Below are 72,089 nucleotides of genomic sequence, written 5' to 3'. Positions count from 1 at the left end.
AAACAAATTCAAACTTCTAGAAAACTCAGGAACCTTGTACAAACCTTGTACTGTAATGTGTTCCTTTTCTTGGATTAAGGGTCAGAATGGATAGATCTTTGTTCCATTGTTCTCCAGGATTATTCCATTGTTCCAGGAGACTGAAATACAGTGACATTTTCTGAAAGTATTTCTTTGGAATATTCCAAAGAATTACATAGGGGGGAAAAACCTCAATGTCAAGTAAGTTTAAAGTACACCCATCTGGAATACCATCCACCTTTGGTGCTAGCTTTTCAAAGATTTAAGCATGTTCATGAAAATTATGATTAATTAAAAAGGGATATACAAGAGAGTATTTCCCTAGTTCATTTGTCTGTTAGTGCTTGATTTTACTGCAGAGCACCTCTATAAATAAAGTAAAATAAGAAAAGAAAATAAAATTCACTAGGTGCCTACAGGAAAAGAGAAAAACATATGAGAAATCCCCCTGTGGTTAACGAGAGGCATGATCTGACAGCATGTCTTGTTTTTTTTGTATTTCTCCACCTCTTATTAAATTCCATACTGTGGTGCAAGCCCACATATCAAATGGAAAAAGGAAATCAGAGAGAGGAAGGAAAAGGAGAAAGAGAGAGGGAAGAAAAAGAAAGGAGAGGAAGAAAGAAGTAGAGAACATATATGGAAACAAGGGAAAGAAAGAGAATAAAGAAGAAAAAAGGATTTTAAAAAAATGGAGAAACTGGGTGAAGGGTAGAACGATGGTTGGATTCAACCACAGAACTGATGCCTAGAATGTATTATTTATTTTGCTCCCAAAGTTTTATTGTGAAATATAATATATATCCCACGGGGAAAAATGCAAAAACCCTAGAAATTCACCATTTGAAGTTTCAAGCCTCACTCAGTCTTTGGAAATCTATCTTACTGTTTGTCGCAACCACTTGGAAACTATTGGAGTTACTGTTCAATTAATTAAGCAGGGAGTCCATTAGACAGAAGTTGCTCTAATGCCCTGGAGGCCAAAATTTAAGCCTATAAATGCCTCAGGGTTACAAAATCAAAGCACTAAGGACAACCCATGACAAGCAGCCAATGGCATTTGAACCTAACCAAGCAAATAATTTCCTTTCTTTGCTTCCACACTTTATTTATATAAATCTTTCCTCTACCTTCTACTGGTGGAGTCCTCCTAACCACTTCCAGTTTGGCATTACCCGGTTCAAAGTGATTTTTCTCAAATAAACACTTAAAATTTTAATATGTCTTAGTTTATTTTTTTAGCACTACCCAACCATGTCATTTATATCCAATTGCAATGAGTTTGGACAAGACCTCCCTGATGGCCTTAGGGTACTCTGTCCTCCTCTAGTTTTCACCATTAATAGATCACTGTTCTAAAGGAATAATTTGGTATAATACTCATTAGCTAGAAAGTTTGAAAGCAGGGTGCTCCCAGGATGATTTAGAAGAATGTTACTTTAATAATGCACTTAAGAATAGGCTATATTGCAATATGATACACTTCTTGATTACTTTGGAAAAAGTCAATCTTGAAGGAAAGCATGTGTGGTTAGGCAGTTATTTTTCCATCTACCAGAATAACAAATAATACCAAGAATTAGAAATAATGACACCCTAAAATCATTAAATTTCTATACAGATGAGTTTTGCATAAATCTCATTTGGTACTTAAATTAGCAACATAGTATTGATGCTGCTCTCTGGGGACAGAACGATTCAGATAAAAATTTGCTTTACCCATGTGAAACCATCAGAGAATCAGTTTGCAGTTGCTAAATACAACTTAAAAAAAACTGGCACATTCCACATTCATAAACTAACAAAACTCTTTCTGCATGCCAAATTTTCACTGGTGTTTCCTACCTTTCATTAGCAAATGAGTGCAATTAGAAGTAGTTGGGATGAAAAACAAGCCTTGTGTTTATGTACATACTACCTTGGGGAGTTGTGCAAATACATTATTTCAAAAGTAAGTATCCAATTATCACCTTATTTTCAAACGGTGCCACTATATTATGCAAGGAAAGATGCACATTATCTAAACTGTTTCACAGCCTCATCAGAAATGTGTACATAAAGAATGCTTGCATCTGTGCCTTCCTCTTTCTGACACATCAGCTCATCTGGTGGCACCAGCTACTCATACATTATTATTGTGATATCCCAGGTAAGCATTTGCAATTTTTGCACTTTGACTATTTGAAATATCATCTCTATACTGGCTAGTCTTCTGGGTCACAAAATTGAAGTGGCCTAAGGAGAAAAAAGGAAGAAATGTGGGAAAGATTTTCCATTTTAACCAGTTTACAGTTGGAGCTCTGTTGACAGCTCTGGTAACAGACGGTAATGGTGAACTCAGGAAAAGCTGTTGTCATACATTATGGAGAAAACAAACCAAAAAGAATGCTCCCATATTTGATGCAATTCAGAGATTTGGAATTAAATTTCTTTTAAAGAAGAATTATTCTTTTAAAATAAATGCACTGAGTGTTATATGCAAGTATTATGTTATAACACTGGGTGTTATATGCAAGCAATGAATTATGGAACACTACATCAAAAACTAATAAAGTACTACTGTGTGGTGACTAACATAACATAATAAAAAAATTTGCTGAAGTCTTTGTTTTAATCTCAAAAACTTTGGAAAATATGCATCAAAATGTAAAATATCTAGAAAATTATTGTACAAAATTCCATTCCTCAACTGTATTACATTGTTTGATGTCGGATTCCTCCCCCAACTTTAAAGATGAGGAAACTGAGACCTGAGCTGTTAAATGTATTTCTCAAGATCACTTAGATAGATAATAAAAGTATTTGTCACTTTTGTGATTGAAGATGGTGTGAGGGAGACTTCTTTAAGTGCTACACAAAATAAAGGATGTAATGTAAAAATTAAGTCAGAGTGCATAAAGCCTGATGTCAGGCAGATTCCAACAACAATAATAAAAGAGCTTCTAGAAGCCTAGGAAAATAATCTCTAGGAAAGGGGTACTGATTGGAGGTAAAGACATGAGAACCATGTCATTTATTAACCTAGATAAAATTACCTGGTTTCTCATTCATTTATCATTGCTCAAGAGGTGTTATTTCATAATAGAATATATTGTAGGTCTAATTGCTTCCACTTGCAATACTATCCATAACTTGGAAAGCTATCTGCCTTTGCTACCTGTCCATTATGATTTGTGTTTTGGCAAAACTGGAGTTATTTATTTCCAAGATCCAGGTCTGAAAACCCAACTCCTACTCTTGAGACAAAATCTCATAAGGAGTTCTTAATAAAAATAGTAAATTATTCTTTGTCTTCAAAATACTGATTATTGTTCTTGATAAAGAGAAAGACATTAGTGGTTTTACTGCTACCCATGTTAATTCCAAATGGTAGCTATAATCCTCTGACACCTCCTTCAATCTGTAAATCATGCTTTCCATGACTTAGTATGTATGAAACTAGAATTTAATTTCCACAGAAAATTATTTTTCTTTACAAAAACTCAATTTTCTGTCTACACAAGTGAAAGTGGACAAAGAAAAACATGTGTGGCCAACAATAGACCTATTTATGGCTTTCTTAGGGAAAGTGAAATGTAGCTACAACACTACTACATTTATAAAGTCTCTCAAATTGTTTTAAATAGAACAAAATTAAATGATTTTAGAGGTTTTATATTTAGGCAGTTCTTAGATAACTTTAAAAGATAAGCAATATCTGTGGTACTGTACTTTATTTTTAAAAACAAATATGTGGCTAATAAAAATACACAGTATGGGTAGATAGTAAGATGTCAAAGAGCATGTGAACATGGAGTTTGGTTGCTAGAATATATGAAATTCAGATCTGACTTTACCACTCAAAACTTGAATCTCTTAATATCTCTAAATTTCAGTTTCCTCTTCTGGAAAATGATAATTATGTCATTGCTCACACTGGAAATTTTTTTCTAAATTACTAGTTGACATGATGTATGAAAATATAATTTATATATTGATAGTTCAATATATTTTAATGTACTGTTTAATATCATATTTTTAAAATACTGCAAACTGACTCAAAAGGGTTTTAAAAATGAACAAAGGAATGCACTTTTCTGATTACTTTATGGTTCTCTGAAAACATTTTCTTGATAAGCCTTTTTAATTAAAGTATTGACTCATTTCTTTGCCACTGAGATGCAATTTCAAGTTGCCAATATGCTGTGTTGTTTCTTACTGACTTTTAGATACAAAGTCAATATCCTGCCTATCACATTCCTATATGCCTTGTTACTTAGCTGCTACTGCATCCAATTTTTAAATTCCTTTCACAAATAAGCCACAGCCAGAAGGGTAAATTCTCTTGAGAAGCAGCAGCCATTAAGGCACAGAGGAGAAATACACATGAAGTCTGAGGGGATGGATCAGGGCACCCTCCACCAAAGGACTCACCATCCAGCTTGTCCCATGAAGTCCTGAGAGTCCTCTTTATGATCTGGTGTTCCTTCATTGCTGACATGAAGGTATCATCAAGACTTGATAATTTTATGTCTGAAATATCTTTTAGTCATATCCTTTCCTCTCCATCCGTATCACCTATCCATATCACCAGGTCCTTAACCCTCTCTCTTGTTACTTGTTACTTGAGTTATTACCTACAGTCTTACCTCATACCAAACCAGTGTTCACCATGCTACCAATTTGTAATCAAATAGCATGCCAACTAAGTCACTCCCTTGTTTAAAATTTTGAATTTTATTCTATTCCCTCAAAATAAAATCTGAACTCATTAGCACTAAATAGGACCTCTAGATATCAGATTTGTTTCCCTTGCCTCCCCAGAGACTCTCCCCTCTGCACTTTGTGCCATACATAAACAGTCTTCCTTCTTTACCCAAATGTCTCATTCTTTCAACAATGTTTTAAGTTTTAAAAGAAGAAAGAAACAGAAATCTGAATCAGACTGTAAATACAGAGAACTAACTGGTAGTTGCCAGAGGGGAAGGAGTGGAGGGGATGGGCAAAATAAGTGAAGGGGACTGGGGGGCTTCCTATGGAATGAATAAATCATGGGGATGAAAGTTAGAGCATAAATAATATAATCAATGGTATTGTAATAGCATTATGTGGTGTCCTATGATAGCTGCACTTGTGGTGAGCATAGTAACATATAGAGAAGTTGAGTCACTGTTGTACACCTGCAACTAATGTAATATTGTGTGTCAACTATATCCAAATAAAAACTTACCAGAATATGAATTGCATACCATGCAATCAATCCATTTAAAGTATACAAGTCAATGGATTATACCATATTAATGGACTTCTGCAGTCATCACCACACACAATTTTAAAACATTTTCACCACCTCAAAAGAATCCCTATATTCTTTTGCTATAATCTTCCCCATATAGCACAATCCCTCTTTTCCCTCCAGCCCTAAGCATTCATTGAATTACCTTAGGTTTGCCTGTCCTGGCTATTCCATATAAATGGAATGAATTTACCATATGTGAACTTTTGTGACGGGTTTCTTTCACTTAGTATGGTATTACTGGTCAGAGATACAGCATTGCGTTAATAACGGCACTATATTCCCTTTCATGGCTAAGTAATTGTCCATTGTGTGAATACATTATGTTTTGTTTTATCAAATATTATGAAGTCAGTGAACATTTGACTAGTTTCTATCTTTTGGCTATTATGAATGATCCTGCTGTAAACCTTTATGTTCAAGTTTCTGTGTGAACATATATTTCTATTTCTTGTATGTGTACCTGGGAATAGAATTTCTGAGTTGCATGGTAACTCCCTGTTTAATCATTTTAGAAATTGCCAGACTGTTTTCCAAAGAGGATGCATCATTTTAAAATTCCAGCACCAGTGTAAAAGGCTTCCAATTTTCCCACATCCTTACCAATATCTATTATCTGACTTTTTGATTCTAGCGATCCTAGTGTGTGTGAGGTAATATTTAAACAGTTTTGATCTGCATTTCCTGAAGATTAATGATATCAAAGATCTTTTCATGTATTTTTGGCCATTCATATATCTTTCTCTGATAAAGTTCTGTTCAGATTTTTTGCCTGTGTTCAAATTGTGTTGTCTTATTGAGTTTTAATAATTATTTACATACTCTACATTCAAGTCCCTTTTCAGATATATTATTTGCAAACATTTTCTTAAACTTCGTGGTGAGCTTTTTTACTTTACTGATAGCTCCCTTTGAAGCACAGAAGTGTTTAATTTTGATGAAATCAAATTTACCTTTTTGTTGTTGTTGTTGTTTCTGTTCTTGCTATTATATTTAAGAATCTTTTGAAAATCTGAGATTAGGAAGATTCAGCTCTATTTCCTTTTTTCCTAAGAGTTTATAGTTTTATTTTTTAAGGTTTTACTTGTTTATTTGACAGAGAGAGACACAGTGAGAGAGGAAATACAAGCAACTGGAGTGGGCAGAGGGAGAACCAGGTTTCCCCCTAGGCAGGGAGCCTGATGTGGTGCTCTATCCCAGGACCCTGGGATCATGACCTGAGCTGAAGGCAGTCGCTTAACGACTGAGCCACACAGGTGCCCCAAGAGTTTATAGTTTTGGTCTTGGATCCACTTTCAGATACCTTTGTGTATTATGTGAAGTTAATATCCATTCATGTTTATGTCTACTTGTCCCAGCAACATTGCTGAAAGACTACTTATTCTTCACAGAATGCTCTTGGTAGACTTGTAAAAAATCAATGAACACATATTTTACTTATGGAATCTCAACTCTGTTCCATTGATTATATGTCTATTCTTGTACCAATACCATAATGTCTTGATTACTGTTGCTTTATAGTAAAATTTAAAATTTAAAACTTTATATATAGTAAAATTTAAAAATTTTTAAAAATTAAAAATTTAAAAAAATTTAAAAATTTAAAATCTTCCTATTTTATTCTTTTTTATTCAAGATTCATTTGGCTATTTTGTATCCCTTGCAATTCCATATGAATTTTATCTTCAATTTCTACAAATGAGTTAGTCGGAATTTTAGCATGTATTGCATTCAATGTGTACATTAATTTGGGGTTATCGCCATCTTATATTATCTTCTCTGTTCCCTGAAGGTGAGATTTTTTTTCTATGTAATTTTATCTTTCATACTAATAGCAATGTTTTGTAGTTCTCAATATATATTTTTTCATTACCTCAGTTAAATTTATTTCTTAAAAAAATAAAAGATTTTATTAATTTATTTGAGAGAGAGACAGAGCACAAGCTTGGGAGAGAGGCCAAGGGAGTAGCAGACTCTCCACTGAGCAGGGAGACTGACTCAGGGGCTGGATCTCAGGACTCTGGGATTATAATGCAAGCCAAAGGCAGGTGCTTAACAGACTGAGCCATTCAGGTGCCCCTTAAATTTTTATTAAGTGTTTTATTCCTTTTAATGCTACTGTAGATAGAATTGGACAGTATTTAAGATTTTAATATTGTTTATTGCATGTGTTTAGAGAAAAATTTGATCATTCATATTGGTTGCATAGCCTACAAACTTGCAGGGCTTGTTTATTAGCTTTAATTGTTTTTTTAAAAGATTTGTTTATTTATTTTAGAGAGAGAGAATATGAGGGCACAAGTAGGGGGAAGGGCAGAAGAAGAGGGAGAATCCTCAAGTGGTCTCCCAGCTGAACATGGAGCTTGATGTGGGATTCACCCAGGACCACGAGATGATGACTTGAGCCAAAATCAAGAGTCGGCTCTCAACTGACTGAACATCCCAAGTGCCCCTGTTTTAATTGTTTTTTAGTGCACTCTATATACAAGGTCATGTCATCTGCAAACAGATATAGATTTACTTCATTTTCAAAGTAAGTTATTTTTATTTCTCTCTCTTACCTAATACTCTGGAGATAAGCTACAGTAAAGTGTTGAATAGAATTGATTAAAGTGGACATCTTTGTCTTATTTCTGATCTTAGAGGGAAGAATCCTGTATTTCACAATTGAATATTTGATGGTACCTTAGGGCTTTCATAGATACCCTTCATCATGTTGAAGGTGTTTCCCTCTACAGGCATATTTGGAAATATTTTGTGTTCAGTTCTAGATTGCTGCAATAAAGTGTTATTGCAATAAGGTGAGTCAAAAAATTTTTATAACATAAAAGTTATGTTAACAGTATACTGTGGATAAGTAAGTATGCAATAATATTGTGTCTTAAAAAGCAATGTATATTCCTAAAGATGCCTGGATGGCAAAGCTGGTTAAGCATTTGAGTCTTGATTTTGGCTCAGGTCATGATCTCAGGGTTGTGAGATTGAGTCCTGGGATAGGCTCTGCACTTTGCATGGAGTCTGCTTAAGATAGTCTTCCTCTCTCTCTGCCTCCCTAGCTCTGCCACCAGAGCAGTTATTAGTTTTTCTCTCACACTCTGGAATTCCAATACAGCTGTCAGACCCCAGTCCTCTGCGTCTCCCAGCTATGGAGACCACATTTCAGAGCCGTCCATCTGGCTCCATACAAGTCCTTGCAATTTAAAGATTAGAAAAGAACCCTCTCTCATCTCTCCTACAAAGGAGGCATTTGTCTGTTCATATCCATCAATTGATGGATGAGTGAATAGACAGATGACAGATAAATACATAGATAGAATAAATGGCACCTACTTAAATGGGATCATACCACTTTTAATGAAATGTACTGAATTTAATTTCACTTGAATTTAACAGAAGAAAAAACTGTGAACATTGACTCAGTGTTCTTTCTTCACAAGAGATACTTTTTCTTAAACTGTTCTTCAAAGGATAAGAAAAAACACTGAAGAAAAGTTTTCAGTCATTATTTCTTTTTTTTCTTACATGCTTCAATTTTAGACATAATTAATGAATGAAAAGAACATGTTTTCTTATATCCCTTCTCCCAACTCCATGACTTCTTTTTTTAATTTTTATTTATTATTTAATTGGCAGAGAAAGAGATCACAAGTAGGCAAGAAGAAGGCAGAGGGAGGGGGGAAGCAGACTCCCTGCTCAGCAGAGACCCTAACTCGGGACTTGTTCCCAGACCCTGAGACCATGACCTGAGTCAAAGACAGAGGCTTAACCCATTGAGAGGCTTAACCCACCCAGGCACACCCAACTCCTTGATTTTTCTTAGTTAAGTTATTATTTTATACTGTTTGGATTTACATAATTTATTTGTATCAACATAACCATGATTTTTATAAGTTTTAGTATGAGATCTATGTTTAAATGAATTTAATGTATTTCATACTAAAAACAATGTACATTCCATATTTAAAAAATACTTTATGCTAAAAATGCTAACCATCATCTCAGTTTTCTCAAGTCATAATCTTTTTTTCTAGTGAATGGTCTTGCCTCAGTGTGATGGCTGCTGACTGATCAAGGGAGTGATTGCTGAAGGTTGGTGTGGCTATAATTTCTTAAAATATTAAGTATGCAGCAAAAAAGAATGAGTAAATATAATATACTGTGAAAGATGTCTATGAAAATATTATTTTTAATAAATGTAACCTCTAGTTCAAAAAAAATAAGACAACAATAAAATTTGCTGATAAAGTGACTCTTCACAAATTATTTCTCTGTAGCAGGCTATACTGATCAATAGCATTTATTCACAGTAGATCTTTCAAAATTGCAGTCAATCCTCTCAAGCCCTGCTGCTTTATCAAAAACTTCAACAAACTTCAATCAAGTTTCTTACATCAACTAAGTTCATGTAATATTCTAAAACCTTTTTTGTCATTTCAACAATCTTCATAGAGTCTTCACCAGAAGAGTCCAAGTCAAGAAACAACTTTCTTTGCTCAACTATAAGAAGAAATTCCTTATCTGTTCAAGTTTTATCATGACATTACAGCAATTCAGTGACACCTTCAGTCTTCTCTTCTGATTCTAGTTCTCGTGCTATTCCCACAATGTCTGCAGTCTGAACACATAAAACGTAATACCAATTAAATACACTGTCTTATATGGATTTGGTTTGTGGTACTTTAAAGCAATTACAATAATATCGAAGATCACCAATCACCATAACAAATATAATAATAATGAAAAGGCTTGAAATATTGTGAGAATTACAAAATGTAACATAGAGACCTAAAGTGAGAAAATACTTTTAGAAAGATGGAGCTGATAAATTTGCTTGATGCACTGTTGTCACAAACATTTAATTTGTTAAAAAAAAAAAAGTATCTTCAAAGCAAAAATAGCGTAATAAAGTATGCTGTACTCACTGTTTCTTGCTTTTGTCAAAAAAGGTACCTGTACTTTTTTTTTTCCCCCAAATTCCTTTTCTATACAATTTTGTATTCCTGAGATAAATCCTGCTTGGGCATTGTGTGTAATTCTTTTTATGTTTTTAGATTCAGTTCAATGGTATTTTATTGTGGATTTTGAAATCCATATTCATAAAAAATATGGCTTTATAGCATCCTTTGAAGTCTTTGTCTGGATTTTGTATTAGGGTAGCACTGGCCTCATAGAATGAGTTTGGAAGTGTTTTTTCTGCCTTTATTCTCAAGAGAGTTTGGAATATTGGTGTTACTTCTCCCTTAATTGATTGGTAGAATTTGGTAATGAAGCTGGCTGGATATGAGCTTTCCTTTAATGGTTAATAATTTAATCTCCTTAGTGTTTCAAATCAATTTAAATCATCTATTTCTTCTAGAGTCATACAATTTTTCACAAAATTCCTTCATAATACATTTTATTTCTATAAATTTAGTGGTAATATCTCCTTTCTTTTCTGATTCCACTAATTTGAGACTTCTCTCTTTTGTTTTTGGTCAATCAAGGTAAAGATTTGTAAATCTTGTTGTTCTTTTAAAAGAGTCAGCTTTTGTTTTCATTGATTTTCTTATTTCATTATTTTTCTATTCTCTGTTTAATTGATGTCTACCCTAATCTTTATTATTTCTCTTCTTTAGTTGGCTTTGGTTCTCTTCTCTAGGATCTTTTTTTTTTTTAAGATTTTATTTATTTAACAGACAGAGATCACAAGTAGGCAGAGAGGCAGGCAGTGTGGGGATGGGGCGGGAAGCAGGCTTCCCACTAAACAGAGAGCCAAATGTGGGGCTCTTTTTCCAGGATCTTAAGCTAAAAGTTAGGTTATTGATGTAAGATGTTTAGTCTTTATTAATCTAAGCATTAAAGTATAAATTTCCTTCCAAGCACTGCTTTAGCAGCTCCTGTAAGTTCTTATAGGTTTTGTATTTTTAAAATTTTTTTTTTAATTTTTTAAAATTTTTTATTTTTTATAAACATATATTTTTATCCACAGGGGTACAGGTCTGTGAATCACCAGGTTTACACACTTCACAGCACTCACCAAAGCACATACCATCCCCAATGTCCATAACCCCACCCCCATTCTCCCAACCCCCCTCCCCCCAGCAACCCTCAGTTTGTTTTGTGAGAATAAGAGTCACTTATGGTTTGTCTCCCACCCAATCCCATCTTGTTTCATTGATTCTTCTCCTACCCACTTAAGCCCCCATGTTGCATCACCATTTCCTCATATCAGGGAGATCATATAATAGCTGTCTTTCTCTGCTTGACTTATTTCGCTAAGCATGATACGCTCTAGTTCCATCCATGTTGTCGCAAATGGCAAGATTTCATTTCTTTTCATGGCTGCATAGTATTCCATTGTGTATATATACCACCTCTTCTTGATCCATTCATCTGTTGATGGACATCTAGGTTCTTTCCATAGTTTGGCTATTGTGGACATTGCTGCTATAAACATTCGGGTGGACGTGCCCCTTTGGATCACTACGTTTATATCTTTAGGGTAAATACCCAGTAGTGCAATTGCTGGGTCATAGGGCAATTCTATTTTCAACATTTTGAGGAACCTCCATGCTGTTTTCCAGAGTGGCTGCACCAGCTTGCATTCCCACCAACAGTGTAGGAGGGTTCCCCTTTCTCTGCATCCTCACCAGCATCTGTCATTTCCGGACTTGTTGATTTTAGCCATTCTGACTGGTGTAAGGTGATATCTCATTGCAGTTTTGAATTGTATTTCCCTGATGCCAAGTGATATGGAGCACTTTTTCATGTGTCTGTTGGCCATCTGGATGTCTTCTTTGCAGAAATGTCTGTTCATGTCCTCTGTCCATTTCTTGATTGGATTATTTGTTCTTTGGGTGTTGAGTTTGATAAGTTCTTTATAGATTTTGGACACTAGTCCTTTATCTGATATGTCGTTTGCAAATATCTTCTCCCATTCTGTCAGTTGTCTTTTGGTTTTGTTAACTGTTTCCTTTGCTGTGCAAAAGCTTTTGATCTTGATGAAATCCCAATAGTTCATTTTTGTCCTTGCTTCCCTTGCCTTTGGTGATGTTCCTAGGAAGATGTTGCTGCGGCTGAGGTCATAGAAGTTGCTGCCTGTGTTCTCCTCAAGGATTTTGATAGATTCCTTTCTCACATTGAGGTCTTTCATCCATTTTGAGTCTATTTTCGTGTGTGGTGTAGGGAAATGGTCTAATTTCATTTTTCTGCATGTGGCTGTCCAATTTTCCCAACACCATTTATTGAAGAGGCTGTTTTTTTTCCATTGGACATTCTTTCCTGCTTTGTCAAAGATTCGTTGACCATAGACTTGAGGGTCTATTTCTGGGATCTCTAATCTGTTCCATTGATCTACGTGTCTGTTTTTGTGCCAGTACCATGCTGTCTTGATGTTGACAGCTTTGTAAGAGAGCTTGAAGTCCGGCTGCTTTCTGGATTTTCTCTTTGTCACTAAAACTTGTAAATCTTACTATTAGGTGACGGGGTGTGGGCCTATTCTTATTGATTTTTAGGGGCGTTCTCTGAACCTCCTGAATTTTGATGCTCATTCCCTTTGCCATATTGGGGAAATTCTCCCCATTAATTTTCTCCAGTATACCTTCTGCTCCCCTCTCTCTTTCTTCATCTTCTGGAATCCCAATTATTCTAATGTTCTTTCATCTTATGGTGTCACTTATCTCTTGAATTCTCCCCTCATGGTCCAGTAGCTGTTTATCCCTCTTTTGCTCAGCTTCTTTATTCTCTGTCATTTTGTCTTCTATATCACTAATTCTTTCTTCTGCCTCGTTTATCCTAGCAGTGAGAGCCTCCATTTTTGATTGCACCTCATTAATAGCTTTTTTGATTTCAACTTGGTTAGATTTCAGTTCTTTTATTTCTCCAGAAAGGGCTTTTATATCTCTGGAGAGGGTTTCTCTAATATTTTCCATGCCTTTTTCGAGCCCAGCTAGAACCTTGAGAATTGTCATTCTGAACTCTAGATCTGACATATTACCAATGTCTGTATTGATTAGGTCCCTAGTCTTCGGTACTGCCTCTTGTTCTTTTTTTTTTTTTCTGGTGAATTTTTCTGTCTTGTCATTTTGTCCCGATAAGAGTATATGAAGGAGCAAGTAAAATACTAAAAGGGTGGCAACAACCGCAGGACAATATGTTTTAACCAAATCAGAAGAGATCCCAAAAATTGAGGGTTGAGAGAGGGGATAAAAAGAGGTTCAAAAAGAAAGGAAGAAAAAAAAGAAAAAAAAAGAAAAAAAAGAATTTAAAAAAAGAAAATGAATAAAGAAATATATAAAAAAGAAAAATATATATAGTAGATAAATTAGTTAAAAAAACATTAAAAAAGAAAAGGGTAAAAGTTAAAAAAATTATCAGAAGAAGAGAAAAAAATGAAAAAGAAAAAAAATAAATTAACTGCAAGACTAAAAAATCACAGGGAGAAAGCCATGAGTTCCGTGCTTTTCTTTCTGCTCCTCTGGAATTGTGCTGCTCTCCTTGGTATTGAAACCTCACTCCTTGGTAGGTGAACTTGGTCTTGACTGGATTTCTTGTTGATCTTCTGGGGGAGGTGCCTGGTGTAGTGATTCTCAAGTGTCTTTGCCCCAGGCAAAGAATTGCACTGCCCTTAACAGAGGCCCGGCTGAGTAATCCGCTCTCGTTTGCTTTCAGAAGCTTTTGTTCTCTGAGAGCTTTCCGTAGAGTTCCGTAGGACAGGAATGAAAATGGCAGCCTCCTGGTCTCCGGCCGGAAGAGCTGAGAGTCCGGGGCCCCACTCCTCAGTGTGCCCTCAGAGAACAGCACCCAGTTACTCCCATCTGCCTGACCTCCCGGCTGTGCTCCGAGCTCACCGAGCCTGCGGCTGGTTAAAGGTATCCCCGAGCTGTGAGCTTACTGTGGGCTCTGTCTCTGTAGCTGGTTTTCCCGTTCTAATACCCACAAGCTCTGTGACACTCATACACCCCCAATCCTTCTGTGACCCTGCGGGACCTGAGGCTACGGTGGGACTTCGCCCTGGTTTAGCCTCTGGAGCGATGTCCCTCAGCGGAACAGACTTTTAAAAGTCCTGATTTCGTACGCCGTTGCACCGCAGTTTGCTGGGAGCCCGCCCCTCCCCCTGGGGTCTATCTTCCCGTTGCTTTGGATTCACTTCTCTGCCAGTCCTGCCTTTCAGAAAGTGGTTGCTTTTAGGTTTTCAGAATTGCTGTTTTTCTTCTCTTCCATCTGCCAATGGATTTGCAGGTGTTTGCAATCTTTAGATAAGCTATCTAGCTGATCTCCTGCTAGTTGAAGTAGTCCCTTATAGGTTTTGATATGTTGTCAAAGTATTTTCTAATTTCCTTTGATTTCTTATTTGGCCCATTTGTTGTTTATATATGAAGTGTACTTTTAATTACCACAATATAAGCTTCCAACTTCTTTCTGTTTTTGATTATTTAAATTTCCTTTCATTGCAGTAAGAGAACATATCTATTTTCATTTCTATCAGTTTTAACTTACTAAGGTTTATTTTATGGCCCACCATGTGCTCTATCCTAGAAAAGGTTCCATGTGCCCTTGTAAAGAATATGTAGTCTGAGAACATTGAGTAGTATAGCCTATATATGTCTGTTAGGCTTAGTTATCTATAGTCTTATTCAATATTCTATTTCTTTGTTGGTCATTTTCTTAGTCATCCTGTTGATTATTAAAAGTGAGATACTGAAGTCTCCAATTATGGTTGTTTAAGCTATTTCTCCCTTCATTTCCATCAGTTTTGGCCTCATGCATTTTAGTTCCATATAGTAATATGATTGTTATATTTTTCTGATGGACTGGCACTTCCTTAGCTGCTATACCACACAATTTTGTGGTGCAAAATTTACTCAACCAAAATGCGGTGAGCACAACACTTTGTATACACTTCCAGCAACAACCTCTTTATTTGTACCTCTTCCATCCCTATTAGAGTTTTTGTTCTTTGGAAAAAGAACTCTGTAGAGCACTTGGGTGGCTCAGTTGGTTAAGTGTCTGACTCTTGGTTTTTGTCAGGTCTTGATCTCTTGGGTTGTGGAATAGAGCCCCACATAAGCTCTGCACTCAGTGGAGAGAGTGCTTGAACATACTCTCCCACAACCCCTCCCCTGACTCGTGCATGCACTCTTTCTCTCTAAAGTAAACACATATTAGAAGAAAGAAAAAAAAAGGACTCTGTGATTCTTATTTATAACTGTAAGTAAATGTCATATTTCATACCATTTTCCCGCTGGTAAATTTGTTTAGCATGTTTCCCCTCAGTTTTATTGAGAAATAATTGGCATATGTTACTGTATAAGTTTAAGCTGTACATCATAGTGGTGTCATTTATGTATATTGTGAAATGATTACCACAGTAGCTTCAAGTAACAGCCGTATTTTCATAAAGGTATAACCAAAAAGAAAAGGGGGGAAAGGAAAAATATCCTTATAATAAAAACTCTCAGGATTTATTCTCCTAACCATGTTTCAATATATCATACATCAGTGTTACCAAGAGGGATCATGTTGACATTTTATTCCTACTAATTATTTGTCTTATACCTGGAAGTTCATACCTTTGACTACCTTCTTCAAATTTTCACTATCCTTCACTCCACATCAGGTAACCACAAATCTGATATCTTTCTTATTAATTTATTTTGAGTTTTTTCATTTAAAAATGCCTTTGAGGTCCATCCATATTGCTGCAAATGGTAGGATTTCCTCATTTTTCTTTTTTATGACTAAATATTTTGTATGTGTGTGTATGTGTATGTGTGTGTATATATACAGTGTATATGTGTATACATTATGAGTTCTTATCCATTCATCCATCCATTGACACTTATATTATTTTCATGTCTTGCCTATTGTAAATAATGAACTTAGGGATGTAGATATATTTTTGAATTAGTGATCTAATTTTTAAATATACTCAGAAGTGAAATTGCTGAATCATATGACAGTTCTGTTTTCAATTTTGAGGACCCTCCATATTATTTTAGGTAGTGGTGGTACTAAATTACAATCTCAGCAACATTGCAAAAGGGTTCTCTTCTCTCCAGGGCAGCATTTATTATCTCTTATCTTGTGGTTTTAATTTGTATATCCATAATGACTAGTGATTTGGATCATATTTTCATGTACCTGTTGCCCTTTATTTGGAGAAATGCATATGTTGGTACTTTACACATTTTTAATTGGGATTTTGGCTTTTGGAGCTGTTGAGTTTTATAAGCTATTTATGTATTTGGATATTAGCCCCTTGTTAGATAAATGATTTGTAAATATTTATTTTCCCATCCTTTATGTTTTCTTTGTACATTATTGATGGTTTCTTCTGTTGTACAGAAGCTTATTAGTTTTACATAATCCCACGTGTTTGTTTTTATTTTGGTGATTGTACTATAGATATAAAAAAAATGTTTTGGGGGGTGCCTGGGTGGCCCAGTGGGTTAAGCAACTGCCTTTGGCTCAGGTCATGATCCCAGGATCCTGGGATTGAGCTCCACATCAGGCTCCCTGCTCACAGGAAGCCTGCTTCTCCCTCTCCCTCTGCCTGCTGCTCTGCCTACTTCTGTGCTCTCTCACTCTGTCAAATAAATAGATAATAATATTTTTAAAAAATTTATTTGGTTACCAAGAGCCATATTAAGGACATTTATTCCTGTTTCCCCCCCCCCAGTAATTTCACGGTTTCAGATCTTAAATTTGAGTATTTAACCCATTTCAAGTTAATTTTTGTAAGTGGTCCAAGATAGTGGTCCATTGTCATTCTTTTGTATGTAAATATCCAATTATCCTAACACCATTTATTTAAAGAAAGCTATTTTTCTTCATTGAGTATTCTTGGCTCCCTTTTCAAATATTAGTTAACCATATAGGCTTGAGTTTATTACTGGGCTGTCAGTGCTGTCCCATTGGTATATTTGTCTATATTTATAACACTGTTATATTGTTTTGATGACTACAGGTTTATAGTATAGCTGGAAATTAGGATGTGCGATGTCTCCTGCTTTGTTCTTCTTCCTGGGGATTCTCTTAGTTGTTCAGGGGTCTTTTATAGTTCCACATAAATTTTAGGAGTTTTTTACTACTTATGTAAAAAATGCCATTAGAATTTTAAGTGTAGATTAAATCTACAGATGGGTTTTGGTAACACTGAAATTTTAACAATATTAATTCTTCCAATCCATGAACACAGGCTATATTTCCATTTATTTGTGTGTTCTCTAACTTACTTAATCAATCATTTGTAGTTTTCAGAGAATAAAGCAAATTTATTTGTAAGTATTTTATTATTTCATATGCTATTATAAATCAGATCAATTTTTTTAAAAATCTGTTAATGTATGAAAACATTACTAATTTTAGTATGTTAATTTTATATCCTGCAATTTAATTGAATTCATTGATTAGATCTAACAGATTTTTAGTTGAGTGCTTATGATTTTCTATACATAAACATGTACATATCATATATACATAATATATATCATTTATGTATATGTTTCGTGCATATATATATACACACACATATATACACACACATATACATACCATCTGTAAACAGAGACAATTTTTCTTCTTTTCTGATTCTCACACCTCTTCTTTCTCTCTTCATTCTCCTCTTCCTCCTCCTCCTCCTTCTTCTCCTCCTTCCTTTCTTCTTCACCTTCTCATTTGCCTGATTGCTTTAGTTGGGACTTCTAGTACTATGATGAATAGGTGCGATGAAAGTGGGCACCCTTGTCATCTTTCTGATCTTAGGGGAGGAAAAGCTTTCAATCTTTCATCATTGAGTGTAATGCAGACTACGAGTTTGTCATACATAGCCTTTATTATGTTGAGATATGTTCCTTCTATGCTTAATTTGTTAGGAGCTTTTACCATGAATGGGTGTTGAATTTTATCAAATGCATTTTTTGCATCTATGGCAATGATCATATGATTATTTCTTTCATTTTATTAATGTGTTGTATCATGTTGATTGATTTGAATATGTTGAACCATTCTTCCATCCTAGAGATCAGTCTTACTTCACAGTGAATAATTATTTTAACGTGTGGTTGAATTTGGTTTGCTGGTATTTTTTCCAGTTTTCCTGGATTTCCTTGATTTCTAGTTTCATGCCATAATAGTTAGAGAAGATATTTAGTATAATTTTAATCTTTAATGTGCTAAGACTTGCTTTGTGGACAAAATATGTGGTTTATCTTAGAAAATGTTGTATGAGCCCTTGAGCAGTATGTATAATCTGCTACTATTAGATGGAATGTTTTGTATGTTTGTAAGGGTCCATTTGGTATATAGTGTTGTTCAAAACTTCTGTTTCTTTGTTGATTTTCTGCCAGAGTGATCTATCCACTGTTGAGAATAGAATATTGAGTCCCCAACTGTTATTCTATTTATTCTCTTTATAGCTCTGTTTTATTTATTTATTTATTTAATTTATTTTTTAAATTCTGTTTATTCTCTTTATAGCTCTGTTGTTTATTTATTCATTTATTTATTTATTTTGCTTTATATATTTAGGTGACTTGATTTTGGCTCATAACTACTTTTAGTGTTTTCTTGATCCATGGACACCTTTATCATTAAATAATAACCTTCTTTGTCTCTTTTTACCATTTTTAGTTGAAAGTGTATTTTGTCTAAGGATAGCTATCCCTGCATTTTTTTCCCATTGGCTACCATTTTCTTAAACGTCTTTTTTCATTTCTTTATTCTCAGTCTATGCATATCTTTACAAATAGTGATCTTATAGGCAACATATTGTTGGATCATTTTTTTATTCAATTAGCCATTTTATGTCTTTTAATTAGATAATTTAATCCATTTACATCTAAAATAATTATTGATAGTAAGGACTTATTATTGGCATTTTGTTCATTGTTTTCTGGTTGTCTTGTAGATTCATTGCTCTTTGACTTCTTTTTTGTTTTGATTTGTTTTTGAGGAGGGGAGCAGAAAAAGAAGGAGAGAGAGAAAGAATCCCAAGCAGACTTCATGGCCAGTGCTGAGTTGGATGTGGGGCTTGATTCCATGATCTTGAGATCATTACATGTATTGAAATCAAGAGCTGGATGCCCAACCAACTGAGCCACCCAGCTACCCCATTGTTCTTTGCTTTCTAATCTGCTGACTTTTCTCAGTATTTTGATGTCTTTAGTATCATTATGCTATGACTTCTTTATTATGTTCTTTTGCTTTCCAAGGCTGATCTGTGGAGGCAACGATAAGGGCATTGAGAATAAAATAGTAGATAATCCCCAGCTGATCCTGGGCTCGAACTAGAAGAAGCCAGACAGGGAAGTCCCATGAGTGTTACCAGCTTCACACCTGCAGTGACAGTCCCTTGTACAGGCTGCATGCTCCATCTTGCTGGCCGAGAGCCCTGGAGCCCACCCTTCCACTGCATGTTTAGGTCTCAGTCCTGGCCTTCTTGTTTTGTTTGGTTGTTGCCATGGATCTTACTCATACCAAAGGGAAATCCTGTTTAAAGTCCTTATTTCTTGTACCTTGGCTCCTTGGCCCCTGTTGCTTCCCATCCTCTAGCAGTAGAGGAGGGTCCCTCCCTACCAGACACATGCCTAAACCCATCCTCTCTCTGAGACTGAGACGCCCCTGCCAATACCTTCAGTTGACCAGTCATCTGGACCAGGCCCCACCCCCTCACCCCATGTAAGAAGGGTGACTTCTGCTTCCACTTGCTGCTGCTATTGAATCATTTTGCTACAGGATTTTCCCTTGTGATTACCATGTGATTTGCATGAAATATTTAAAATTTACACCATCTTACGTCATACAGACGACAATGTACATTTAAGAAATTCATAGACTTTATACTTTTACTTCTTCTTTTCTTCAAATTTCAGTTATGGGTATCACTTTTTTTTTTTTTAAGGGAGAGAGAGGGTGCAACCAGGAGAGGCAGAGAAAGGGGTAGTAAGAGAGAATCCTAATGTGGGGCTTAATCCCAAGACCCTGGGATCACGACCTTAACCAACATCAAAACTCAGACACTTAACCAACTGAGCCACCCATGTGCCCAACATGTTTTTTTTTTTTTAATATTGTGTAAACAATAGATTATTGAAGTTATGGTTATTTTTGCTATATATATATATATATATAGATATATATATAAAACTTTTCAACTAGATTATTAAGTGATTATGCACCATTACTACCATATTAAAAAACTCTGTAACTATACATTTACCATTACCAGTGAGATTATCTATGATTTTATAATGTTAATTAGCATTTACAATGTTAATTAACATTCTTTCACTTCTATTTAAAGAATTTCCCTTAGCATTTCTTGTAATTGTAGATTGGTGCCAACAAACTACCTCAAATTTTGTTTGATTGGCATTTCCCTCCCTCATATCTGAAGGACATCTTCATTGTGAATATATTTTTTTCAGTTATTGTCTTTCAATATTTTGAATATGTCATTTCATTCTCTCCTAGTCTGAAAAGTTTCTATTGAGAAAAATTTCAGTACTCTCATGGGGGTTCCCTTTCATGTACCTTTTTTTTTCTCTCGATGCTCTCAAAATTCTTCCTTTGTCTTTGACTTTTGACAATTTAAGTATATTGTATGCTGGTGTTACTCTGTTCAACCTGTTTAGGGCTTTTAGGTCTTATGGATCTGGATATCCATTTCTTTCCCCAGGTTTAAGATGATTTCAGCTGTTATGGCTTTAAATATCTTCTCTCTCTCTCTCTCTTTTTCTTTTTCTACTCCTTTGGAAATTCACATAATGTGATTATTTTATTATGCCCAATAATTCCTCTATGCATTCTTTGTTCTTTTCTTTTTCCTTTTTACTACTCTGAACTGATCATTTCCAGTCCCCTTTGCTCCAGATCACTGATTCTTTGTTCTGCATGGTAGAATCTACTTTTGAAACTCATTGAGTTATTAACTTCAATTATTTTTTTTTAACTCTAGGATTTCTGGGTTTTGTTATTTTTGTTTGCATAGTTGCTATTTCCTTGTCAAATTTCTTGTTTTGTTCACACATCATTTGCCTAATTTTACTTAGCTATCTGTGATGGGTTTTTGTTTTGTTTTCTGTTTTTGGTTGTTGTTGTTTTGTAGCTTACTAAACTTTCTTAAGGGGCTTATCATAAAACCTTTGATGGTTCATAGATCTCTATTTCTTAGGGTCAGTTATTGAAACTTCATTAATTTCCTTTGGTTGTACCATATTTACCTGCATGTTCATTATCCTTCATAATTCCTTATGTTGGTTTCTGCATATTTGAGTAATGTGTTCCTCTTCCAGACTTTGTAGATTTGCTTTGGCAGAGACCATTTTTACCAGTCAGCTCACTTTGGGTTTCTGGGTGCATCTGCTGGTAATGACCTTGGGCAGATGAGACTTGCAAGTATGCTCTATTTTGTGGTGAGACAGATGTTTGAGTTCTGAGAATGGGCATGGATGGGGGCAGGATGTGCCTCTGGCTGAGAATAATTGGCTAGAACTGCTGGCTTTGTTATCTATTCAAGTGAGCCTGAAGGATGGGCTGTGTAGTTGCCTGATTTCTCTGGTCAGACTTAATAAATGGTTGAGACTGAGTAATATATTAGTAATAGTTAGGGATATGAATTAGTTTCCCTGTCTTGGCAGGGCAGTAGGATAGGACCCATGGCCTATATAGCTCTTTGTTTCATTATCTGAATCATTCTGGGGTGTGCACTGAATTCTCTGCTCAGGTGAGATAAAAAGTTTTGTTCCATAGTGGGGGAAGCCAAAGGCTATGTTCTGTATTCAAATGCCACTGCCTGTAGAGCTGATGAATTGGCTATGTGATTATATTCCTTGTCCTTGGGCTGAGAGCCATTATTCAGTAATGAGTGATACTAAGAATTAGATTTCTTTCCTGGAAGCAGTAAGGGAAACTGGCCTAAAGTCAATAAAATTCTTTGTTGTTTTAAGCCAACATGCACCCCAAGTTTCCTGGCCAAACAGGACCATTTTATTTGCTTTGCAAATTATTGGGTCTGTCTACCTTTCTCTAGAATTGAGTATTGCTGGGCTGCACTGCTTCCAATGGTTGTCACTATACCTTCTGGTTAAATGGAGCTAAAAGATATCTCAACAGTGCAGGGTGGGGTGGGGGGGCTATGTCTTGCTTGAAAAGGAGGGGAAGAAGCCACTCCAAGCTACAGTCAGTTTCCCAGACAGACTCTTCATCTGGAATGGGCTAGTGAGTACTCTCAATCTCAGCTATGAATTAATCTCTATACCTGAGACAAACATGGGACTCTTCCATGCCTGGTACTAGTTTTGCTCTAGGAGTTATCAGCTCTGCCCATATGCTTCTGAGCCCAAGGGCTGATGAGCCACTCAACTTCTAAGAATTGTCTCCATTCTTCCTGGTCATATGGGGCTAAAAGACACTCCCTACAATATGCTGTGATTCCATTTTTTTTATCTGGGCATGGACAAGCTGGGTTCTAGGACTAGCAAACTTCCTTGTCTAAGGATCAGGAAGATCTTCATCTCAACAAGCTATCTGGTCAGAAGGTGTTTCAAGCTTGGTTCTGTAAATAAACCAAGCCAGTGGTTGGAATTACTGCTAGTACTCTGCAGACAGGAACTCAGCCTGCCTCTGCCCTTCAGAATCATGACCTGAGCCAAAGGCAGTCGTCCAACCAACTGAGCCACCCAGGTGCCCCACTAAGGTAAATATTTTAGAAAGATATTTAAGTGCCCAATACCTAACAAAGCCTGATAGGATATATTATTTTCCACTTGCAGTTTTATGAGATTTCACCTTTCTCCAGCAGCATGATGGGAGGGAATGAAAGCATTGTTTTCTCATTTGTTCTTATTTGGTATGCTCTTTGAGTTTTAATTAATATTATATACATTTCTGTATGCCAAATATTAACTTACATATATTCACTGTATATCATATATACTAAATATAAATACACACTAAATCTAATATAATATAAATATTATATTAGATATATACACACTAAATCTAATCTAATATACACACTAAATATTTATATGCATTTATAAATGCATAATTCAATTAAAGACAGATTTTTACAGACTTGATGTAGCCAGTGAGGATATTGGTCTGCCCATGTCAATTAGCCTTTACTGTTTTCTTGAGTATGGGGCCAGTCTCTAGTCTTTTTTCCTGTGTGTCTTTATCTGGAAGCAGTCCTTTTCGGCTACTATACTCTACCAAACTGCCTCTCAGGAGTGCTCCTCAAGCAATGTCTCTTAGAGCTGATGAATAAATAGACCGACCCTTTTACTTCTTGGCCTATGGGAAGTGTGTCTGAGGTGTACATACTTTGTTGTCTGTCATAGATATACCTCCTTAGATTTATCTCAGTTACCCACTATTGCTTTCTGTCCCTCCAATCTAATTTACCTATTCACTTGGCAATGACTCATAAATCAACTCTGAAATAAATGGTGTACATGCAAATCCTGCCTCAGGATCTTCTCAGGAAAATCAAACAATGCTGTAGCATAAAAACATAAAATCTAACTCTATTATATCTATCTATATCTATATCTATATCTAATCTATATATCTGATTCACACTTCAAATGATAAAGTTTGAGAATGAACTATTTAAAATATTTATTTTAATTTAAATAAATTATAAAAATAAATTTAATAAAATTTATTTCATGATCCTGGAGTCCTGGGATCAAGTCCCGCATCAGGCTCCCAGCTCAGCAGGACATCTGCTTCTCTCTCTCTCTCCTTTCTCGTGCACTTTCTCTCATTCTGTCTCTCTCAAATAAATAAATAAAATCCTTAAAAAATTCTAATTTAATTTCAAAGTAGATAAGACAAAAAATGAGACAAAAGGAGAAAAGAGGAGGCCATAGTCATTGTGGGAGATGTTAAAATATCTCATAATGACTGAGAAAATTCAAGTAGACAGGAAAACCAGTGTTCACTAATGTAAAATATCTGCGTACTACAATTAAGAAATTGTATAACACATTAAGAAATTGTGCAACATAGCTATGAATACATAATTAAGAAACTTGATGACATTTACATGTATAGAACACAACACTGAACAATGACAGGATTTTTATAATTTGTTGAGGTACATCAACAAATTATAAAACAGTATTAAAAATGACCATATGCCGGGCCATAAAGAGAACCTAAATAAATTACAAAGGATTGATTTCATTCAGAGTATATTCTCTGACTAGAGTGGAATCAAGCTAGAAATTAATAACAGAGAAGACTGTAAAGATCTCAAACTTAAGTACTAAACAACACATTCCTAAATAATTCATAAATTATAATATCTATAATACATGCAGGAATTAAAAATATTTGAACTAAATATTAATTTAGTTCAATTATTTGTATTTTCGAATATTTAAATATTTGAATATTTTGAACTAAATTATAATTTATAATATCTAAATTATAATAAGAACACAACATATCAAAACTTGTTGGATACATCTAAAATATGCAGTAGTGGCAAATTTGTGACATTAAATCATATATATTGAGGAAAAAATAAAACCTAAAAATCAATAAGGTAAGTCTTCATACCAGAAATTTAGAAAAAGAATACCAAATTGAATACAAAGTACAAAAAAAAAATAAAGATAAGAACAAAGTCTATGTAATAAAAAACAAACATGCATCAGGAAAAACAAATAACAAAATCCAGAAGTTGATCATTTAAAAAAATCAGTAACATTTATAAATTTCTAACAAAATTGATCAAAAGAGTGAGGAAAAATTCTACTTCTTGCTATAAGGACTAAAAAAGCAGATATTGCTGCAGACATTTGGAGACATAAAATAACTCAATGCCAACAATTTGACAATTTATATGCAATAACAAAAATATAATTTACCAAACTGACAAAACAAGAAGTACAAAGTTTGAATATTCCTATTATAAATCATTCTTGTAAGCCTTCACTCAAAGAAAAATTTAAGACTTGGTAGCTGGAGCAGTGAATTCTTTCAAATATTAAATTAAGAAATGACTTCGATCTTATGAAAATTCCACAGATAATAATGAAAAAGGGAACTCATTCAAAAACTTTTTATGAAGTCATCATATGCCTAAAAATGTCAAGAAACAAATTTACTAATCAATCTCTGTCACAGACAGTTGCAATTAGCAAGTTAACATTCATTATGTATGAAATTATATGCTGACTGAACAGGTTTATTCCACTGAAGAAGTGGTTTCAAATAAGAAAATCAGCCAATAATAACTCACCATATGACTAGGAAAATGGAGAGAAATCATGTAATAATCTCAAAATCATATGATAACCTTCAATATCCAATAATGAGAGAATGATTAGAACCCAGGAATAGAAAACAATCTCTCTAAAATAGCAAAGACTGTCTGGAGAATTTAGCGTGGACTTTGGTCATTAAAGTAAAATTACTAAAATAATACAAATAAATATTTCTCAGACTACCATTCACTTCATGTTGCCTTAGGGCCTCTGCATCTGAACATAATATCTCAGCAAAGTTTCAGTTAAAGCATCCACTTTGGGGGCACCTGGTGGCTCAGTCATTAAGCATCTTCCCTCAGCTTAGGTCATGATCCCAGGGTCTCAGGATCGAGCCCCTGCTTAGCAGGGAGCCTGCTTCTTCTCCCTCTCCCTCTGCCTGCAATTCCCTTGTTGTTCTCTCTTTCTCTCCCTCTCTCAAATAAATAAAATCTCATTTTAAAAAAGCATCCATTTTGTTTGGGCATTTTGTGCTATTTTATTTATTTTATCCTTTATGTTACTACATGATCTTCCTTGGTGAATTTTGTGATGTTCTCCCTTCATGAATGAAGGAATTTCTTCTAGAATGGCTGGGACAGCTCTACCAGGAAGCCCCCAGCTACTTGCCCATGACAAGAACAGCTTCAACTAAGGGGAGGGTCCTCAGCCAGTGTCACTGTCTCTCTGATGTGGCCACATTCAAGAACTAGCAAGCATGACTGTGTCAACACCTATCCCCTCACTCACACAAGGGACAGCTATGAGTGTTCCAGAGCTCAGAATCCCCATGCAGTTGGCTGAGTCCTCCATTGAAACCATGTCAGAGCAGCTGCTTCTGCTCATTTGTTCTTCCTTGCCATTCCCTTCTTTAGCATTCCCTGGTACACTTCCCATGCACTGTTCCCCATCGCAGAGCCGGCTTCCTGGGAACCCAGACAGTTGCATCTTTATTTTTTTTGAATGGTTGTCTAACAGCCCATGAAATTGGAACACCCTAACTCTATCTCCACCTCACATATTTGTAGTTATTTTCCTCTCTAACATCAAAACACAGAGCATCCAACATTTTGTTGGATACTGATTTAATTCCTTTGTATTATTTTCTTAAAGTACATACCCAGGCATGAAATACATGTTATATTACAAATATATTATATGTCATATATTATTTGTAAATTATTCATATTCACAAATATACAATTTTGCTAATTTCAATATGCAATCCTGTTAATTTATAATATATTCCAATGTATTACTTCAGCAGCTTTTTTGGACTATCACATAATTAGATATTATAATTTTTATTTAAAATTTGTGAGAAAATGGAATCTCATCCTTCTTTTCATTTAAAATGTTATTAACCGGTAATATTGATTTTTTAAAAGATTTATAAAATGCTGGGTGCCTGGGTGGCTCAGTGGGTTAAGCCGCTGCCTTCGGCTCAGGTCATGATCTCGGGGTCCTGGGATCGAGTCCCGCATCGGGCTCTCTGCTCAGCAGGGAGCCTGCTTCCCTCTCTCTCTCTCTGCCTGCTTCTCCATCTACTTGTGATTTCTCTCTGTCAAATAAATAAATAAAATCTTTAAAAAAAAAAAAAGATTTATAAAATCCTTAGCAAAGTATATAGGATGAAAACAAAGGTTATAAAAATGTTATGTCTGTTTTCACTAAAGTTTTTTTTGAAGAGCTTATTAACATTGTTTTTAATGTAGCTGTTTTTCTAGGAATTAATAATATATAACTTCCATAATTAAATTAGAAATGTTTAATAGCACTAAAATCTTAAAAAAAAAAAAAAAAAAAAAGCTTCAAGGAAGTCTCTGCTTTCGGCTCAAGTCCCTGGGATTGAGCCCCGAATTGGGCTCTCTGCTCAGCAGGGAGCCTGTTTCCCCCTCTCTCTCTGCATGCCTCTCTGCCTACTTGTGATCTCTCTCTCTCTCTGTCTCTCTCTCTCTCTCTCTCTCTGTCAAATAAATAAAATCTTAAAAAAAATAAGATCTTCAAGAAATATTTAGTTGCATAAATTTATTTTTCATTTAAATTGCTATCATCCTGACATAATAAATATAATATTTATTAAAAATAATTGTCATAGGAATATGCACATATTTAGAAGCATGTATCTAGTAATTTGACTTTTCATGACCCTATTTATCTGTATAAATGAGGATATAAATACCCATTTTGTAGCAGATATGGTGACTAAATTCATAAAGCAGCTAGTATAACATCTGCTCTGTAATAGAGGTTCCATGACTCATGTTGTAGAAAAAAGAAAAGGCTCTTGGTCATACTTAAGGGACAAAAATCAAGAGAAAAAGACAATATGAGAAAACAATCATAAAATGACCCTTGGAGAGCAGCCCAAAGAAGTAATTGTTGATGAGAGGTAATGAACAACATGCAGGGAAAAATGTGTGCACTACAGACTTTCCTCAGAAGGCTGTGGGTTTTTGGGAGACTAGTTACATGTGTTTGCTTATGTAAAACTTAGCAAAGAGCAGGTACTAAGGACATGAACAAGAGAATGGTGGTACTGTAGATCCCAGCTAGGCCACAAGCCCCCAAGGGTCCAGATAGATGTAAGGGAACACAGAGAAATAAAAGTATGGGATTGTGGCACAGTGAGACTGTCATGGTAATGAGGCAGCCCCTCAAGCACAAGTAGGTGCTCAGCCTTAATGGTACTTGGTGATAGTTTATTGGAGGAAGAGTGTAACTAGATGATTTACATAGAAATTCTAGTCAAACAGTACTTAGGGAGAGAAGATTTATTTTTCACCATTTGGGCTCATAATATCATGTCAAGGAGAATATTTAACAATGAATAAGAATTCAAATACAATTCATTTGAGAATGCTTATTCTGTGGTGAGAAACCACTCAGAAAACCAAATTAAACATGCTCCACTCTTGAAGAAGGCAAATAATCAATCTACCTTGAAAAAAACAGCAAAAATGTATTTTATAAATAACCTTTTAAATCATCTGATAAGTAGCTACATGTAGAGTTTTTTTTAATTATCATAGACATAAAATATCTTCCTTTGAATACCTTATCTGTATTATTTTATAATATCCATTTATTAAAATCAATATATATTGTTGAGGAGTTACATGGAGATAAGTAGCAATAAACTAAAGAGAAATAATTCCCGTGTGGTTATGTTGGCTTTAGAATGGGATGATTGGAACACATTTTATAGCTGATCCATGAACAAATTCTAGTAACAATAATAGGTTAAATATATGGGAAAAGGAGAAGGTATAACTTGTGTGGGGGCATAGAAACAGTAAGGGGGCTTTAGGGTCAAATGCAACTGTGTAAGGATTAACCTTAAAGAGGAGAAGAGAATATCCTCCATGGACTATGTCCTCCATGGAAAAGAGGCCAACCAGAGCACATAAGTCTGGAGTTATTATGAAAGAATGATTCTGAGAGTGTCTGTTTCCCGGTCTAATCTATGAGCCTTGCACAAATTAGATGTTAGTATTTCTGAATAAATGAAAGAATAAATTCAAAACTAAATTTTCCACATAAAATGCTCTTATAACAATGACACTGAAAGCACATCCAAAATCAGCAAAGTCATTTATTATGTATGAAGAATTAATATCTAAGTTAATTTGTGAAAATGATAAATAATTAAAGGACAAAGTCTATAAAAAATACAAAGTATATGATTTAAGTTTCAATTAGTGTCTGAATCATAAAACTCCTGGAAATTTTATGTCATTGCAATTAATCCCAAACTGTTCAAAAAATAAATCCTCCAGTTATTCTTAAACTGTGATAGACCATTCATTGGGACCATTGTGTTTCACTCCCAGTCCCATTCATATCATGATAATCAAAAGTTGTTGCAGCTGGAAGACATGGTCATTTGCAGGATGTTCTGGTGACTTATAAGTAGTGGGAATACATATTCTAAAATTTCTGTCCCTTTCTATTACCTGAAGATTATCAGAGCACACCAAACTGAGCAAAGCTGATGTTCAATTAAATTTGGCTGGTGGAGATGGGAACTGGAGTTATGGTGGGGTATCAGGCCACAGCATTCACACTTTGGTTGTTGGTTGAGAGAGGGCAAGGTAAGCCCCCTGAGTTCAGAGGATTATACATAAAAATAAAATGTGGTTAACTGTGTAATTCTGAAGTCACTTTGTACTTGGAAACACAGGTGTTGGAGATAATGTGTGTGGTTTGACTCCCAGCTCCAACAAAAGCACTTTGCTTTTGACATTGGTCAAATCATTCAGCCTTTCTTAGCTTCCATTCTCTTTTTTATAAAATAAAGATTAATGGAGCCTCTTGCAAGGCTAATAAAAATGTTAGAAATAATATATTTAAACACTTACAGCTTGAAATATGGCATAAGTTTTGTTAATCATAGATACCATTAGGAGAAGTAGCATTAATAACCTAATTCTTTTCAACCCATGATGAAGATATAAAGATTTATTCCTAACAATTTTAGCTGCCCTTTGCTAAGAAGATTCCTGCTCTGTCACCAATATAAATTCTTAGTCAGCTTTCATTTTGAAATCTGAAGTTCTTTATATTTGAAGTTGAAAACAAACTATAAAATATGTCACAATGTCTTCCCTATGTGTCCCACTCCTATGTATGAACACCGGATGTACTACGTTCCCTAGGATGATATAATTACTATTATGTGATTATACTGTTATATTGTTATAGAATACATTAATAATACATAATAATTTTATAAGAGTGATTCCAGCCTCATTTACTATGTGGCTAGAAGTAATTGTTGCTGTTTAAGAGTTCAGCCCCTGGTTAAGTGGCCTTTTCAGAATTTAGGAATGGGTTGATAAAATGAAGGTTAGCCTGAGACATAGAGATGAAGGATTCCACCTCCAAAAAACATTGGTATGGGCATGTCCCTCCTGTATTATCTCACTTTTAAATAATCTAAAATGCAAAGGACAGAGTATCAATCATGCTCTACTTCAGATAAATTTTTATAATACAAATTACCTCAGGCCATTTTCAAAATTAAATAAGATCAACTATTTTTCTGTAATTGTATCCATATCTTTGAAAAACACCCACACACTCAAATATTTTAAAATTTATTTATCAGGGGACAGTTAAAGAGAAGACAAATGGATAAATAGAACAACATAGAGTCTAGAACCTGACCTTCATAACTACAGTCAACTGATCTTTCACAAAGGACAAAGGAAATACAATGAAGCAAAGAAAGTTTTTTCAACAAATGCTGTGGAACAACTGGACATCCATGCATACAAAAAATTAACAAACTGAGGGTTTTGGAAGGGAGAAGGGTAGGGGGATGGGTGAGCCTGATGGTGGGTATTAAGGAGAGCATGTATTGCCTGGGGCACTGGGTGTGGTGCATAAACAATGAATTGTGGAACACTGAATAAAATGAAATAATTTTTTTTAAAAAAAGGTGGAAAATTCATTAAATATCTATAGCCCCCCTCTCCCTTCCAAATCTAAGAACTGCCAATAAATATTTTTTTCTCATAAAACAAAAATTGACTCAAAATGGGTCACAGCCCCAAGTATGAAACACATAACTATAAAACTCCTAGAAGATAACACAAGACAAAACATAGATGACTTTTTTTTAATTTTTTATTTTTTATAAACATATATTTTTATCCCCAGGGGTACAGGTCTGTGAATCACCAGGTTTACACACTTCACAGCACTCACCAAAGCACATACCCTCCCCAATGTCCATAATCCCACCCCCTTCTCCCTAACCCCCTCCCCCCAGCAACCCTCAGTTTGTTTTGTGAGATTAAGAGTCAATTATGGTTTGTCTCCCTCCCAATCCCATCTTGTTTCATTTATTCTTCTCCTACCCACTTAAGCCCCCATGTTGCATCACCACTTCCTCATATCAGGGAGATCATATGATAGTTGTCTTTTTGTATGTTGATATCATTTTAGAAAGGACATCAAAGCCATAATTCATGAAAGAAATAATAAGATATACTTTGTAAAAATTAAAAACTTCTGCTTTGTGAAAGATGATATCAAGAGAATGAGAAGACAAGCCACAGAATTGGAAGAAAATGTTTGCAAAAGACATCTGACATGGGAGTGTTCTCTAAAATATACAAAGAACTCTCAAAATTCAACAATAAGGAAACAACTTGATTAAAAAAAGTGAGCCAAAGACTAACAGAAATTTTGCCAGGGATAATATACAGATGGTAAATAAGTGTATTAAAAGACGTTCTACATCATGTCATCAGGAAATTGAAAATTAAAACTCTACACACCTATTAGAATGACCAAAATCCAAAATGCTTACAATACCAAATACTGGTGAGGACGTGAAGCAAAGGAACTGAATTCATTGTTGGTGGGAAAGAAACATTGTACAGTCATTTTTTTTTTTTTTTTTTTTTAGATTTTATTTATTTGACAGACAGAGATCACCCGTAGGCAGAGAGGCAAGCAGAGAGAGAAGAGGAAGTAGGCTCCCCACCGAGCAGAGAGCCCGATGCGGGGCTTGATCCCAGGACCCTGGGATCATGACCAGAGCCGAAGGCAGAGGCCTTAACCCACTGAGCCACCCAGGCCCCCTGTACAGTCATTTTTGAAGACAATTTGGCTGTTTCTTGTGAAACTAAACACATTTTCCCCATATGATATAACAGTCATGCTCAAGTGAACTGAAAACTTATGTCCACACAAAAACCTACACATGGGTATTTTTAGCAGGTGTATTCATAATAGCCAAAACTTTGAAGCAACCAAGATGTCCTTAAGTAGAAGAATGAATAAATAAATTGTGGTATATTCAGACAATGGAATATTATTTAGTGCTAAATGAAATAAACTCTCAACCCATGAAAAACATGGAAGTACCTTCAATGCATATTACTACATGAATTAAGCCAGTCTGAAAAGGCTACATTGTCTGTGATTCCAAATATATGATATTCTGAAAAAGGCAAAATACTGGGGACAATAAAATACTGGTGGTTACCACTGCACTAACTGTGCCAATGATAAGCAAGTACTAAACCATATAATCCTTTTATTATATTATAGTTAACTCCTCTCAGGATCCTGCCTACAAGTATTATGCTTCCAGAAACTAGAAGAACCTTATTCTAAATAGAAGACTATTACAGCTTTGCAAATAATACCAGCATGTGATGTCTCTTGAGTGAAGATGACAAATGATCTTTCCTTTGGGGAATTCCATGAAAAATTTTTGAGCTTGTTTATAGTCTGTGTGCCAATAATAACTATGCCCGTCTCAGTCATTAAGAAATGTATATTTGTATCATGACCCATACCCAGGATAACAACTAATTAAACTCAACCCAAATTAAAGCTGGGAAATGAAATTAGAACTAACAGATTCCAGATGCAGCTTGAGCTGGTCTTCTTAATAGACATATGACTAACTTCTGCCCTGCCAATTTTATTGTGGGCAAAGTAATTAGCCATAGAAAGTGGACAGGACAGATGAAAACAGTATAACATGTGTCGCTGACTCTAAATTTTTAACTTCAAGCCCTTTTCTAAGTTCTGACTGCATTCATTAAGTCACCCTTTTATTTATTTATTTATTTATTTATTTATTTATTTATATTTTCCTGTTAGGTATTATTTAATTTTTTTAAACATATAATGTATTTTTATCCCCAGGGGTACAGGTCTGTGAATCACCAGGTTTACACACTTCACAGCACTCACCACAGCACACACCCCCGCTCCAACGCCCAAACTCCACCACCCTCTTCCGACCCTCCTCCCTCCAGAAACCCTCAGTTTGTTCTGCAAGATTAAGAGTCTCTTATGGTTTGTCTCCCTCCTGATCCCATCTTGTTTTATTTATTCTTTCCCTACCCTCCAAACCCCCCACATTGCCTCTCCCCTTCCTCATATCAGGGAGATCATATGATAGTTGTCTTTCTCCAATTGACTTATTTCACTAAGCAGAATACCCTCTAGTTCCATCCGTGACATTGCAAATGGCAAGATTTCTTTTGATGGCTGCATAGTATTCCATTGTATATATGTACCCCATCTTCTTTATCCATTAATCTGTTGGTGGACATCTAGGTTCTTTCCATAGTTTGGCTTGTGGACACCGCTGCTATAAATATTTGGGTGCACGTGCCCCTTTGGATCACTATGTTTGTATCTTTAGGGTAAATAACCAGTAGTGCAATTGCTGGGTCATAGAGTAGTTCTATTTTCAACTTTTTGAGGAACCTCCATGCTGTTTTCTAGAGTGGTAGCACCAGCTTGCATTCCCACCAACAGTGCAGGAGGTTTCCCCTTTCTCCACATCCTTGCCAGCATCTGTCATTTCCTGACTTATTAAGTTTAGCCATTCTGATTGGTGTGAGGTGGTATCTCATTGTGGTTTTGATTTGTATTTCCCTGATGCCGAGTGAAGTGGAGCATTTTTTCATGTGTCTGTTGGCCATCTGGATGTCTTCTTTGCAGAAATGTCTGTTCATGTCCTCTGCCCATTTCTTGATTGGATTCTTTGTTCTTTGGGTCATCCTTTTATTTTTATAAAAAAGTTCCTGGTTTTGAATTTGTTAGTTTGACTTGTTTTTTGTTTGTTTGTTTGCTTTTGTTATTTATATTGAGAGTATTCTAATCAAGTCATAAGCCAGTTATTTTTGGAGCATAGACGAGACCAAGTTTAATACTGCTAAATAGAATGTTCTAACATTTGATATTGGGCAAGATACTGAAATTGGATATTAATGGGCTGAGATGAAAACCTTCTAAGATGGGAACAAAGTTTATACAGGCAGAGGTGGGGGAACCAATGGGGGGAGCAGTGATTACTCGGAGATAGGAGGTATGTTTTGGAGAACAGTGAAAAAAAGAAAGTTGAAGCTGAAATTAAAAAATTAGTAAAATAAATTTTTAGTTTGTAATCCGTGGGGATTCATCAGGGTTTGTGATCATAGCCAGAAAAAAAATTATCTTCCAAATTTTTCGGTAATTATTTACTTTCACATTATTTCCCCCACCTTTTCCCACATCCATTTTAAAAGTTCATCTTCATAACTTGAATCTTGAAACTTGAATGTAACTCAGAACTACTTTGGAAATGCAAATTAAGGCATGGATGTTATAATCATAATCTTACCTTTATCTTTCAGTATAACAGCAAGGTAGTCATTGGACTATTTGAACTTTTCCCTGGGGTGCCCAGGTGGCTCAGTCAGTTAAGCATCTGCCTTTAGCTGGGGTCATGATGCTGGTCTCAGGGGTGAGCTCCGTTTGGGTTCTATTTCCCCTATATTACAAATAAACTCATCTCAGAATAGAAAAGTGACTTGTATAAGACCTTTAAGCAAGGAAGTTTTAAGGAGAGATTCACTCTTATAACCTCACCAGGAGTTATAGAAAAAGTTTTTTTTATAGAACAAAAATATAGCATATCTTTTCTATAGAAAGGCTTTGTTTACTTGCCAAAAAAAGGATTTGTTTAGGCAATAGAAAAGATGATCATACAGGTTGAGAGAAGGATGTAGGTACCACATGGAGCAGTAGGATAGAAATGAGAACATTGGGTCTTCAGGCTGTCTTTACCTCTTACCAGCTATGTAGCTTAAGAAAGACCAAATAATCTGTCTGAGCCTGGTTTCCTCATCCGTAAAATGGAACCTCTTCTTTCTGTCAATGTGGCTGTGTGGTTGAAGGGATTAAATGACATCATAAAGGAAAAGTATTAAATGTCCAAAAACCTCCCAGGAGGATAACCTAAATGACTCTATTGGGCAATAAAATCTGTTTATTATGGAACAAAAGCAGGGAGTAGTGAGAAATAACTGGAAAATCTGCTGGGGCTTGTACTTCATGGTATGAAAGCCAGAGTAAGATGAGCCATTTAAAGATCTTTCAGTACTGTTATGCTGAAAATAAATAAAAATTTAATTTAAAAAAATAATAAAGATCTCTGTCAGTGCCTGGAAAGAACTCTGAGAAGCTTCTTACCACTGTCTCAGCCTATAGGAGACTCTCCTCAAACTGAACTCCTACATGTATTTTACATAATGACACAGGGTTTGCTCATAATTGTTCTCTAATTGCTTCATTTGGGTTTTTTAAATCTCGTCTTGACTCAGATTATAAACAGTTAGATCCTACTATAGTATGTTTAGTACACCCCAGATTAGCAAATATACAACTTAAACTGAGCACAATTTGGAGATGCACAAGGTGTTACTAAGTATACAATTTGAAATAGCAAGTTCCACATGCAGCTCTGAAATCTGAATCATGGTATTATCATAGTCCATTTAGTTATCAAGCAGATTGGCTAAGTATTCTAGGAAGATTAAAGGAATAAGGAGGCTTATTTAGATCAGGAAGTAATAATTTCCTAAATGGTTTCCTAACAGCCTATCACATGGCACTCTAAGGTCTAATTGACTGTGGTAAGGTATAAAAGCTTTGGAAAGATGTAGGTCAGAGTGCCAGAGTATGTTTAGCTTATCCTGAAAATTTCTATATATCTTCTACTTTAAAAAGAAAAAAACCTGCAGCTCAGCTCCCCTTAGTTTATTCTTAGTGTTCTGGAAATAGCTTTTAGTGTTCCTATAATTTTATGTTCTCTGCAATGTAAATATATAAAAAATATCAAGAAATCATAAAAGTAAAGGTCCTTAATCAGTAACAGAGTTTATCCTTTTGCTATAAGTCTGTTCTTCATTTCTCACTTTCTTGACACACACCTCACAAACAATGAAGGGAAACAGACTTTCACTGCCAACTGTTCCCCCAACTGCTCCCCATCCCAAATGTTCCTTTTACTCTGAAAGAGCATCACTTCCTACACAATAGGGGCAAATCTGCTCAGGCACAATCTGTAGAAAGATGATGACCCAACCTTACCACTCTGACACCATAGGACTATGGAGAATTTATAAATTAGATTAGTCTAAAATGACTGAGCCCACACTTTGAGGTTTATGCATGTCTGACTATATATACAATCATATTTTTAGTGCACTTTGCAGATATTGCATTTTTGTAAGTTTTTATAAGTTGAATGTTCGTAACAATACTTCATGAAACAAGAACATTGACACCATTTTTCCAATAGTATTTGTTCACTTCATGTCTTTGTGTCACACTTTGCTACCTCTTGCAATATTTAAAACTTTTTCAATATTATTATGTTTGTCATCATGATGTGATCAGTGATTACAACTCACTGAAAATTCTGATGATGGTTGGAATTTTTTTAATAAATTATTTATAATAATATTTATAAATTATTTAATTAAGGTATATACATTTAAAAAGATATATTTTTAAGGCATAATATTTTTACACACTTAATAGACTACAGTATAGTGTAAGCATAGCTGTTATGAGCGCTGGGAAACCAAAATATCCATTTCAAAAAGTGCATTTCAAAATACACTTCATTCTAATATTCACTTTAATGCATAGTCTGGAACCCAGCCCTCAATATCTCAGGGATATGTCTGTAGTTATCTAGTTAAATGCATCAACATTTATATGCTATAACCTATTGAAAATAGGCAGTAAAGTAGTAATTCTTGCCTCATCCAATTCAGGACCTTTAGAAACTCTTAGAAGTGTTTGTCAAACTTCTATTTTCCATAGTTGTGTGCATTAATGTGGTCACATCTAGCCTTGGCCTTAATATTCTCTGCAGAGAATTCTCAATTGCCCTGTCTGCAAATGTTCTAGATACAGATTTATAAATAGAGTCTCTGTTGTCTGCTTTTGCTTGTTGGCTTGTGTGTTATTTTAAATAACTCTCCTTCCTAGGCCACCTAATTAGCTATTAATAGATGCTTGCAATGTTCTGTAGTGCATGCACTGAGAAAAATGCATTGGTATCTGCCAAATGAGTAGAAGTGGCTTCCTTCTTTCACTATCCTACATTGTATCAGTAGAAAGTCTTTCCAAGGTTTCTCTGTTAAAGAAACAAGACACTGTAAGTGGAATTTTGCCCGAGGGGTATCTTTTATTGACACCCACAGGCAAATATAACATATTTTAATTTTTAATGTTTTTATTATTCAGATTCAATTAGCCAATATAGTACATCATAAATTTCAGATGTAGGGTTCAATAATTCATTAGTTGCATTTAATACCCTGTCCCATCACATCACATGCCTTCTTTAAGGCCCATCACCCAATCAGCCTATCCCACTTCCCCTCCCTCCATAGCAATCCTCAGTTTGTTTCCTATAGGTAAGTCTCACTTGGTTTTTTCTCCCTCTCTTATGACTTTCCATTTAGTTTTCCCTACCCTCCCCTATGAGCCTCTGAATTGTTTCTTATATTCCATATATGAGTGAAACTATATGATAACTTTCTTTCTCTGATTGACTTATTTCGCTCAGCCTAATATACACCAGTTTGATCCATGTCAATGTAAATGATAAGCATTCATCCTTTCTAATCGCTGAGTAACATGTATATATATATATATAATATTATATATATATGTCTTATATAAGAAGATGCAAATATGACTATATATATAGATATCAATATATAGAATATGACTATATATATATATATATATATATATATATATAGTCTTGCATCTTCTTTCTCCATTCATCTGTCAATGGACATCTCAGCTCTTTCCACAGTTTGGTTATTGTGGACATTCCTGCTATAAACATTAGGGTGCTGATGCCCCCATCAGATCACCAATTTTGTATCTTTGGGGTAGTGCAATTGCTGGGATATAGGGTAGCTCTATTTTTAATTTCTTGAGGAACCTCCATACTGTTTTCCAGAGTGGCTGCATCAGCTTGCATTCCCACCAACAGTGTAAGAGGGTTCTCCTTTCTCTGAATCCTCACCAACATTTTTTGTTTGCTTGTCTTGTTAATTGTAGTCATTCTGACTGGTGTGAGGTGGTATTTCACTGTGGTTTCGATTTGTATTTCTGTGATGCCAAGTGAGGTACAGTATTTTTTTTTCCAGTGTCTGTTGACCATTTGTATATCTTCTTTAGAGAAATGTCTGTTCATATCTTCTGCCCACTTCCTGACTGGATCATTTATTTTTTGAGTTTGATAAGTTCTTTATAGATCTTGGATACTAGCCCTTTATCTGATATGTCATTTCCAAATATCTTCTACCATTCATAGGTGGCCTTGTAGTTTTGTGGGCTCTTTCCTTTGTTGTGCAGAAGCTTTTTATACTTTTCTCTTTTTTTAAAGATTTTTATTTATGTATTTGACAGAGAGAGACACAGCGAGAGAGGGAGCACAAGCAGGGGGAATGAGAGAGCAAGAAGTAGGTTTCCTGCAGAGCAGGAAGCCCAATGCGGGGCTTGATCCCAGGACCCCAGGATCATGACCCGAGCCCAAGGAAGACACTTAATGACTGAGCCACCCAGGTGCCCCCAGAAGCTTTTTATCTTGATGAAGTCCCAGTAGGTCATTTTTGTTTCTGTTTTCCTTGATTTTGAGATATGTCTAGCAGGAGGTTGCTGCAACCAAGGTTGAAGATGTTGTTGCCTGTGCTCTCCTCTAGCATTTTGATGGGTTCCTATCTCACATTTAGTATTTCATCCATTTTGAGTTTATCTTTGTGTATGGTGTAAGAATACAATCCAGTTTTATTCTTCTGCATGTGGCTGTCCAATTTTCCCAGCACCATTTATTAAAGAGACTATCCATTTTCCATTGGCTTTTCTTTCCTGCTTTGTTGAAGATGAGTTGGCCATAGAGTTGAGGGTCCATTTCACAAACCCATTTTAACTGAGTCATAATCAGAAAACAAGTTTGAGATCTTAGAAGCACACAAAAAAAATTCAAATTCTTGAAAAGTCTTCTTTATGTTTAAGGTGTTTTTTGTCACCTGGATATTTTGAACCTGGATATTTAAGGTATTAAATAAATCTCATGTCTGATTTTTTTTTTAATAAAGTGAGAACTTAATAGAATCTTAAAACATTCTCATAGACACAAGTGCATATATCAAAAAGGGGAACATTAAAATTTCATTTCAATTAATTTACCAGTTTATATCAAGTAAGAACATCGTATCCACGTGTTGGATTAAGAAATTACTGTTGAATAAATGGCCCCCTCCAGTCATAAACGTACTTAAAACTTGCCTACAAAGCTAAATATGTTCTTTTTTTTTTTTTTAAAGATTTTATTTATTTATTTGACAGAGAGAGATCACAAGTAGGCAGAGAGGCAGGCAGAGAGAGAGAGAGGAGGAAGCAGGCTCCCTGCTGAGCAGAGAGCCCGGTGCGGGACTCGATCCCAGGACCCTGAGATCATGACCTGAGCCGAAGGCAGCGGCTTAACCCACTGAGCCACCCAGGCGCCCGTATGTTCTTAATTATTATGTCTTCTTCCTTCTATTTCTTCTTCCCTTCCCATACAATGATGGTTTATGGATTTTTGTGTGTAGGTTTTCCATTTCTTGAAAATATTTCTTAATTATTTTATCATCTTTGATGTTATTGTAAATAGAATTGTCCTCTTTATTTAAATTGTGAATTGTTCATTGCTAATATATAAAAATATGACTGCATCTTGACCAACTATCCTACACCTTTGCTGAACTTGTTTTTTGGTGCTAATAGATTTTGAGTACATGTGTGTGTGAGCTTTGGATTTTATACATACAACATCATGTCATCTGCAAATAGAAGAGGTTTTATTTCTTTCTTTACAGTAAGTGGAATTTATTTGTCTTATTTCATTTTAGAAAACAATCTCTCTGTCCCCATCTTGTTTTTGTAGCATTAATATATACTATACATTCCTCTATCATAATATCTACAATACTCAATTATACTACTTATTTACATATTTATTTTAGCAATAAAAATTGCATAACACATCAAACATTTAGTAATATCCATTATATGGTTGAATGTTTGAATCTTTGATGTTTTACTTTTGCATGATATAAAAATATAATACATTTGTGTTTTGAAGTATACATCAAGTAAGTATAAATAACTTATTGGCAATTTTGGAATTTTGAAGCTACCCAAGAACATGCATTCAAATTGTTAATTTGCTGCTCCATTGGGCTTAACAGAAAGTATTAAAACCAGCTCTGGTCTCTAAATTTTAACAAATTACCCATAAATGAAGGTATCACAATTTCAACTCATTCTAAACACAGGGAGATAGAAAATAGATCCACAAATCCAGGTTGTCATATACAGCATAGAAACACATCTGGTCATTCAGTCAAAGTTACATTGTGTGGTATCTGTCTTCACAGAGCAGAAGCTGGTACAGTGTATGATGAAGCACTTCCTTCTGGACCTTCAGTTTTATTGAGTAGGTATCCCTCACCAGAGCTGGGAAACAACCACATCCTTGCTATGTTAAAGTTCTTTCACACTCAGTTGAACACACCATTTGAGAGGATTATATACTTTTCTTTAAATTCAATAGAATATCTAAATGATCCATGCTTTATCTTTAGCAGTCCATCTATACACTCATTATTTTATTAAAAGAGTAATGACTGGAGATTGGAAGATCTTGTTGTAACATAGACATATCTCAATCAACCACTGGACCATCATAATGGTAATATAGCCTAGAAACATGGCTAAAACATCTGAAAATTGGACTTTACAGCCAGAAACCAGCAAGGTTACAAAAGAAGAACCCCAGAATCATCAAGTATGGAAAAATACCTATGTTTATTGGTAAAGAACATAATACAGAGCTATATGTTAGTTTCTATTAGAGTCATTTAAACATCTTGATTCCTGCAAGAGTGGTTATCAGCACAATATAAAATATATGCTAATAAGAAACCAATGGTACAATTTAGAGCAGGAATTCAGGAAATAATGCCTGGAATTTAAAGCTTGATTATCTAAAATACACTCGATGTAGAGCCAGCCTGCAAAATAGTCCCATCGATATTCCAATTTTTAAGTGGATATAGCTTGTTTAGAAACTGGCTGGCACTATTTGCCATAGTTTTAAACAGTCATCATAATCTTTTATTCTAAAAGGTTTAGTTAGTTTTCACATGTCTCTATATTATTATTATAATTTTTTCCTTATACAACACTGACTTATTGGCCTTTATCCCTCTTCCCTCTATAATATAGTCACTGACCATAATTAGTATTGTCTTCCTAATCTTGTGCTTTCTCTTACTCTTCCTGACATGTGCTAGAGTTCTATGCATGGAGTAAATACCTAATCCATATTTGATTATACTGATGACAGGAAAATGAAAACTTTTTTTTTTTTTATTAAACTTGTATAACACAGTTAAGTATATACTGCAGACCCACCCAAAGACTGCTAGTCTCAATAATCTTCTAGAGGCACCTAAGATTTTATGTAAAATTACTCAACACTTCAAGGTCATTAATACCTCTGTACTTCTACAGCATAATTATGACCCCAGGTCACCTCCATCGGTAGCTCCTCTGTTTCCACATATTACCCATTATCTTCTAGGTGTCATGCCTTAATTCTGAGTATTCCTTACGTTGCTACAATTCTCAACCACTCCACTGGGTGGTATCTGCAACTCTTCAATTTCCCATAAATATTCCTTAACTCAGGCATGTGCATTTAGCAAAAATGCTTTAACATTCAAAAAGTCAACACTTATACTATTTTCAAGGTAAGCTGATTTGCATGAATACAACACTTACTAAACACTTATTAAACACACCCATGGCTACTTTCCAAATATTATTTTCTACCAAAGTGCCAGAAAACCTCTTTTTCCTAGAGCCATGGGATCTAGTTAAAACCTTTATATCTCCATTGTTACTACCATTTGTTAATCTCCTTAGGTTCTCCATAACTACTGAGGGATTTGACTACTATCTCAAACTATATATTTGATGCCTATGTTCTAATTTCAAAATGTCTTCTGAAATCAAATGAGCCATCATTCATTCTAGTCAAAACAACCCATGGCCAAATTTATAAAATCAACTACAATTCTGTCATCTCATCTCAGAAAACTTAAACTCCAATTACCAATCTTTGTTTTAAACTTCATTTGTCAACTTCTCCACTTTGTTATTCTCACTGTGTAAAAATTGAGATACCCAATCATTAAAGAATTTCTGTCATTCACATTCATGCTACATCTAAGCAATATTTCCATTATGGTACCTCATTTTAGACATTCTGTTGCCAGCCACTCTCAAATACTTAGTTCCTTTATTTCCCTCCACCTTCAGGGGTGGGGGGCGGATCTGCAAACCTTCACATTTTAATAAGCCAATTCCCTGCTTATTCTAAGTCTGCACTAGAGATGTTGTTTTTCTATAAATCGTGGTCTCCAAGTTCAGCTGTCCTCTCAGCATAATAAACAATACTGTCAGCTTCCTTCTCAAATGTCTAGAATTGCTGTTTCGAAGGTTCATCATACATATGTAACTACTGCTTATGCCATATATATATATATATATATATATATATATATATATACACACAAAATTCTCAACCAAGTTTGAGTCATTTATATCTTTACTTATTTTCTGCCTATTGATTACTAATAGAGGGTTGTTAAAGTCTCCAACTATCCTGGGGATGTATCTACATATCTTTTAGTGCAATCAGTCTTGCTTTACGCATTGTGATGTTCTAGTATTAGATACATTCACATTTAGTACTATCATGTCTTCTCAAAGAATTGATCCATGTATCATTATGCCATTTCCCTCATTAACTCAGACAATCTACTATTATCTAAAGCTTTTTTTGGTAATAAATTATTATAGGTACTCTACCTTCTTTTGATTAATATTAGTATAATACAGCTTTCTCCATCTTTCTACTTAATTTTTTTTGTTGTTGTTGTTTAAAGTGCTTTTATATAAACAACATTATTTTGGTCTTATTTCCTTTTTATCACTCTGACAATCCTGTCTTTTATTTTTTAATCTCTTTTAATTGATGTACTCAGATCATTCACGCTCATGTTGAGAAATTTCCCATCTGAAATTTCTCAAAATCATCGTTCAGATAACCTTAGCAGTTTATGGCTCCAGAAGTTTCTGTTCTAGGTAAGCAGATTTTTGTAGATGTACCTATCTGGATATCTGCTTTTTTGATTTATTAGAGGTGGCAGATCACCTTGTGTTGTTAGTATTGTTTTGTTTTGTTTTTATCTTTTTTTGGGGGGGCAGGGGTTTAGTCCAAGAAAATTTGTTTGTTTTAAAGATTTTATTTATCTATTTTAGATTTTATCTATTTATCTATCTATATGAAATTTTATATATTTATCTATCTATAATATTTATTTATCTATTTATCTATAAAGATTTTATTTATCTATTTTATTTATTTATCTATTTTATTTGTCTACTTATTTTAAAGATTTTATTATCTATTTGAGAGAGATAGAGAGAGAGTACAAGTAGGGGAGAGGGGCAAAGAGAGAGTGAGAAGCAGGTTATAGCTGAGCAGGGAGCCTGACATGGGGCTCAAACCCAGGACCCTGGGATCATGACCTGAACCAAAGGCAGACACTTAACTGACTGAGCCACCCATGTGCCCTAAAAACTTTCTGGTTTTTAGTTTTTCCAGCTTTTTCTTATTACAGGTATAGCTGTGATAACTTCTATGCTCTTGTCATATTGGAACTGAAATTTTAAGTCCCAGATCTTCTAAACCCTAGTCATTCATTTTTCCCAAAGGATTTTATCACTCTGTGTATAAGTTTCTTTTTTTTTTAATTTTTTTTTTTTACTTATTTTCAGCATAACAGTATTCATTATTTTTTTCACCACACCCAGTGCTCCATGCAATCCGTGCCTTCTCTAATACCCACCACTTGGTACCCCAACCTCCCACCTCCCCACCACTTCAAACCCCTTAGATTGTTTTTCAGAGTCCATAGTCTCTCATAGCTAACCTCCCCTTCCAATTTCCCCCAACTCCCTTCTCCTCTCTAACTCCCCATGTCCTCCATGCTATTTGTTATGCTCCACAAATAAGTGAAACCATATGATAATTGACTCTCTCTGCTTGACTTATTTCACTCAGCATAATCTCTTCCAGTCCCGTCCATATTGCTACAAAAGTTGGGTATTCATCCTTTCTGAAGGAGGCATAATACTCCATAGTGTATATGGACCACATCTTCCTTATCCATTCGTCCGTTGAAGGGCATCTTGGCTCTTTCCACAGTTTGGCGACTGTGGCCATTGCTGCTATAAATATTGGGGTACAGATGGCCCTTCTTTTCTCTACATCTGTATTTTGGGGGTAAATACCCAGGAGTGCAATGGCAGGGTCATAGGGAAGTTCTATTTTTAATTTCTTGAGGAATCTCCACACTGTTCTCCAAAGAGGCTGCACCAACTTGCATTTCTACCAACAGTGGAAGAGGGTCCCCCTTTCTTCACATTCCCTCCAACACGTGTTGTTTCCTGTCTTGCTAATTTTGGCCATTCTAACTGGTGTAAGGTGATATCTCAATGTGGTTTTAATTTGAATCTCCCTGAGGGCTAGTGAGGATGAACATTTTTTCATGTGTCTGATAGCCATTTATATGTCTTGATTGGAGAAGTGTCTGTTCATATATTCTGCCCATTTTTTTTTTATAAGATTGTTTGTTTTGTGTGTCTTGAGTTTGAGGAGTTCATTATAGATCCGGGATATCAACCTTTTGTCTATACTGTCATTTGCAAATATCTTCTCCCATTCCGTGGGTTGCCTCTTTGTTTTCTTCACTGTTTCCTTTTGCTATGCAGAAGATTTTGATTTTGATGAAGTATATATACTCTTTCTGAGTGCTTTCAACCAGTCTCAAGTTAATACTGGTCCCCAGATGCAGGGCACTCTCGGATTGGGGTATTGCTTTCCAACCGGTCACCTCTGGTGGCTCCCTCCCCCTTTTGTTTATCTTCCAATATCAGTTCACTGTTCCCACTCCGCTTTACCTACCCACTGGTGTCTTCTGCCCCTGTAGAGATCCAGATGTGTATAACTCTGATCTCAGGCTGATTTTATGGGTGATCGGAGTTCTTTGGTAGGTAATCAGCTCACTTTAGGGTACAGGTTAAAAAAGTGCCTCCTCCTACTTCCCCGCCATCTTGTCCCCCCGAATATAAGTTTCTTTTTTTCTCTCCCACACTTTAAATGTTAATTTCCTCCAAATTTCTGTCCTTACACTTGTTATCTTCCTATTCATCTCAGCTACAGCAGCCATATTTAAGATATTGCTAATACTGATGATCGCAAACACTTATACAAAGTGAATAATTTGGCAGTCACTTTTCTGTGCATGGGTGTGTGTTTGCATCTGTGATATCTCAGCTAATATATCTAAGATGCTTCATCTTCATCTTCCTCATTTATGCAATGGTTATGGGGACAATAATACCCACACTTTGAAAGAGCTTCTGTTGGCATTTCATGAGTAATGTATTTGGTACAGTTTTTATCTTACTCATCTCAGTGGGACGTAGTTAAGATAAATTTCTCCAGTCGATGAAGATATTACATTGTGGAGACAGATTTAAAACAGTGCGTGACTAAAGAGTCCATATTACTTATTTTAAGTTTTTTGTCTTAATTCTAGTATAGTTAACATAAAGTGTTATATTAGTTTCAGGTATACAATGTAGTGATTCAACAATTCTATATATTACTCAGTGTTCATAAGGATAAGTGTACTCTTAATCCCATTCACCTATCTCACCCATCCCCTCTGATGACCATTTGTTTATTCTATATGGTAACCATAGTTAAGAGTCTGGTTTTGTGTTTGTCTCTCCTTTTTATCCTTTTGTTTGTTTGTTTTGTCTCTTAAGTTCCACATATGAGTGAAATCATATTTATCTTTCTCTGACTCACTTATATGGTTTAACATTATACCCTCTATATCCATCCATGTTGTTGCAAATGACAAGATTTCATTCCTTTTTATGGCTGAATAACAAAATTACTGCTTGTGCTCCCTTCTAGGACTGTTATGGTTTCAGGTCTCACATTTAGGTCCTTAGTCCATTTTGACTTTATGTATAGTAAAAAAGAGGTCTAGTGTAATTCTTTTGCATATAGTTGACCAGTTTTCCCAATACCATTCTGGAAGAGACTGCCTTTTCCCCATTGCATATTCTTTCAAGTTTTCTTGAAGATTAACTGGCCATATAATTGTGGGTCTATTTCTGGGCTTTCAGTCTTGTTCCATTGATATATATATGTCTATTTTTGTGCTACTACTGTACTGTTTTGATCTCCATAGCTTTGTAGTGTAACTTGAAATCTGGAATTATGATACCTCCAGCTTTGTTTTTATTTTACAAGATTATATATTTTGGCTTCTTAAGGTCCTTTGTGGTTCCACACAAATTTTAGGGTTATTTGTTCTAGTTCTGTGAAAGATGCTATTGGTATTTTGATAAGGATTGCATTAAATTCTTACATTGTTTGGGTTGGATAGACATTTAACAATATTGGTTTTCCAACCTGTGAGCATGGAATATATTTCCATTTGTTTGTGTCACATTCAATTTTTTTTTTCTTTTCCATCATTGTTTTATAATTTTCAGAGTATAGGTCTTTCTTTTCTTTTGCTAATTTTATTCTTGGATGTTTTATTATTTTAGGTGAAACTGCAAATGGGATTGCTTTCTTAATTTCTCTTTCTGCTGCTTCATTATTAGTGTAGAGTAATGCAATGGATATTTGGTACAGTGATTATGTATCCTGTGACCTTACTAAATTTATATATCATTTCTAGTAGTTTTGGGTGGAGTTTTAGGGTTATCTATATATAGTATCATGCCATCTGTAAATAGTGAAACTTTTACTTTTTTTTTTAACCAAATTGGATGTCTTTTATTCCTTTTTCTCACCTGATTGCTGTGACTTCCAGTACTATGTTGAATAAAAGTGGTGAGAGTGGACATACTCATCTTGTTCCAAATCTTAGGGAAAAAACTCTCAGTGTTTCACCATTGAGTGTGATGTTAGCTGTGGGTTTTTCATATATGGCCTTTTTATGTTGATGTATGTTTCCTCTAAACCTACTTTACTGAGGTTTTTTGTCATGAATCATTGTTGTACTTTGTCAAATGCTTTCTCTGTATTTATTAAAATGATCATTTATTTTTATCATTCTCTTATTGATGTGATATATATTTCTTGGTTAGCAAATATTGAACCACACTTTTATACTAGAAATAAATCACACTTGATTGTGGTGAATGCTTTTTAATGTATCTTCGGATTCTGTTTGCTAATATTTTGTTGAGGATTTTTGCATCCATGTTCATGAGAAATATTGGGCTATAGTTATCTCTTTGTTGGTAGTATATTTATCTGGTTTTGGAATCAGGTAATGTTTGCCTTGTAGAATGAATTTGGAAATTGTCCTGCCTCTTGTATTTTTTTTTAAGTTTGAGAAAAATAGATATTTGCTCCTTTTTAGGTAATTGGTAAAATTACCTAAAATCCACCTGGTCCTGGACTTTTGCTTTTGGGAGTTTTTCTTTTCTTTTTTTTTTTAATTACTGATCCAATTTCATTGTTTGTTCAAATTTTCTACTTCTTCCTGATTAAGTTTTAAGAGGTTATATGTTTCTAGAAATTTATTCATTTTTTTCTAGGTTGTTCAATTTTTTGGCATATAATTTTTCATAATATTCTCTTACAATTCTTTGTACTTCTATGCTGCTATTATTTCTCCTTTTTCATTTTTTATTTCAGTCCCCTATCTTTTTATTTTTATTGTTCTGATGAGCCAGGGTAAAGGTTTACCAATTTTTTTGACCTTTTCAAAGAACCAATTCCTGGCTTCATTGATATTTTTAATTTTTAAAATTTTTTTTTAGTTTCTATTTTGTTTAATTTCTGCCTTAATCTTTATTATTTTATTCTTTCTACTGGCTTTGGATTTTGTTTGTTTGTTTGTTTCCCAGATCCTTTAGGTGTAGGGTTAGTTTGTTTATTTGAGATTTTTCTTGCTTCTTAGGATAAATGTGTACTTTATACTTCCCTCTTAGAAGTGTTTTTGGTGCATCCCAAAGACTCTGGACCACTGTTTTCATTTTCATTAGTCTCCATGTAATTTTTTATTCCCTCTTTGATTTCTTGTTTGACCTTCATTATTTACAAGCATGTTATTTGACCTCCATGTATCTGTGCTCTTTCCAAGTTTTTCTTTGTGGATGACTTCTACTTTCATATCATTGTGGTCAGAAAAGATGTGTGGTATTACTGTGATCTTTTTTAATTTGTTGAGGCTTGTTTTTAGGGCTAATTCTATTCTGGAGACTGTTCTGTGTACACTTGAAAATAATGTGTATTCTTGTGATTTAAGACAGGACATTCTTTATATATATGTTAAATCCATTTGTATCAGGGTGCCATTCAAAGCCACTGTTTGCTTGTTGATTTTCTCTTTTGATAATCTATTCTTTCATGTAAATAAGGTGCAACATCTCCTATTATTATTATATACTATAAATTGTTTGTTATTAACTGCTTTAAGTATGCATCCTTATGGGGTGCATAAAGATTTACAAATGTTTCATCTTCTTGTTGTATTCTTTATTGTCATAGAACGCCTTATTTTTTTTTTTTTTGCCTCTTGTTATCATCTTTGGTTTAAAGTCTACGTTGTACAATGTGTTACCTCAGCTTTCTTTTCACATCCATTTGCATCATAAATTCTTCTCTACCTCTTCACTTTCACTCTGCATGTGTATTTAAGTCTGAAATGAGTGTCTTGTAGGCAGCATATAAAGGAGTTCTGTTTTTATTTATTTATTTTGTCACCCCATGTCTTTTGATTGAATAATTTAGTCCATTTACATTCAAAATAATCATTAATAGATATGTATTTTTATAATTTTGTTATAGTTGTTTTATGGTTGTCCTCTGTTCCTTTCTTCTCTTGCTCTTTTCTCTCGGGATTATTGGATTTGTTCAGTGATATACTTGGATTCTTTTCTCTTTGTTTTCTTGCATATCTCTTACCTTTTTTTGAATTGTTATTACCATTTGGTTTGTGGACAACATCTTCTGCATATAACAGTCTAATCTAAACACACTCTTTACTCCTCCCCACCCAACATTTTAGATAATGGTGTCATAGTTTACATCCTGTTTTGCTTTGTTTTGTGTGTTTTTTGCTTTTTTTTTTTCCTCGTGAATCCCTTGATTTTTTACAGATCTACATATTTTTACTACTTTTGTACTTCCCATTTTCCTTACTCTTGCTTATGGTTTTTCTTTCCAGAGTCTTTTTAAACATTTTCTTAAGTCTGGTTTAATTGGTCATAAATTCCTTTAGCTTTCTTTGTCTGGAAATGCTTTATCTCTCCCTTTACTCTGTGATAACCTTCTGGATAGATTATTTTTGGCTGCAGCTTTTTTTTTTAATATTTTCTGTACCTTAAATATACAATGTCACTATCTTTTGGCCTGCAAAATGCCTGCTGAAAATCAGTGACAGTCTTATGGGGTTCCCTTTTTATGTAACTATTTTCTTTTCTCTTGCTGCTTTTCAAATTCTCTCTTCTTAACTACATTTTGCCAGTTTCTTTACTATATGTCTTGTTGTGGACCTCCTTTGTTGCTTTTTTGGTGGGATCTCTGTGCCTCCTGTATCTGGATTTTTATTTCTTTCCCCAGATTAGGGAAGTTTTCAGTTATTTTTTCAAATAACTTTTCTGTGCCCTTGTCTTTCTCTTTTTCTTCTGGGATGTTTATAATGTGACTGTTACTGTACTTGATGGAGTCACTGAGTTCCCTAAGTCTATTCTCATTTTGCATATATTTTTCTCTCTCACCAACTCAGCTTGGTTACTTTCCATTACTCTGTCCAGTAGGTTGTTGATATATTCTTCTGCTTTATTTAGTTTACTATTTATTCTATATAGTATATTTTTATTTCATTTGTTATGTTCTTCATCTCTGAGTGGTTCTTTTTTATATTTTGTTAAGAGTCTCACTGATGTCTTCCATTCCTTGCTTAAGACCACTGAGTATCTTTATGGTAATTATTTGAAATTTCCTTACATGCATATTATTTATCTCTATTTCATTTTGGTCTCTAGTGACTTGTCCTATTCTTTCATTTGGGACATGTTCCTCTGTCTCCTCATTTTGTCTAACTCTCTGTGTCTCGTCAGCATTTGGAAGGTCAGTCATTTCTCCTGTCCCTAATAGTCATGGTCTTATGAATAAGAGGTCCTGTCATATTCTATCATGCAGTGTCCCCTGTTTATAAGAATCTTGAATTTCAGAGGTGTCTCCTATGTGTGATGTCTGTGCTGGGCTATTATGGCTGAGCCACTTTTTCTTTCAACCAATCATTTTCAATGGCTCTTTTTGTCTATTGTAGGGAGATTTTCTCCATGTGGTGTTAGTGGGTCAATCTCAGAATGCTTTAGACTTGAGTTGAGTCAGACTAGGCATTTATCAGAGATGCAGCAACCCCAAACTTCAGAGTGCTTTCTCTGTGCTATCTCTTGAGAAGCTTTTATTGGTGGGTGGAGCCTGTAATCAAACCAGCTATCTGCCCCTAGCCCACTGTAGGTGGTAAAACCTGACTGGTGAGTGTGGTTATCTTTCCCTCTCTCCAGGTCTGGAGGTAGTTTGGAATGGTGCTAGTCCCTGTCAGGGATGCCTATACATTGCCAAGCCTGTGGCACCATCCTGGATAGGATCTGGCCAAGAACATATTGGAGGAGCAGATCCATAATGTGTGGCACAAGGGAGTTTTGGTGCAGAGGTTCATTGGTGTTAGCTAGTTTTGCATGTTGTCAGTCCTCTGCAGAAGGAGCCCTGCAGTCCTGGGACTCAAGCAGGTCTCTCTGAAGGGGTAGGATCCATGGAAGCACAGCATGATGGTCTTAGTTGTAGGTGTGAGCAAGTTAGGTAATGAGTGTGGGCATTCTTTTAGTTCCTGCAAGGGGTCCTGTATTTATGCTGAAGGTTGAGGGGAGGGAAATGGTACCTGTCTGCTCCTGTATGCCTAGGAAAGTCTGCCAGAAGTTACTGCCCTTCTAGAATATGCTCTGAGATTAGTAAATAACTCTCCCTCCTGTATGCCCCAGGTATTTTTTCAAATTGCTGTTTTTATGAAGTATCTCCATGAGCTGTTTGTTATGCTGTCTCTTTAAGTGTGGAGACTCACTTTACCCTGCTGATTCTCTCATTGTCAAGCCCACTGAATTTTAAAATCCTAGGCTTTAAAGTCCTATGCTTGTAAGAACTCATGAAATTGGCTCCTCTGGTTTTCAAAGCTGAAGGCTATGCAGAATTGTCTTCCTTGTATGGGATGCCCAGTGTGAGGCTCCCCCCGCGTCTCCCCCTGAGACCTTTTCTTCTGCAACAGTCCTGTGGGTTTGTTTAGTTTTCAAGCACACCTTTGCCCTTACTACCTTCTTTGATATAGTCTCTTCTCTACATTTAGTTGTGGGTTTTTTTTTCTGCCAGTCTGTTGTTTTCTGGGTTGTTTACACTGATGTGAGTGTTATCTAGTCATATCTGTGAGACAGGTGAGCTTAGGGTCCTAGGTTGTTTACTCATAAACATAGGAATTCAATTTGTAAGACTACTAGAGTGAGAGAAACTTAAGAGTCCACATTCTTAACAGTAATACTGCATTACTGCTCACAAATCAGCCTTAAAAAACTGATGACTGACAAATTTTTATCTCCTATCTCATATGCGAAATGTCCAATTGACATTCCTACCTGGTGTCACAGAATTATTAAAAATTAACTTATTCCTAGATTATTAAATTTTATAAAAAATAATACCTTCCTTCCATGGTCCTTAGAGAATAGTACTTCCACCAAATCAATTAAAATAAAGAAGGGAGAATGTTGAAAGACAATAAATGAGTGTCAAATGGCTTTATGTTTATCATCTATCTATTATCTATCTATCTATCTAGAGAGAGAGAGAGAGAGAGAGAAGGAGAGAAATATCCAATGGCTTGTCAAGAACTATCAGTTTTAATTGTTACTTTATTTAATCTTAAAGTTTTATAGCTTAGTCAAAATTTTTTATATATTGGGTGATGTCCCAACTCATATTTTGACACTTAAAGAGATCCTCATATAGTATAAGACAAAGTATCGAGTATTTTGTTTTCTATAAAATATTCTTAAACTTGACCTCTCATGAACTTACCATAATTAGATCTTCCATCCCATCCTGACTACCCTTTAGAACTCTCTTTTAATGCTTTAGAACTTTATACAACTACAATGCTTTGTTCAAACAATTATTGTTTCAATAGACATATGCCAGTGTGTTGTCAAAAACACTGGTTTCAGAGGGAAAAACAAATGAAGGTTGTAATTCTTGGCCTTTTCCAAGAAGAAAAGTAGAAAGTAGAGTGTATAGGGAAATGAAAAGGGGAAGAGAAAATGGCAAAGGCTGATTATAAGATACAATAGAGGAATTATGAAAACCAAGAGCTGTTAATTCTATGGGATAAAAGTTGAGGCAGAGGAAACAAGACATGAGCTTGAAATTGTACAGAGCTCATGGAAAACTGAATCATTACGTGTTTTAAGCAACAGAATAACACGATCCAATTTTCATTAAAATTACTCTAGATTCCTTTACTTCTGGAAATAGTGGAGTAACATTCTGACTAATTTTCTTACTGACAATAAGAGTGAAAACTGGAAAATATTTAAAATAGAACTCTCTGATGGCCTCAGAGAACAACAAAGGCATTCAAGACTTGAGAAGCAAAAGAAGCAAAAATCCTGACTATGATGACATATATATATATATATATATATTCTCACACCTTCTTCATCCATTCATCTATTCATCTGTTGATAGACATCTAGGCTCTTTCCATAGTCTAGCTATTGTGGACATTGCTGTTACAAACAGTGGGGTCCATGTGCCCCTTCAGATCACTACATTTGTATCTTTAGGGTAAATACTAGTAGGGTGATTGCTGGGTCCATAGGGTAGCTCTGTTTTTAACTTTTTGAGGAACATCCATACTGTTTTCCAGAGTAGCTGTACCACCTTGCATTCCCACCAACAGTTTAGGAGAGATCCCCTTTCTCTGCATCTTTGCCAACACCTGTCATTTCCTGAATGGTTAATTTTAGTTCTGACTGGTGTGAAGTCGTATCTCACTGTGGTCTCAATTTGTATTTCCCTGATGCCAGGTGAACTGTGGAGAGCCATGAAATAGATGCAAGGAGTCACGTATGCGGAGGTGCCCGGGGATTGAGGAAGCGAGACTGATTGGCTGGCTGCAAGCATGGGTGAGCCCGTGCTCGCAGCGTGATCAGGGAGAGGGGCGTGGACTAGATCGGTGATTGGCCGAGGTAAAGGATATAAAGCGGAGAGACTGTCGGGACAGAGAGAGAACTAATAAAGAAGCTTGCCACCCATCATGTTTGCGGGTCGTTCTTGCCGGCGAGAGCGACAGTGAACATTGTTCATGTGTCCGTTGGCCACTTGTGTGTCTTCTTTGAGAAATGTCTGTTCATGACTTCTTCCCATTTCTTTATTGGATTATTTATTTTTTAGGTGTTGAGTTTGATAAATTCTTTATTGGTTTTGGATACTAGCTCTTTATCTGATATGTCATTTGCGAATATCTTCTCCCATTCTGTTGGTTGTCTTTTGTTTTTGTGGACTGTTTCCTTTGCTGTACAAAAGCTTTTGTTCTTGATGAAGTCCCAGTGGTTCACTTTTGCCCTTGCTTCCCTTGCCTTTGGTGATGTTTCTAGGAAGAAGTTGCTGTGGCTGAGGTCGAAGAAGTAGCTGCCTGTGTTCTTCTCAAGGATTTTGATAGATTCCTATCTCACATTGAGGTCTTTCATCTATTTAGAGTCTATTTGTGTATGTGGTGTAAGGAAATGGTCCAGTTTCATTCTTCCGCATATGGCTGTCCAATTTTCTCAACACCATTTGTTGAAGAAACTGTCTTTTTTTCCATTGGAAATTCTTTCCCGCTTTGTTGATTAGTTGCCTATAGAGTTGAGGGTCAGTTTCTGAGCTCTCTGCACTATTTCATCTAAATATGTGTCTGTTTTTGTGCCAGTATCATGCTTTCTTGACGATTACAGATTTGTAATAGAACTTCAAGTCTGGAATTGTGATGTTGCCAACTTTGATTTTATTTTTCAGCATTCCTCTGGCTATTCGGGGTCTTTTCTGATTCCATATAAATTTCATGATTATTTGTTCCATTTCTTTGAAAAATGTTGATGATTTTTTTTAAGATTTTATTTATTTGACAGAGAGAGATCACAAGTAGGCCGAAAGGCAGACAGAGAGAGAGGGTGAAGCAGGATCTCAGCTGAGCAAAGAGCCTGATATGGGGCTAGATTCCAGGACCCTGAGATCATGACCTGATATGAAGGCAGAGGCTTAAACAAAAGTTAATGGTATTTTGATAGAGATTGTATATATTGTAAATATAAATATAAAAGATTGTATATGTGTATATTGCTCTAGGTATCAGATATTTTCACAATATTTGTTTTTGTGATCCATGAGCATGGAACATTTTTCTGTTTTCTTTGTCTTTCTTTGTCTTCAATTTCTTTCATGAGTACTCTATAGTTTTCTGAATACAAATTCTTTGCCTCTTTGGTTAAATTTATTCCTAGACATCTTATGGCTTTGGGTGCAATTGTAAATGGTATCTACACCTTAATTTCTTTTTCTTCTGTCTTCTTGTTGGTGTACAGAAAAGCAACTTATTTCTGTGCATTGATTTTATATCCTGACACTTTACTAAATTCCTGTATGAATTCTAGCAGTTTTGGAGTGGAGTCTCTTGGGTTTTCCACATAAAGTATCATATCATCTGCAAAGAGTGAGAGTTTGACTTCTTCTTTGCCAGTTCAGATGCTTTTTAATTCTTTTTGTTGTCTGATGGCTGAGGCTAGGACTTCTAGACCTATGTTCAGTAGCAGTGGTGATAGTGCACATCCCTGCCATAGTCCTAACCTTAGTTGAAAAGCTCTTAGTTTTTCCCCCTTCAGATTGATATTTGCTGTGTTTTTTTCAGAGATGGCTTTGAAGATATTGAGGTATGTACCTTCTATCCCTACTCTATGAAGGGTTTTGATCAAGCGGTACTTTGTTAAATGCTTTTTTCAGCATCCATTGAGAGTATCACATGATTCTTGTTCTTTGTTTTATTAATGCATTGTATCACACTAATTGATTTGCAGATGTTGAATCAATCTTGCAGCCCAGGAATAAATCCCACTTAGTCGTGGTGAATAATCCTTTTAATGTACTATTGGATCTTACTGGCTAGTATTTTGGTGAGAATTTTTGCATCCATGATCATCAGGGATATTGGTCTGTCATTCTCCTTTTCAATAGGTTCTGTGTCTAGTTGTGGGATGTTGGCCTCATTAAATGAGTTTGGAAGTTTTCCTTCCATTTCTATTTTTTGAAACAGTTTCAGGAGAATAGGTATGAGTTCTTCTTTAAATGTTTGGTAGAATTTCCCTAGTGAGCCCATCTGTCCCTGAGCCCTTGTTTGTTGGGAGAATTTTTGATGACTGCTTCAATCTCCTTACTGGTCATGGGTCTGTTCAGGTTTTCTATTTCTTCTTGGTTCAGTTTTGGTAGTTTATACATCTTTAGGAATGCATCCACTTATTCCAGATTGTCAAATTTACTGGCACAAACAAAATTTTAAAAAAGCATCAAATAGATAATGAGAAAGATAAATAAAAATAAAAAGAAAAGAATTAGGGTATTACAAAAGGAAAACCAATAAGATTATAAATTTAACCAAATTAAACCAATGTAATTACATTGTTATTTTGGACTAAATATCCAAGTAAAATATAATGTCAATGTGGTTGAAAATAAAATAAAATTAAGGCAAGATTCTTAATGTATATAATTTATATTATATTCATATATGATATATGAATATAATATCTCTTAATATATATATAAATTCTATTTACCATAGATATACTATAAATATAAAGACATAGCAACTTTGAATAGAGTACGCTCTACCTTCAAAAAATTAACTAATTGAAACCAACTATGTTCATATCAGACAAAATGGCTTTAAATAAAAATTATTACTAATGACAAAGACAGTTGGGACCCTTCATAATGATAAGATAGCCAATATAACAAGAAAGGCCAGTAATCTTAAATTTGAATGCATTATAAAAACACAAATTTAAGAATCTATAAAACAAAACATAAATTAAAACAAAACATAAATTATTCCCAACTAGATCTACAGATTCACTGTAGTTCCAAGAAAAATCTCAACAAATTATTTTGTGGTTATCAATAATGATTCTAGAGTATACACAGAGACTCAAAAGACCTTTAACAGACAACACTATATTTAGTCAAAATGGATCACGGACCTAAATTTAGTCAAAATGGATCACAGTAAAATACAAAACTATAAAACTGCTAATACATAACAGGAGAAAACCTAGATGATCTTGGGTATGGTGATAATTTTTAGATATCTTTCAATACCATAGACATCTTCTATGAAAGAAATCATTGAGAAGCTTATTCATTAAAATTAAAACGTTCTATTCTACAAAAGGCAATGTCACAAGTATGACAAGACTAGTTTGAGACTGGGAGAAAATATTCAGAAAACTGATATCTGATATAAGACTGTTGCCCAAAATATATAAAGTACTCTTAACACTCAAGAATAACAAAATAGGGCGCCTGGGTGGCTCAGTGGTTAAGCCGCTGCCTTCGGCTCAGGTCATGATCTCAGGGTCCTGGGATCGAGTCCCGCATCGGGCTCTCTGCTCAGCAGGGAGCCTGCTTCCTCCTCTCTCTCTCTCTGCCTGCCTCTCTGCCTGCTTGTGATTTCTCTCTGTCAAATAAATAAAATAAAATCTTTAAAAAAAAAAAAAAGAATAACAAAATAAACAGTTGATTGAAAAATGGGTCAAAGACTTCTTTAGCAGATGCCACACCAAAGAAGATATAGAGATGGCAAGTAAATTCTCACAGTACATGTTATCTGAGACATACAATTTTATTCATTTTTTTAATATTCTAAAGATTTTGTTTATTTATTTGAGAGAGAAGTTAAGAGTGCAAGTGAGAGAGAGAAATAGTACAAGTTGCAGGGACAGGCAGAGGGAGAGGGAGAAACAGGCTTCCCTCTGAGCACGGAGCCTAATGTGGGGTTGGATCCCAGGACTCTAGGATCATGGCCTGAGCCAAAGGCAGACATTAAATTGACTGAGCCACACAGGCACCCCTAAAATATACTTTTAAAAATACTACACACCTAAGAGAATGGCCAAAATTCAGAACACCAACATCAAATGCTGGCAGAGATACAGAACAGTAGGAACTCTCATTCATTGGTGCTGGGAATGCAAAATGATATGGTAATTTTGGTTTCTTATAAAATTAATCATGCTTTTGCATTAAATCCAGCCACAATACTCCTGGTATTTACTCCAGAGATTTGCAAACTTATCCACACAAAAACCAGCAAATGGATGTTTATAGAAGCTTTAATCATGATTGCAAACACTTTTCCAAGTCCCAAAATGTCCTTCAGTAATTGAATGAATATATAAACTGTGATATATCCAGACAATGGAAAATTAGTGCCAAAAAGAAAAGAGCTATCAACCAATGAAAAAAATGAAAAAACACGGAGGAATCTTTAATTTATATACCAAGTGAAATAAGTCCATCTGAAAAAATATGATTTCAACTTCATGACATTCTGGAGAAGGCAAAACTATAAAGACAGTAAAGAAGAGTTCAGTGGTTTCCAGTTTGGAGGTTGTGGGGAGAGATGAATAGGTGGAGCACAGAGAATCTTTAGGTCAGTGAAAATGTTCTTTACAATAAAATAATAATGGAATAAATGTTATTATATATTTGTCCAAACCCCTGTAATGCACAACACCAAGAGAAAACCCTAATCTAAACTATGAATATCATATTGATTTCTCGGGGCAGAACATTATTTTATAGAATGACACATGAATAATGATTATATCTATCTATAAACTCCATAAGTAATACAAAACACCTATCATGCAAGACTCTCTAACAAATTCAGACATATTGGGTGTGACAAAAAGGAAAGCATAATAAACTTCGTAAGACATTTTTAGAAAAAAAATTTTATTCAGTCTTTTGAGAGAGAGACAGACAGGCAGAGAGAACAAAAGCAGGGGGAGATGCTGAGAGAGACAAAAGACTCCCTGATGAGCTGGGAGCCCAACATGGGGTCCGATCCCAGGACCTGGAGATCATGAACTGAGCTAAAGGCAGACACTTAACCATCCACCCAGGCACCCCTTTATTTCATATATGTGTATATATATATATATATGTATATATATATACATATATATATGTATTTTTTTAGAAATTTTAAATTAATTAATAATTTAGATATTAAATTAGAAATTTAAAAATTTCATTTCAGTGTTTCAGAATTCATTGTTTATGCACTACACCCAGTGCTTAATGCAATACGTGCCCTCCATAATACCCACCACAAGGCTCATCCAACCTCCCAGCCCCCTCCCCTCCAAAACTCTCAGATTGTTTTTCAGAGTCCATAGTCTCTCATGGTTCATCTCCCCCTCGAATTTCCCTCAACTCCCTACTCCTCTCCATCTCCCCATGTCCTCCATGTTATTTCTTATGCTCCATAAATACGTGAAATAATATGATAATTGACTCTCTCTGCTTGACTTATTTCACTCAGCATAATCTCTTCCAGTCCCATCTATTGTTGATACAAAACTTGGGTATTCATCCTTTCTGATGGAGGCATAATACTCCATAGTGTATATGGACCACATCTTCCTTATCCATTCATCTGTTGAAGGGCATCTTGGTTCTCTCCACAGTCTGGAAACCATGGCCATTGCTGCTATGAACATTGAGGTACAGATGGTCCTTGTTTTTACTAAATCTGTATCTTTGGGATAAATACCCAGTAGGACAATGGCAGGGTCATAGGGAAGCTCTATGTTTAACTTCTTAAGGAATCTCCACACTGTTCTTCAAAGTGGCTGCACCAACTTGCATTCCCACCAACAGTGTAGGAGGGTTCCCCTTTCTCCACATCCTCTCCAACACATGTTTCCTGTCTTGCTAATTTGGCCATTCTAACTGGTGTATGGTGGTATCTCAATGTGGTTTTAATTTGATTCTCCCTGATGGCTAGTGATGATGAACATCTTTTCATGTGTCTGATAGCCATTTGTATGTCTTCATTAGAGAAGAGTCTGTTCATGTCTTCTGCCCATTTTTTGATATGATTGTCTGTTTTGTGTGTGTTGAGTTTAGAAGTTCTTTATAGATCCTGGATATCAACTTTTTGTCTGTACTGTCATTTGCGGGATTCTGTGGGTTGCCTTTGTTTTGTTGACTCTTTCCTTTGCTGTGCAGAAGCTTTTGATCTTGATGAAGTCTGAAAAATTTATTTTCGCTTTTGTTTCCTTTGCCTTTGGAGACATATCTTGAAAGAAGTTGTTGTGGCCGATATCAAAGAGGTTACTGCCTATGTTCTCTATGATTCTGATGGATTCCTGTCTCACATTGTGGTCCTTTATCCATTTCAAGTTTATCTTTGTGTACAGTGTAAGAGAATGGTCTAGTTTCCTTCTTCTACACACAGCTGTCCAATTTTCCCAGCACTATTTATTGAAGAGACTGTCTTTCTTCCACTATATATTTTTTCCTGCTTTGTTGAAGATTATTTGACCATAGAGTTGAGGGTCCATATCTGGGCTCTCTACTCTGTTCCATTGGTCATTATGTCCATTTTTATGCCAGTACCATGCTGTCTTGGTGATCACAGCTTTGTAGTAAAGCTTGAAATCAGATAATTTGATGGCGCCAGCTTTTTTTTTTTTTCAACATTTCCTTAGCAATTTGGGGTCTCTTCTGATTCCACACAAATTTTAGGATTATTTGCTCTAGCTCTTTGAAAAATACCGGTGGGATTTTGATCAGAATGGCACTAAAAGTATAGATTGCTCTAGGCAATATAGATATTCTAACAATGTTTATTCTTCCAATCCAAGAGCATGGAATGGTCTTCCATCTTTTTGTGTTCTATAGTTCCTCAAGAACAGATCTTTTACCCCCTTGGTTATGTTTATTCCCAGGTATCTTATCATTCTTGGTGCTATAGTAAATACAATAAATTCTCTAATTTCCCTTTCTGTGTTTTCATTGTTAGTGTATAAGAAAGCAACTGATTTCTGTGCATTGACTTTGTATCCTGCCACATTACTGAATTGCTGTATGGGTTCTAGTAGTTTGTGGGGGGAGTCTTTTGGGTTTTCCATATAAAGTATCACATCATCTGTGAAGAGAGAGAGTTTGAATTCTTCATTGCCAATTTGGATACCTTTTATTTCTTTTTGTTGTCTGATGACTGTTGCTAGGACTTCTAATACTATGTTGAACAAGAGTGGTGAGAGTGGGCATCCTTGTCTTGTTCCTGATCTCAAAGGGAAAGCTGTGAGCTTTTTCCCATTGAGGATTATATTTGCTGTGAGTCTTTCATAGATAGATTTGTTGAAGATCAGGAATGTTCCCTCTATCCCTATACTTTGATGTGTTTTAATCAAGAACAGATGCTGGATTTTGTCAAATGATTTTTCTGCATCAATAGAGAGGACCATTTGTTTCTTCTCTCTTCTCTTATTGATTTATTCTATCACCTTGATTGATATACAAATGTTGAACCATCCTTGAAACCCAGGGATGAATCCCACCTGGTCATGGTGGATAATATTTTTAATGTGCTGTTGGATCCTATTTGTTAGGATCATGTTGAGAATCCTAGCATTCATATTCATCAGTGATATTGGTCTGAAATTCTCCTTTTTGGTGAGGTGTTTTCCAATATGGGGATCAGGGTAATGCTGGCTTCATAGAAAGAGTCTGGAAGTTTTCCTTCTGCTTCAATTTTCTGAAACAGCATCAGGAGAATAGTTGTAATTTCTTCTTTGAAAGTTTGGTAGAATTCCCCAGGGAATCCATCAGGCCCTGGGCTCTTGTTTTTTGGGAGGTTTTTGACCACTGCTTCAATCTCATTACTAGATATCAGTCTATTCATGTTGTCAGTTTCTTCCTGGGTCAATTTTAGAAGTTCATAGTTTTTCAGGAATGCATCCATTTCATCTAGGGTTGCTTAACTTATTGGCATATAACTATTAATAATAACTTCTGATGATTGTTTCTATTTCCTTGGTGTTAGTCCTGATCGCTCCCTTTTCATTCATAATTTTATTTATTTGGGCCTTCTCTCTATTCTTTTGAATTAGCTTGGCCAATGGTTTATTGATCTTATTGATTCTTTCAAAAAACTAGCTTCTAATTTCATTGATGCATTCTACTGTATCTCTAGTTTCTATCTCATTGATCTCTGCTCTAATCTTGATCATTTCCTTCTTGTGTGTGGAGTTGGCTTAATTTTTTTTTTTTTTTTTGATTATCCAGTTCTTTAAGGTTTAGAGACAGCTGGTGTATTCTGGAATTTTCCATTTTTTTGGGGGAAATAGGGAGGCTTGGATGGCTATGTATTTCCCCCTTAGTAGTGCCTTTGCTGTATCCCATAGGTTTTGGACCAAAGTGACTTCATTCTCATTGTTTTACATGAATTGTTCAAGTTCTCCTTTGATCTCCTGGTTGATCCAAGCATTCTTAAGCAAGGTGGTCTTTAGATTCCAGGTGTTTGAGTTCCTTCCAACTTTTCCTTGTGATTGAGCTCCAGTTTCAAAGCATTGTGATCTGAGCATATGCAGGAAATAATCTCAATCTTTTGGTATGAGTTGAGCCCTGATTTGTGACCCAGTATGTGGTCTATTCTTGAGAAGGTTCCATGTGCACTCGAGAAGAATAAGTATTCTGTTGTTTTAGGGTGGAATGGTTTGTATGTATCTATGAGGTCCATCTGGACCAATGTGTCATTCAATGCTCTTGTTTCTTTATTGATTTTCTGCTTGGATGATCTGTCTATTACTGAGAGTGGCATGCTAAGATCTCCTACTATTAATGTATTCATATCAATATGAATCTTTATCTCAATTAAGAGTTTTCTTATGTAATTAGCTGCTCCCATATTGGGGGCATAAATATTTACAATTGTTAGATCTTCTTGGTGAGTAGTCCCTTTAAGAATTATGTAGTGTCCTTCTGTATCTCTGACTACAGTCTTTAGTTTAAAATCTAATTTATCTGATCTGAGAATCGCTACCCCAGCCTTCTTTTGATGCCCATTGACATGAAAGATGCTTCTCCATCCCTTCACTTTCAGTCTGGGTGTATCCTTAGGTTCAAAATGGGTCTCTTGTAGACAACATAGGGATGGGTCCTGTCGTTTTATCCAATCTGCAATCCTGTCTCATTTTATGGGCACATTTAGGCCATTCATATTGAGAATGATTATTGAGAGATACATTTTTATTGACATCATGTTACCTGTGAAGTCTTTGTTTCTATAGATTGTCTCCATATATTTCTGTTCAATGACATTCTTAGGATTTTTCCTCTTTTATAGTACCCCCCCTTAATATTTCCTACAGTGTCAGCTTGGTGGTTGCATACTCTTTTAAATCTGGCTGGCCTTGGAAGTTCTTTATCTCTCCATCCATTTTGAATGTCAGTCTTGCTGGATAAAGTATTCTTAGCTGCATGTTCTTCTCATTTAATGCCCTGAATACATCTTGCCAGCCTCATCTGGCTTGCCAGGTTTCTGTAGTCAGGTCTGACGTTATTCTGATGGGCTTTTCTCTGTACGTATGTACAAAGAATTGTCTGTACAATTTCTTTGTCCTAACTGCTTTCAAGAGCTCCTGCCTACAATTATGATTCATCATTTTCACTAGCCCGTGTCTTGAAGTCTTTCTAGAATCTACAATCTTGAGGGGAGACCTTTCTGCCTCTAGTGCATGAATGCTGTTTCCATTCACGAGATTCGGAAAATTTTTCATGGAGAATTTGTTCAACTATATCTTCGAGTCTTCTTTCATCCCCCTCCCCCCAGAGATTCCATTAATTCTGACATTGGAATATTTCATGGCATAATTTATTTCCCTAATTCTGTTTTTGTGGCTACTAAGCTGTTTGTTCCCAGGCTTCCTTCTTATCTTTTTTCTGTATCTGTTTGTGATTAGTGATCCGGATCACTAATTCTATCTTCTGTCTCAATTACCCTAGCTTTTAGAGAATTTAGATTAGATTGGAACTGATTGGGAACATTATGAACATCATCCCTGGTGGCTTTCACTTCTGTCCTAATCAATTCCATTTTGTCATCCATGACTTTCTCCAACATAGCTATTGCTTGGATAATTGTTAGCCTGAATTCCCTTTCCAACATATTGCCTATCTCCATAATTAGCTCCGTTGCAGAAGGCCCAGTCTCTGAAGTTTTCTTCTGTTGGGCGTTCCTCTTCCTAGTCATTTTGTTGAAGGATGGCTGAATGGAGTGTAGCTGAATGTTTGGACAGTGGTGCAGGCAAGGTGCACCCTGGAATGCTTCTGAGCAATCAAGAGTCCCCACCCAAAAGAAAGAAAAAAATAAAAAGAGACAGAGAGAGAGAGATGGGAAAAAAAAAAGAAAGATAAAATAAAAGAGAAGGACCAGCCTAAATGAGCCCCAAGGTAGGTATGAAGTATACAAACAAAAACAGACAAACAAAAAGACTGACAGAAGTAAATGACAAGAGAAAAAAGAAAAAAAAAAGAAAAAGAAAAAAGAAAGAACATCATCAAAACAACCCCAAGTATAAGATTTATATACTACCAGGACAAAAACAAATAACACAGAAACACTGCAGAAGAAAAAGATGGGAGGGTGGTTATAAATTCTCAGTGTGGGTGAGGAAGTTTATTTTGATTCTTCCTGGATGTGTGTTGATATCTTTCTTAAAGGACTCAACTTTCCCAAGATAAAGGGGGATTAAAAACTGGTTTACCTATAGGGGTAACATTGATCGGGGAAAGGGGATACCTTGAAGCTTAACTCTATATGAATATTAAAAAAAGAAAAAGAATAAACTAAAATTAAATTAAATTAAATTAAATTAAAAAAAATAAAAAATAGAAAAGCAAAAGAAAAACATAGGTATATGTATCAAAAAGTTCAGGTTAAAAGGTTATGGAATTTGATGTACTGGACCTCTCACTGCTTTGGTAAATAGGTTAAAAAGTTAAAAAGTTATATAAATGAACCAGAATAGTGGTAATGAATTAAAAATAAAAGTTGTATCTGTGAAGTAGTGATGGTTGTCCTCTTGTCTTTTTTTTGGGGGGGGGTTGATTTTCTGGGGGAGGGGACTGATGTGTGGGTTTTCAGGAGTTGGAAACTTGCTGGAGTTAAGTCCTCCTGCCCATGTAGCTCTGAGGAAACCGGTTTGTCAGGCTTCTGTTCTGGAGGTTTTTGTTTGTTTGTCTGTTCATTTGTTTTCTCTCCCCTTGGCAGTTTTTGATGATTTTTGGAGGTTTAAAGGAACACAAACTGAATCCAGACCTCCCTCTCTGAGAGAAGCCTCAGTCTGTTCCCCTATGGGTGCTCCAGAGCACATAAATTCCCCTTCTGCCGCTGGCAGAGCACATTTCCAGTCAGGGTCTCTGGGGTCACAGGAACTCCTGCTTGTACCCAAAACCACAATAACCCTGGCTGTCTGGGCAGCTCCATAGGGCCAAAGAGGTCCTAAGCAGCAATTGTGCATGGATATTTTCCCACTGGCCTGGGCTGGGAGTGCTCAGATTCCCTGGGGTCCAAGAGAGCACCAGCTGGTGCCTGCATGCACCTCTCTCTCAAGGGAGGGTGTGGGGCGTGACTCAGACTCTGGTAGTGCAGCACGCTGTTTGGAGTGTGCAAAAGGCTGTGGTTCTGCCCGCTGGCCAGGCTCCCTTACCCTCATGGGAGCGGACAGCCAGATGCTCTCAGGCAGGCTGGTGGCTCAGAGACAAAGACCTGGCTTCTTCACTGTCTCTCTCTGGCTCAGCGCTGGGGTGGCTGTCCTGGGTCCAGGGACTTAGACCCCTGTCCCTAACTGCCTGATTCCCACAATTTCCCCCTATGATCCTTTCCTCTTTTTGAGGGCTTTCAATGAGAATCCAAGTTAATGCTGGTCCCCAATCTCAGGCCACTCTCATTTTGGAGTATTACTTTCCAATGGGTCCCTTCTGGTGCTTCCCTCCCCCTTTTGTTTATCTTCCAGTATCAGAGAGAGAATATGGTGTCTTAGGGAAAAATAAAACACTAAGGAATTGGTTATATTTGATAAAGGTCCCTGCCAGATAACTGAAGAATACCACCCCAGATAAAAATTATTTTTAAAGGCATCAAAGTGACTGGTTGCATTTTAAGAAAGAAAGTATTGAAAGTATTGGAGAGCACTGTGATAACAAAAGACAAGCATATTAAAATTTGCAAATTATATTGAGGACTGTTGTTTCTAATCAAGATGAGATCATAGAAGTTAGATTTACCCTACAATTTAAAAACTGTTAAATAAAATAAAATATAGAATTCAATGACACTCAATATTGATCAACAGGAAAAGCAGAACCATGATCCCTTTGAAAAAAGAAACCTAAGAATGAATTTCCTTAGGTTGAAATTTTATAAAGTTTACAGGCCTTATACAGACACAAAGAACCCAGTCAAAATCCACCAGTCTCCTTTAAATAGTGTGCCAAGATTCCAAAATGCCAAGATTCCATAGGACAGAAGATTCCGTAGAACTCAAAGTTTCCTCCTCATTATTTAGTTGAGTGCTAATCAGTACATGTGTGTAAGGAAAATATGTCTAAGATGAAGCAAAGAAATAGCAAAAAAGATACAGAGAACTATACATGGAGCTCACACAAAGTTAGGATAGTCCCCACAATATGGTGGAAAATAAAATTTTGTAAATCATGGAATAGAATACTTGGAAGAGTTTTGATTCTGTACTGAGGAAAGATTAGCATTAGAATAAATATTACTCCGACCTAGTTTATCTAATGCTTAATATACTCAAAAATATCAAATTTGTTCCAAGTGGTTTTACTGCATTCAAAGCTAAAGAATATTGCAGGTATACAAAAATATCAAATATTCAATAGGTAAAGTTTACAGTGTCTGATATCTGTTCAAAAATTACTGAGCATGGGGTGATGTCAGTGAAAATGGTAGAAAAATGACCTTTGAATATTACCTTCTTCATAAAAGCAATGAGAAAAAAATTGTAAATAAAATTAAAAATTTTAGTTGAAATTAACCAAATTTTTGCATTAAAGAAAAGAGAATTTATTTAAGAAAACTTGTTGCATCATTCTAGAGAGGAAAGATGGCAGAAGAGTAGGGGACCCTTGTTTCATCTCCTCCTTTAAATTCAGCTAGGTATCAATCAAATCATTCTGAATACCTGCAAAGTCAACCTGAGATCTAAGAAAAGAATGACTGAAATTCGGCAAATAAAAAAGCTATCACCTTTTGCAAGGTAGGAGATGCAGAAATATGAATCTGAAGGGATGTATTAGAAGATAAACCATGGGGTGGGAGCCTTTATAAGCCAGGGAGCAGAAAGTGATAAAGCGGGGGGAACACAAAATCAGAACTTTAGAAAGTATGCTCCTATGAGGGACATTCTTGCCTGAAAGATGTTCAGGTGGAGAAGTGGGGCAGAATCCTATGTGAGACAGTGTGGGCCCAGGATTGCCAGAGTTACAGAAATAATGGGGTTGTCTGAGAGCAACAGAGTTCCCAAGCACTGGATCAGAGAAGCCAGTTATAATTAGTAAGCTCTGGAGTGGCCTCTCAGCTAACTGTTGCCATAAACAACATATGATGACACAAATCAGATGACCACTTTCCAAGCAGGGGTCCAGCAAGAGACAGCCATTGGAAGATCCAGCTCCTTCCCACAGGAGGAGCGCTGTGGGCACATGCATGATGGGGCAATTGGTCCTTGAGCAGGGGCCCAGCTAGCCAAGGTGGTGAGACATCCCTCCCTCCACTGAGAAGGTTGGTAGAGGTGAGCAGGAGTCTGGGAAGTTTGGTTCATACAAAAGGGTTTGGCTGTCTTTCCCTGAGAGTGCACTGAGGTTCCCAGGTTGGAAATCCAGGACCCATCTTTTTTTTTTTTTTCATTCCCTAGAGCCTGAAGAGCCACCAGGGAACAAAAGTCACATAGAGCAATCCAAAGCAGTTTACAATGAGCCTCCCGCCCTGGCAAGGGATGGTGCAACTCTGCCTAGGCAAAGACAATTGAGAATCAGTGTAACATGACCCTCCCCCAGAAGATCAGAGGATCCTTGGGGGAATATCAAGTTTTTATATCACTCAAAATCAAAAAACTCTTGTCCTAGGGTGAAATAGTATACAGAATTAGAGGGTTTTTCTCATGAGTCTTTACTCTTCCAGTTTCATGTTTTTTCTTTTTTTTTTCTACAAGATTCTTACTTTATCAACTCTTTCTTTTTTTTTTTTAAAGATTTTATTTATTTATTTGACAGAGAGAGATCACAAGCAGGCAGAGAGGCAGGCAGAGAGAGAGAGAGAGAGAGAGGAGGAAGCAGGCTCCCTGCTGAGCAGAGAGCCAGATGCGGGACTCGATACCAGGACCCTGAGATCATGACCTGAGCCGAAGGCAGCGGCTTAACCCACTGAGCCACCCAGGCGCCCTATCAACTCTTTTTTTAAGTCTTTTTTTAATTTTTAAATTTACATTTTATAGCTATATTATTTATATTTATCTTTATTTTTATATTTATCTTTATTTTTATTTTTATATTTATCTTGCTTTCACTGTATTTGATTATATATATATATCTTATATATATAAGTTTTGCTTTCTTTCTTTACTATTTTGGGATTTAATATCTTCTAACAAAAAGGCCAAGATACACCCCGGACTAAGTGGATCACATAGTTTTGTTCATTTGTGAGATTATATTCTCTCCCCCCACTTTCTTTTTCTTTTTCTTTTCTTTTTTTTTTTTTTGCTTCTGACCTCTTTGGATTTCTGTAGTGTGTATTTCATTTGAGTCGTGATTGATATTTTTGATTTCATTCTCTCACTCATCCATTCTTCTCTGGGAAAAATGCCTAGAAGGAGGAATCCACAACAAAAGAAAGAACCAGAGGTAATACTCTCTACCACAGATCTAATCAATATGGATATAAGTAAAATATCACCTGGAATTCAGGATACAATTTTAAAGTTACTAGCTGGTTTGGAAAACAAACAAAACAAAAATCCCTCATAAAAGACAGTAGAGAATTGCTTTGTGCAGAAATAAAGTCTAAGGAAGCTGAAATAAAAAATGATTTAACTGAAATGCAGTCTAAAATGGATATTCTAACAGTTAGGGTAAATGAGGCAGAAGAGAGAGTCAGTGACACAGAAGACAAGATGATGGAAAGAAAAGAAGCTGAGGAAAATAGAGAAAAACAACTAATGGAAAATGAGGGGACACGTCAAGGAACCAGTGATACCATAAAATGAAACAATATCAGAATTATTGGGGTCCCAGAGGAATGAAAAAGAGAGAGGGAGAGAAGGCATATTTGAACAAATCATAGCACGGAACTTCCCTAATCTGAGGAAGGAAACAGTCATTCAAGTCTAAAGAAGTGAGAGCATACCACCCAAAATCAATAAAAATAGGTCAACATCCTGACATATAATAGTGACACTTGCAAATTTCAGACATAAAGAGAAAATCCTGCAAGCAGCTCAAGACAAGAGGTGTTTTAACTTACAGAGGTAAGAACATTAGACAGGCAGCATACCTACCCACAGAGAACAGGCAAGCCAGAATGGGCTATCATGATATAATCAGGGAACCAAATGAAAAAAACTTGCAGCCAATAATACTTTAGCCAGCAGGGAGAGAAAGGATGAATGGAGAGAAAAGAGCTTCCAGGACAAGAAGAAACTATAAAAAATTGTGATCACGAGACCAGACCTGCAAGAAATATTAAAAAGGATCCTGTAATCAAAGAGAGAGCCCAAAAGTAAAATAGATCAGAAAGAAGCAGAGACAATTTACGGAAACAGGGACTTTATATAGTAATACGATGGCACTAAATTCATATCTTTCAATAATCACTTTGCATGTAAATGGCCTAACTTCCCCAATCAGAAGACACAGGGTGTCAGATTGGATAAAAGAGTAAGACCCATTAGTATGCTGTCTACGAGGGACTCATTTAGACTTAAAGAAACCTTCAGTTGAAAGTAACTGGGTGGAGTACCATTTATCATGATAATGGACATCAAAAGAACACTGGGATAGCAATCCCCGTATCAGACAAATTACCAAAGACTATTGGGATAAAGAGGTACATTATATCATATTAAAGGGGTTATCCATATGGATAAAAATTATAAATATTTACTCTTCTAACTTGGCAACAGCCAATTATATAAACCAATTAATAATGAAATTAAAGAAACACATTGATAATAAAATAATAGTACAGTACTTCAACACCTCACTCACAATAAAGGATGGGTCATCTAAGCATATAAACAAGGAAAAAAATGGCTTTGAATGAAAAACTGGACCAGGTGGATTTCACAGATACATACAGAGCATGCCATCCTAAAGCAACTGAATATTCATTCTTCTTGAGTGAACATGGAATACTTCTCAGAATAGATCACATATGGTGTCACAAATCAGTTATCAAAGAAACCAAAAGACTAGGTTTATTGACTGCTTATGTTTAGACCACGCTGTTTTGAAGCTTGAACTCAGGAGGAAATTTGTAAAGAACTTAGGTACTTGGAGATTAGAGAGCAACTAATGTAAGAATGAATGGGTCAAAAAGGAAATTAAAGAAGATTTTTTTTTTTTAAAAATCATGGGAACAAATGATAATGAAAACACAACTGTTCAAAACCTCTGGGATACACAAAAGATGGTCCCAGGAATACATAGCAAAACAAGCCTTTCTCAAAAAAATTACAAATTCCCAAATACACGAGCTAAATTTACACCTAAAGGAGCTGGAGAAAGAACTGCAAATAAAGCCTAAACTTAGCGAGAGAAGAGAAAAAATAAAGATTAGAGCAGAAATCAATGAAAGAGAAACCAAAAGGACAGTAGAACAGATCAATGAAACTAGAAGCTGGTTTTTTAAATGAATTAATAAGACTGATAAGCCCCTAATCAGACTTATCAAAAAAAAGAAAGGACCCAAGTTAATAAAATCATGAATGAAAGAAGAGAAATCACAACCAACACTAAAGAAATAAAAAAAATTAATAATCTTAGGAACATGTTATAAGCAACTCTATGCCAACAAATTAGGAAATTTGGAAGAAATTGATTCATTCCTGGAAATTTATAAACTACCAAAACAGAAACATGAAACAATAGAAATAATCTATGCTAGTCAAAGCAATCTGCACATTCAATGCAATCCCTATCAAAAGACCATCAGCATTTCCACAGAGCTGGAACAAATAATCCTAAAATTGGTATGGACAAGAAAATACCCAAATAACCAAAGGAATGTTGAAAAAGAAACCAAAGATGGGGGCATCACAATGCCTGACTTAAAGCTCTATTACAAAGCTGTTGTCATCAAGACAGCATGGTACTGGCACAAAAAACAACACATAGATCAATGGAACATCATAGTGAACCCAGAAATGGAACCCCAACTCTATGCCCAACTCATCTTCAACAAGGCAGGAAAAAAGAGCCAATGGAAAAAGAATAGTCTCTTCAATAAATGGTGCTGGGAAAATTGGATGGCCACATGTAGAAGAATAAAACTGAACAGTTTTCTTACACCATACACAAAGATAAACTCAAAATAGATGAAAAACTAAATACTATACAGGACTCCATCAAAATACTAGAGGATAACATAGGCAGCAACCTCTTCAAACTTAGTCACAACATCTTCTTGCTCTAGACACATCTCCAAAGGCAAGAGAAACAAAAACAAAAATGAACTACTGGGACTACATCAAGAAAAAAACCTTCTGCACAACAAAGAAAAGAATCCACAAAACTAACAGGCCGCCTGTAGAATGGGAGACGATATTTGGAAATGACAGATAAAGGGTTAGTATCCAAGATTTACAAAGAACTTGCCAAACTCAGCACCCCCCCCAAAACCAAATAATCCAGTCAAGAAATGGGCAGAAGTTATGAATAGACATTTCTCTAAAGAAGACATACAAATGGTCAACAGACACTGGAAAAAAATACTCTACCTCACTTGGCATCATGGAAAAACAGATCAAAACCATAGTGAAATACCGCGTCACACTAGTCAGAATGACTACAATTAACAAGACAGGAAACAAGTGTTGGTGAGGATTCAGAGAAAGGAGAACCCTCTTACACTGTTGGTGGGAACGCAAGCTGGTACAACCACTCTGGAAAATAGTATGGAGGTTCCTCAAGAAGTTAAAAATAGAGCTACCCTATATCTCAGCAATTGCACTACGCCAAATAAACAAAAGTAGTGATCTGATGGGGCATCTGCACCCCAATGTTTATTGCAGCAATGCCCACAATAGCCAAACTGTGGAAAGAGCTGAGATGTCCATTGGCAGATAAAAGGGTAAAGAAGATGTGATCTATATCTATATATCTA

The sequence above is a fragment of the Mustela nigripes genome, chromosome 3 (assembly GCF_022355385.1).
Source record: "Mustela nigripes isolate SB6536 chromosome 3, MUSNIG.SB6536, whole genome shotgun sequence".
NCBI lineage: Eukaryota > Metazoa > Chordata > Mammalia > Carnivora > Mustelidae > Mustela > Mustela nigripes.
Note: the sequence above shows the minus strand (reverse complement) of the source record.